We start from the raw sequence: 72,089 nt of genomic DNA on the forward strand, positions 1-72,089 counted from the left end.
GTTAGACTGTCAAATAAAGATGGAAGAGATGTGTTTTTAGCCGATTCTTGAAGATGTCTAAGGACTCAGCTGCTTGGATTGAGTTGGGCAGGTCATTCCACCAGGAGGGAACATTTAATTTAAAAGTCCGTGAAAGTGATTTCGTGCCTCTTTGGGATGGTACAATAAAGCAACGTTCACTTGCAGAACGCAAGCTTCTAGAGGGCACATAAGTCTGAAGAAATTAATTTAGGTGGTGATGGCGCAGTGGATAAGACACATGCCTTTGGTGTGAGAGACCCGGGTTCGAATCCACTGTGAGACACCAATGTGTCCCTGAGCAAGACACTTAACCCCTAGTTGCTCCAGAGGCGTGCGACCTCTGACATATATAGCAATTGTAAGTCGCTTTGGATAAAAGCGTCAGATAAATGAATAAATGTAAATGTAGGTAAAAGGCGGGTGCAGAGCCAGTGGTGTTTTTGAAGGCACACATTAATGCCTTGCTATCAGGTTTAAAAATTAAAAATATTTTCAATTGTAAATGTTATGGGGATTGATCATAGAATCTATTTAACACAATTACCCCCTTCAATTTAATTTTATCATTATTATGTGAAATCTATGACACTTATTGTCTTCTCACTACATCTAAAACAGTGTGTCCACAGAGAAGGGTTCAATCATTCATATGCTATAAAATGGATAAAAATGTTTTTAACGATAAAAAAGAGCTTGTTTTATCAAAACCAACACTTAATAATATCTCATATCAACGCAAGGTTGTTTTTCAGTGACACATGCATGTTTCATAAGGTTTTAAAGTTTTGTCCCCACTTTTTGTCAACACCGTCAGACATTCATTCAAATGTAATAAAATCAATGAATATCAGGGGCAGCTGTCACTCTAAAGGACCCCTTGCCACAGTCCTCCTCTGCAGACTACATCACTGTCAGACAGACTCTGGTCAGTTTTATAGTTTTAGAATATTTGAAATCCTAATGTTAATATTTCATGTGTCACAACCATGATACGTCAACACCATCTTCCAATTTCTGAGGAAATTATTTGAAATATTTAGATCATTTTATTCTCCTGAAGCAGGTTAAATTAGCATCTAGTATCAACAGAAAAAATAAAATGGCTACTACATGAACTCCATTTGTTTTGTGAAAGAAATGCCAAATGTGTCAACACCGTCAGATGTCACCACATCAAGATTTTGTGTTCCAATAATATATCAAAATACTATGTGACTCTTGAATAATAGCTTTATAAACAATAACATACACACTGCCTGCTGTGGTTGTTTTAACACAGTAATTGTTTGATTCAATGTATTTGATAGTTAAAAATACTACAAATTCAGGTTTTCGTCACCACCGTCAGATGCGTCAACTCCGTCAGTTCTGTCACCTCCGTCAGATGACTATTTTGATAATATTTAATTATAATATTTTATATTTGTTGTGGAATTGTTGGTCGCATGTGAAAGTGTAATCTGTTTGCTAACATGAGAATGTGTTTTGAAATGTTAAAAACATCTTGAATGCTGTTAAAGATAACGTTGAAATTATATTACACAGTCCAAGGTAAAAAAAACAAATTTTGTTTAAAAAAGAGGAAAGTTGGGAGGTTGCATCAAAGCATAGCTCAGTAGCTTAGTACATATAAGATACATAAATGTAGTTTCATTTGTCTGAGTACAAAGTTTTATTTTTTTCAATTTTGCAGCCTGTTTTGTCCCACTTCTCAAGAATGACTGAGGTGTAACATGCATTTTTTTGGCTAATTAAAAATTAATTGTAAAGGTTTAATAGAACTGGCTGGAAGGCCTGCCAAGAGAGCATTGGAATAGTCCAGCCTGGACAGGACAAGAAGTTGTGAAACATGTTCCAAAAGTAAGGGCCTGATCTTCTTGATGTTGAATAAAGCAAATTTGCAGGACCGGGCAGTTTTAGCAATGTGGTCTGAGAAAGTCAGCTGATCATCAATCATGACTCCAAGGTTTCTGGCTGTTTTTGAAGGAGTTATGGTTGATGTGCCTAACTGGATGGTGAAATTGTGATGAAATGATTGGTTAATTGTTTATTGTGGTTTATCTGCCACAATATCTATCTATCTATCTATCTATCTATCTATCTATCTATCTATCTATCTATCTATCTATCTATCTATCTATCTATCTATCTATCTATCTATATATATATATTGTGACGAGTCTGCTGCCTCCCCCCTGTCTATCATCACCACCCCGTCCCGTATTCGCCGCCCTTCACCAGGCTCCCGACGGGAGTGGGTGTGTGAGAGAGGAGGGGCGCTGAAACAGCCAGGGCTGGCGGCGTGTGATGAGGCGCACCTGACGTGAATAGAGCCTCATCACCGCCGCCGTTTAAACGCCGAGCGCGCCTCTCCTCGGGAGACCGGTCTCTCCCCCGTGCATGCACGCTGGTGTCCTCGTGGGTCCAGGAAGGGAGCGTCGAGGAGGACTGCCGCACCCGTTAGGCGGCTGACGGGCCAGGATGCCGGGCCGCCGAATCCCCCAGAAGCGCCGGGATTTCCGAAGATGGACAAAGCCGCGCAAGAGACGTCGCCGCCACTCGCTCCCGGCCCCGAGAGGGGAGCGCGTGCGGCCACCGGACTCCGCCCCTTCCCTGGACCCTTCCCTCCTGAACACTGCCCTCCTACACAGCCCTGCAGCACGACGAGGACACCAGATCCCTGTTTATTTTGGACACTTTTCCCCCTTTGGACACTTTATTTTAATATATTGTTTAATAAAAACCTCTCCGAGGCTTGACGCCACGCCCACTGTGTCTGTCGTTGGCTCCTCCCGCCACAATATATACACAGTATCTCACAGAAGTGAGTACACCCCTCACATTTTTTGTAAATGTTTTATTATATCTTTTCATGTGACAACACTGAAGAAATTACACTTTGCTGTAATGTAAAGTAGTGAGTGTACAGCTTGTTTGAGTGTAAATTTGCTATCCCCTCAAAATATCCCCTCGTTAGTGTTACAAGGTTTCAGGTGTGAATGGGGAGCAGGCTATAAGAAGATTGCCAAGACCCTGAAACAGAGCTGCAGCACTGTGGCCAAGACCATACAGCGGTTTAACAGGACAGGTTCCACTCAACCTGTCAGTGCCCAGACCACACTGCATTAAATTGGTCTGCATGGCTGTCGACCCATAATGAAGCCTCTTCTAAAGATGATGCACAAGAAAGCCCACAAACAGTTTGCTGAAGACAAGCAGACTAAGGACATGGATTACTGGAACCATGTCCTGTGGTCTGATGAGACCAAGATAAACCTATTTGGTTCAGATGGTGTCAAGCATGTGTGGTGGCAACCAGGTGAGGAGTACAAAGACAAGTGTGTCTTGCCTACAGTCAAGCATGGTGGTGGGAGTGTTATGGTCTGGGGCTGCATGAGTGCTGCCGGCACTGGGGAGCTACAGTTCATTGAGGGAACCATGAATGCCAACATGTACTGTGACATACTGAAGCAGAGACTGGGCCGCAGGGCAGTATTCCAACATGATAACGGCCCCAAACACACCTCCAGGATGACCACTGCCTTGCTAAAGAAGATGAGGGTAAAGGCGATGGACTGGCCAAGCATGTCTCCAGACCTAAACCCTATTGAGCATCTGTGGGGCATCCTCAAACGGAAGGTGGAGGAGCGCAAGGTCTCTAACATCCACCAGCTCTGTGATGTCGTCATGGAGGAGTGGAGGAGGACTCCAGTGGCAACCTGTGAAGCTCCGGTGAACTCCATGCCCAAGAGGGTTAAGGCAGTGCTGGAAAATAATGGTGGTAACACAAAATATTGACACTTTGAGCCCGATTTGGACATTTTCACTTAGGGGTGTACTCACTTTTGTGGCCAGCGGTTTAGACCTTAATGGCTGTGTATTGAGTTATTTTGAGGGGACAGCAAATTTACACTGTTATACAAGCTGCACACTCACTACATTACATAGTAGCAAAGTGTCATTTCTTCAGTGTTGTCACGTAAAAAGATAGAATACAATATTAACAAAAATGTGAGGGGTGTACTCACTTCTGTGAGCTACTGTATATATATATTGTTATGCCCATGTAGTCACCATAACTACTTGTCATTTATATGGTTTTCAAAAATGGTAGTTTTAGTTTTAGGGACAAATAACACTTTTAAAGAGCCAAAAGGAGTCCAAGACATTTCCTTAATTCCTACTTAATTTGTGAATTTAAACAAATGGTAAACATTCAAATAAAAGCACAGCAGGTCGGACATGGACCGGTGATTCAGTGCAACAACAGACACTTTGTTTCTCTCCCTCTCTCTCTGTCTTTACACCCCGTCGTCTACCAATTTAATTGTGCTGAATCTCCGCTAAATTAATTTACAATTTAGACTGAGGTACTCCATGCATTACAGCCAATCAAACAAGCACTGTGGAGAACAATCTTAATATAAGATAATTAATAATGCAGATCTCAGATAGGGAAAAACTATATTTCTACCATTCTGTCTGCCTGCCACAAACTACCTGACAATTGTTCCTTAACAATTCCCAGTAAATTCCTTAAAATGGTAATTTGTCATCTTGTCACTTCATTTGTGACCTAAAATTCCTCACTAGAGGCATCATCAGATAAATTAATCACTACCCAGGATCCATTTCTCCATTTGTCCCTTGTGCGTGCTATTATGTGCTAGCTCTCTGCCAACACTCTTCATTTACATATATTTAATGGCTTATTCGTGGCTGCTTGTGTCTGACGGTGTGCATGCAGCATGTCAGGTGAACTCTCCCCTCTTTTTCATTTCGATGTGCATGAACGCGCATTTTTAGGATCTGCTTTTGTTCTCGGAAAGTGTAAAATGCACTCTGTTTTTTTGTGTTTACTTTTAGGAGTGGCAAATAAAGTCTTGACTTGACTCGCGTTGGCTGGTGTGACATTATCAAGGATGCTCTTTGATCTGAAATGAAACCTTTAATAAAAACAGACATCGCCTCAAGTAGTTCTTTTAGCATGATTTTAATAGAGCACACTGCAGATTTAAATCAATGTTAGTTGTAATTATGTCCTTTTAACAGCCTGAGAATGTCAAACATATTACATTTTGACCTGCTTGATGAAAAGTAACATGTGTAAACATCCATGCTTTTATTCTAACTGTATATTGTGTTAAACTCTATTTAAGAAAGTGACACTTTCTTTTTAGATTATACATTCAGTACAATACTGAATTCCTGAAATTGTTTGTGAAGCTGTTCATGTAAGGCAAGGTGGAAAATAACTGTCCGTGTACGTGTTATTATGAAGTGATCTGAGTGATTGCTCAGAGTATGTGATAGGCTATAACCATCATAAACACTGACACTTCTGAGAAAAGAAATTAAGGTGTCGATTAGTCCTGGTTTCAGTAAATAGGAAGTGGTCAAAGTGCAAGGAAATGTATGATATAGAGTGGGGGAAAAATTATTCGATCCCCTGCTGATTTTGTACGTTTGCCCACTGACAAAGAAATAATCAGTCTATAATTTTAATGGTAGGTTTATTTGTACAGTGAGAGACAGAATGACAACAAAGAAAATCCAGAAAAAAACGCATTTTAAAAAACAGTTATACATTGATTTGCATTTTAATGAGTCAAATAAGTATTTGACCCCTTCGCATAACATGACTTAGTACTTGGTGGCAAAACCCTTGTTGGCAATCACAGAGGTCAGACGTTTCTTGTAGTTGGCCACCAGGTTTGCACACATCTCAGGAGGGATTTTGTCCCACTTCTCTTTGTAGATCCTCTCCAAGTCATTAAGGTTTCGAGGCTGACGTTTGGCAACTCGAACTTTCAGCTCCCTCCACATATTTTCTATGGGATTAAGGTATGGAGACTTGCTAGGACACTCCAGGACCTTAATGTGCTTCTTCTTGAGCCACTCCTTTGTTGCCTTGGCCGTGTGTTTTGGGTCATTTTTATCCTGGAATACCTATCCACGACCCATTTTCAATACCTTGGCCTTGACGGTACATGGCCCCGTCCATCGTCCCTTTGATGCGGTGCAGTTGTCCTGTCCCCTCAGCAGAAAAACACCCCCAAAGCATAATGTTTCCACCTACATGTTTGACGGTGGGGATGGTGTTCTTGGGGTCATAGGCAGCATTCCTTTTCCTCCAAACACGGCGAGTTGAGTTGATCTGATCATCTGATCACAACTTTTTCACCCAGTTCTCCTCTGAATCATTGGCAAACTTCAGCGGGCCTGTACATGTGCTTTCTTGAGCAGAGGGACCTTGCAGGATTTCAGTGCTTCATGGCGTAGTGTGTTACCAATTGTTTTCTTGGTGACTATGGTCCCAGCTGCCTTGAGATCATTGACAATATCCTTCCGTGTAGTTCTGGGCTGATTTCTCACCGTTTTCATAATAATTGAAACGCCAGGAGGTGAGATCTTGAACGGAGCCCCAGACCGAGGGAGATTGACAGTTATTTTCTGTTTCTTCCATTTGCGAATAATCGCACCAACTGTTGTCACCTTCTCACCAAGCTGCTTGGCGATGGTCTTGTTGTCCATTCCAGCCTTGTGTAGGTCTACAATCTTGTCCCTGACATCCTTGGACAGTTCTTTGGTCTTGGCCATTGTGGAGAGTTTGGAATCTGATTGATTGATTGCTTCTGTGGACAGGTGTCTTTTCCACAGGTAACAAACTCAGATTAGGAGCACTCCCTTTAAGAACTTTTTTGAAATGCGTTGTTCTGGATTTTTTGTAGTTATTCTGTCTCTCAATGTTCAAATGAGCCTACAATTAAAATGATAGACTGATAATTTCTTTGTCAGTGGGCAAACGTACAAAATCAGCAGGGGATCAATTTATTTTAATTTTTTTCCCCACTGTATATTAGTAGTGAATATGTATTGGGTAGTTTTTTTTTTTTTTCAATTTCAGTTTCTGCTGACACAAACCTTAAACTTTATATGAACTTAGCAAAATTTATAAAATATTTCATATATATTATTTTGTAAGTATTTTACTTTGAAACACATAATTCACAAAAAAAAAATATATATTTTAGATAAATTTGCCCTGCTAGGGAGGAAAACAAATAAAATAATCAGACATTTATTTTACAGGTCTTTTGACCTGAAAAAACATATAACCCATAGTTATTGAGATACAGTCTGTGTGATTAGCTCCTGATTTGTTTTTGTTTTTTTTCCTTGACTTGGAGATATTGTACTTTTTTTTTTTTTTTTTTACATGCTACTTAACATGTTTTCAACTCTGCTGTCTCACCCAGCTGTGCTGTCTCACCCTTTAATCTCATGTCAAATGCAATTAGCATAATTAAACATTAACATTCATTAATTGTTAAAGCTGATGCTAACTTCTAATGTGCCAGTTAACACTGTAGACAAATGCATCATCACATTGAGAAGAGAGGAACACATACAGATCACACCATCACACAAACATGACATGTTTGTGAAACTCTGTCTTCACTGAATATGTAAATTATGGTGAAGTATATTTTATAAAGTAACAAACAAGGGTCAAATTTGAGAATTGCAAAATGAACATACACACACACACACAGTATATATATATAAAGTGCTGTGAAAAGGTTTTTGCCCCCTTCCTGTTTTTTAAATTTTTTGCATATTTGTCTCTTAAAAGATTCAGGTCATCAAACAAATTTTAATATTACACAAAAATAATGCAGGTAAATACAAAATGCCATTTTTAAATGATGATTTAATTTATTAAGGTAAAAAAGGCCCTACATGAAAAATGAATTGCCTCCTCCTGTTAAATCATGAAAGAATTGTAATTAAACACATTATTTTAGAAAGCAGCGTTAAATTTCACTAGCAAAACCCAAGCGTGTTTACTGTCAAACCTGTTGAATCAAGAAGTCACTTAAATAGAACCTGTCTGACATAGTGAAGAATGCTTGAAGAGCAACACATCATGCCGCGATCTCAAGAATTCAAGAACAATAGGCTGGCCAAAATAAAAGGCCACTCTAAAATGTGCAGTTTTACTGTATTGGGGGGGTCCGAAAACCAGTCAGTATCTGGTGTGACCACCATTTGCCTCACACAGTGCAACACATCTCTTTCGCGTAGAGTTGATCAGGTTGTTGATTGTGGCCTGTGGAATGTTGGTCCACTCCTCTTCAATGGCTGTGCGAAGTTGATGGATATTGGCAGGAACTGGAACACTCTGTCATATACGCCGATCCAGAGCATCCCAAACATGCTCAATGGGTGACATGTTCGGCGAGTATGCTGGCCATGCAAGAACTGGGATGTTTTCAGCTTCCAGGAATTGTGTACAGATCCTTGCAACATGGGGCCGTGCATTATCATGCTGCAACATGAGGTGATGTTCGTGGATGAATGGCACAATAATGGGCCTCAGGATCTTGTCACGGTATCTCTGTGCATTCAAAATGCCATCAATAAAATGCACCTGTGGTCATTGTCCATAACATACGCCTGCCCATACCATAACCCCACTGCCACCATGGACCACTCGATGCACAACGTTGACATCAGCAAACCGCTCACCCAGTACAGTGAAAACCGGGATTCATCCATGAAGAGAACACCTCTCCAAAGTGCCAGACGCCATCGAATGTGAGCATTTGCCCACTCAAGTTGGTTACGACAACGAACTGCAGTCAGGTCGAGATCCCGATGAGGACGACGAGCATGCAGATGAGCTTCCCTGAGACAGTTTCTGACAGTTTGTGCAAATATTCTTTGATTATTCAAACCGATTGTTGAAGCAGCTGTCCGGGTGGCTGGTCTCAGACCATCTTGGAGGTGAAGATGCTGGATGTGGAGGTCCTGGGCTGGTTTGATTACACGTTGTCTGCGGTTGTGAGGCTGGTTGGATGTACTGCCAAATTCTCTGAAATGCCTTTGGAGACCACTTATGGTAGATAAATTAACATTCAATTCACAGGCAACAGCTCTGGTAGACATCCCTGCAGTCAGCATGCCAATTGCACACTCCCTCAAAACTTGTAACATCTGTGGCATTGTGCTGTGTGATAAAACATTTTAGAGTGGCCTTTTATTGTGGCTAGCCTAAGGCACAGCTGTGCAATAATCATGCTGTCTAATCAGCATCTTGATATGCCACACCTGTGAGGTGGATGGATTATCTCGGCAAAGGAGAAGCGCTCACTAACACAGATTTAGACAGATTTGTGAACAATATTTGAGAGAAATAGGCCTTTTGTGTACATAGAAAAAGTCTTAGATCTTTGAGTTCAGCTCATGAAAAATGGGGGCAAAAACAAAAGTGTTGCGTTTATAATTGTGTTCAGTGTCTATATATACTGGCGTGCAAAGGCAAAAGACAGTAACTTCGATGCCGGCTTGGAGTTATAAGGTGTTCCCTCTTTGTTTTACAGACCATTAAAGACTGCTGCGTTTTAATTACGGTATAACGTGTAGCCTATTCTTTCATACATCTGATCTAAAGCACTTTATTAGACAAACAAGTAAGATAAATCATGATCTACCAAACAGCTCCATATACCAAAGCACTGTTAAGATTAAATACCTTGGCAGATACATAATCGTGAATAACCTTTAAAGATATTTTTAAGATATCGCTTATAATTGAAGCATGTGGACTAGAATGCCGTAGCATGATTAACCGTAAAATCAGTACAACAGTTCACAATTAAATCCATATCCTACCTTGCAACCCGATAAAATCAATTCATGACGATAAACGCCGCGAGTTGTTTAATCCACAAGCAATGTCTAGCATTCTTTAACATTACTGAGCATAGCAAATAAATTGGTTGCAAAACGTTATCCACTCACATGTTTAACTTTTAGTCTGCTTGTTACGGTAAAAACAAAACAAACAAAAAAACTATTAATACAGTCACATTTCTATATGCAATAGGGATGCAACGATTATAGATTTTGCTGGTACGATTATTGTCTGATGAATAATCACGGTTTTACGATTATGACGATTATTATGCATTTATTCATTTCCTAACATTTAATAATGTATAAAATCACATGAACATTCTTTAGATTTTAAAGTGTTATTTATTACTGGCTTTTGAAACAAATAACACAGTAACCAACAATACAGCACAAATAATAATAAACAAACAACAAACAAAAGTCCATCTCTCCCATTAGAATTAAAAAAGGTGACCGCTGCTCTGTAAACATCCATGAGAGTATTTCTCTTTTGAAAATAATAAATGAAAATAGATCACAAAAGTATTTAATGTTTTCAGTTTCTTTTGGACCTGGGGTAGAGAATTTGGAAACATGGTGAAAAAAAAATCTTGTTGGTTTTTACTTATGAATAATACTACAACAGGGATAGTAAATAAATTATTAATTAAGTATAATTAAGTATTATTAATATACAACTAATATTAACTTTATTTATCCCACAGGGGAAACTGTTACTAATGATGGAAATAAAATGAAATATTATTGTAATCAACTGTCATCCATACGTATTCATTTTAATAATCTTTATAATAATTCATATGATTTTACATGTAGCCTGAGAAAATCATGTCTATTGTTTTGGTTTGTGAGATCGGAGATTCATTCAGGAGGACACAAACGTCTTGAGAACGCTGCCCCGTGACTTTTATTAATTAAATAAATGAAATGCCTACTGGAGAGACACAGACACAGGTAGGCTAATTCACACAGGCAACTGTCACTTCTCTCTCCTTCTCTCTCGAATAATTAATTAAAGTAGCTAAATATAATTAATTAATTCAAATAAATGTGATCTTACCGCACTATTTAATCTCTTTCTGATCTGAAGCGGGCAGAATGCTGAGCTAACGAGCTGTAGCTTCGCGTCAGGTGGTTCTTGCCTTCATGTCGTGCATTAAAATCATTCAGTGTACAGCTAGCCGTGCATTATCCCTTATGTATTCGCTCTTTAGCATTAGTTTTTTTACGGCAATATTTAAATGACACCCTGGTCATTCTTGGTGTACCCAAAATGGTCCCACACTATCGACAGGCATTTCTCTGGTGGAAATAAAGCTTTGCTGTTTAGTCCCTTTGTCACTAATCTAATGCGTGTAGTAGCCTTCGAGTCTTTGATAAGCACGTAATTTTAAGATGGTGCACCACTAGTGTGACTTTTTCATTTTGCACAAGCTGCAACAGTTCAGTTCTGCGCAACAGAAACATTCGGTTTTGTGGAACATTTACGATTAATTAACCATGACGTTTTAAAGCGCGGTTAATCGCGGAACTGGTTAATCGCTGCATCCCTAATATGCAATAGCCTTTATGAGATGCTCACTAGATTTTATACAGGTACTGTAACGATTCTGTAAATAGTGATCAGCAACCAAATACTGATAATATTGAAAGTCACTGTTTTTTTGCCTTGGTGTGACTGCTCGCGTTTTGCAGACAATGCAAAGGCAGAGAACAGTAACTTCAAAATAGGGGTGAAAATCAAGCTCAAAATTTTAACTATTACTAAAACATCTAATTGCCAAATTTCCAGTGTCCTACCTATAATTAATTTGGCTGGACAAATAAAACTCTTAAGTCGTTTTTCTCTGTTTCACACTCTAGCGAGTTTAGGTCTTTTAGGGCAGTATACAAATACTGTATAATGATTTTTGAACTCTGACTCTATCTACTACACACTTGTAAACACACTTACAAACGAACATTATATATATAGAGAGAGCAAGAGACATGTTTATATGTTCACACACATTTGAGGCAAAACATTTAACAAAATTAAGAAAAAAAATACAATAAAATAAATAAATAAATATTTGGTCACTTTTGCCAAACAACTGTTATATTTTTTTGTGCATCATTTTTCTTTGATACCTGTGTATGAACTTCAAGGAAAATAGTTTAACTTGACAGAGGGGTCTTTAGAGGTGCAGTCGTTGGTGTAGAGGGAGAAGAGCAGTGGGGAGAGAACGCAGCCCTGAGGAGCTCCAGTGCTGATGGTACGAGTGCTGGATGTGAATTTATCAAGCTTTACTAGCTGCTGTCTGTCTGTCAGGAAGCTGTTGATCCACTGGCAGACGGAGGTGGGGACGAAGAGCTGGGTTAGTTTATTTTGAAGGGTTTCCGTGATGATGGTGTTAAAAGCGGAGCTGAAGTCCACAAACAGGATCCTCACATAAGTCCCTGGTCTGTCCAGATGCTGCAGGATGAAGTGCAGTCCCATGTTGACTGCATCATCCACAGACCTGTTTGCTCTGTAGGCAAACTGCAGGGGGTCCAGTAAGGGTCCAGTGATGTCCTTCAGATAAGCCAAAACCAGTCTTTCAAATGATTTCATGGCTACAGACGTTAGGGCCACAGGTCTGTAGTCATTAAGTCCAATAATTTTGGGTTTCTTTGGGACGGGGATGATGGTGGAGCGTTTGAAGCATGAGGGGACTTTGCACAGCTCCAGTGATCTGTTGAAGATCTGTGTGAAGCTGATCAGCACAGGTTTTTAGGCAAGCTGGTTACACACCGTCTGGGCCTGGTGCTTTCCGTCTTTTGTTCTTCCTGAAGACCTGGCTCACATCTTCTTCGCTGATTTGAAGGTGGGAGAGAGGGGTTGCTGGAGGTGTGAATGGTTGTGTGGAGAGGTGTTCAGGGCGTGTGTGGGGTGATTTTTCAAAACGACAATAAAAGTTGTTCAAGTCATCTGCCAGGTGTTGATTCTCCAGAGTGCTGGGGGATGGTGTCTTGTAACTGGTGATATCCTTCATTCCTTTCCACACTGAAGCAGGATCACTGGAAGATAATTTTTTTCCTGAGCTTGTCAGAATAATTCCTCTTTGCCACTCTGATCTCCTTTTCCAGTGTGTATTTGGCCTGTTTGTACAAGACTTTATCCCCCTTTCTGTAAGCATCTTCTTTGCCCTGACGGAGCTGTCTGAGTTTTGCAGTGAACCATGGTTTGTCATTGTTGTAGATTAGATGAGTTCTGTTAGGAATGCACTTTAACAAACACTGTTCAGCCTGTAGTGTTTGCGAGATGGATTGTGTTGATGAGGAAGCAGGACAGAATTTGTTTAAAGTGCCTCAAAAAAGAAAAAATAAGGATAAGTATCATGAAATAAAATCACCCCTAAAAAATGACTCACAACTTAGTGAGGACCATGAGACAGAAAGTGACAGTGATTTTGATTCTAGAGTGGCACTCTCTCAGAGAGATTTTTCTGCTCGTAGTTATGATGGTGATGAAATAAAGTTGTTTCTTAGAGTGACAAAAAATAAGAGAGGTGTTAATGTTCGGGATTATTTCCCTGATGTCAAACAGTTTGTTGAAAAGACAAGAAGCTTAATGGCAGAGGGTTCCTTTATTAATAAAGAAGTGTACCTTTTAGGTTTGTTTTTATTTTTGTTTCTACTTATGAGTGATACATGCCTGGCTACCTTGAATGTAAATGGTACCAGGAATATTAGAAAAAGAGCATTGTTAAAGGAGATAATTAAGCAGAAAAACATTGATGTAATTTTTCTGCAAGGAACACACAGTGATAGACAAAATGCCACTGAATGGGAAAGAGAGTTTGAAGGCATCTCTATATTGAGTCATAATACTTCAACAAGTGCAGGGGTTGCCATTTTGTTCACGAAAAGTTTCAGTCCAATTTCTTATGATTATGAGGAAATTGTTAAAAGCAGGCTCTTAAAAGTGAGAGCTGTGTTTGAGAATTATACTTTTGTTTTTATGTGTGTTTATGCCCCAACATCTAGAGTCGAAAGGATGTTGTTTTTAGATACTTTATGTTGTACTTTTCAGAATTGTTCTTCTGAGGAGTTTTTATTTTTAGCTGGTGATTTTAACTGTACTGAGCTTGCTTTGGACAGAAATCATATGGAACCTCATATGCCTTCTAGGAAACGTCTCACTCACATAATTAATAAGTATGATTTGTGTGATATCTGGAGACAATTAAATGGTAATGAAAGACAATATACCTGGGTTCATACAAGAGACAATGTGATACCTTTTGCCAGACTAGATATGTTGTATGTCTTTGAACATAATCTTAATATTATTAATAGTTGTTCAATTTTTTCTATGAGTTTCACAGATCATGCTATGGTACTATGTATGATGGTACTATTGTTATGGAAGCAGGCGGACACGGAGGTAAGTGATAACAATGTGCCTTTATTTACAGTGAATGTGCTGGAGATCGTGCTGAGAGGTGAACTTGAGGTTGGATGCCCGGGGATCTGACGACTGAACTGATAATGTCCTTTGCGTCACAGGTATGACTGGACGAGACTTGAGAGGATAGCCGGAGCCAGACGAGATGAGTCCCCAACAGTGGCGAGACTGCAGACAGGGGAGACAGACGGAACGGAGAACAACAGGTTAGACAGACAGGTAAGTTGAAGGTAGGTATACTCATCGGCTTCTGGAGACGTAGGAGAGGAGTCCACATTGAAACAACGAGATCGGACGCTGGGGTGAATCTGGTGAGTGTCTTTATAGTGCTCCTGATGATGACAGTGATGAGGTGCAGGTGCGAGTGGTTCAGAACGCAGGTGAGGCTGATCGTGGAAGTTGAATGGGGGGAGAGCCTGGCCGTGCTGTTACAGTACCCCCCTCTCCACGGCCCGCTCCTGAGGGCCGACCCCGGCGTCGTGGTGGTCTGCCCCGACCTCGCGGAGCAGGAAGTTCTGGATGAGAGGCATGGAAGTCTTCTAGGAGTGTCGGATCAAGTACATCCTCTCTTGGTACCCATGATCGTTCCTCAGGACCGTACCCCTCCCAGTCGACCAGGTATTCTAATTTACCACCACGGCGCCGGGAATGCAGGATCTCTCGAACCCTGTAGATGGCTCCTTTGTCGATGATGAGTGGGAGAGGGGGTTCCTCGACCGGACCAGGCTCTGGGGAGACAGAAGGAGAGAAGGGTTTGAGGAGTGAGACATGAAACGTGGGATGTATCTTATACTGTGATGGTAGCTGGAGTTTATATGTCACTGGATTGATCTGCTCGAGAACGGTGAAGGGGCCAACGAATCGGGGACTTAATTTTCGGCTAGGCAGGCGCAGACGGATGTCCTGGGTAGATAGCCATACCTTTTGTCCCGGCTGATAGGTAGGAGCAACCGAACGTCGAGCATCGCTGGTGATCTTTTGTCTGCGCACTGCCTGCTGTAACTGGTGGTACGCAGCGTCCCAGACTCTCTCGCTCTCTCGGAACCAGTGGTCTACTGCGGGAACGTCGGATGGATCTCCTGACCACGGAAAGAGTGGGGGCTGGTAGCCGAGTACGCATTGGAAAGGTGTGAGTCCAGTGGAGCCTTGGCGCAAGGAGTTCTGGGCGTACTCGGCCCAGCCCAGAAACTGGTTCCAAGAGTTCTGGTGGCTATGGCAGAAGGTTCTCAGGAAACGGCCGATGTCTTGGATCTTGCGTTCGGTCTGTCCATTGGACTGTGGGTGATAACCAGAGGTTAAACTGAAGGTCACATCTAGGAGTGCGAAGAAGGCTTTCCAAACCCGTGAAATGAACTGAGGTCCTCTGTCGGACACAATGTCTTCTGGAATGCCATAGTACCTAAATACGTGGTTAAAAAGTAGTTCAGCCGTTTGGAGTGCTGTGGGTAGGCCAGGAAGAGGGATCAGGCGGCAGAATTTCGAGAAACGATCCACTATGACAAAGATGCAGGTGAATTTATCGGAGGGAGGTAGATCCGTGATGAAGTCAACTCCTAGATGTGACCAAGGGCGGTTGGGTGTGGGAAGTGGAAGGAGTTTACCGGCGGGTAGATGACGGGAGCTTTTGGAGATGGCACAGTCCGGACAGCCCCGAACGAACCTTCGCACGTCCCTGGCCATGTTGGGCCACCAGAAGCGATCTTGTAGCAGCGAGAGAGTCGCGTTGGCCCCTGGGTGGCCAGTACCGAGGGAAGTATGAGAGGAGAATATGAGAGGTGTTCGTTGAGTCCTAGGGATGTACTGGTGTACTGGGGGACAGCCCGGCGGATTGGCGGGAGGAGTGTCAGAGGCAGCTGGTGGAGAGGACCACTGAATGGGATTAACCAATACCTCTGTGGGTAGAATGTTCTCGGGTTCGTCGTTGACTTCATCAGGAGTATGGATTCGGGATAAGGCATCTGCCTTTAAGTTTCGGGATCCTGGGTGGTAGGTGATTTTGAAATTGAAGCGAGTGAAGAAGAGAGCCCATCTGGCTTGCCGAGGATTCAGCCTTTTGGCGTCACGTAAATATTGTAGATTTTTATGGTCAGTCAGCACTAGAAACGGATGTAAGGCCCCCTCCAGCCAATGCCTCCACTCCTCCAGGGCGAGTTTGATGGCTAATAACTCTCTGTTCCCGATGTCATAATTCTTCTCCGCCGGGCTGAGTTTGCGTGAGAAGAAGGCACATGGATGGAGTTTGGGAGGCGTCCCCTGCTGCTGGGACAAAACCGCACCTACCCCTGTCGTGGATGCATCCACTTCTACAACGAAAGGCAGATTGGGATCAGGATGGACCAGGAGAGGTGCGGTCGTGAAGGCTTCCTTTAGATTCCTGAAGGCAGTCGTGGCGTTATCGTTCCACGCCAGGATCTTGGTTCCACCTTTGAGCAGGTCTGTGAGAGGGCTTGTAATGGTGCTGTAATGGGCAATGAAACGTCGGTAGAAGTTTGAGAAACCTAGGAATCTTTGGAGCTCCTTGATCGTGGTGGGTTGTGGCCAAGAGGAGATGGCCTCCACCTTCCTCTCGTCCATGCGGACGCCACCACTATCGATGAGATATCCGAGGAACTGAATGCTGGCTTGATGAAAGGTACACTTCTCAGCCTTGAGGTAGAGATGGTACTTCCGGAGTTGTTGTAGGACCTCCGCAACGTGTCGGCGATGTTCGGCCGGGCTCCGGGAGTAAATCAGAATGTCGTCAATATAGACGATGACAAAACGATGAAGGTACTCCCGGAGCACCTCATTCATAAATCCTTGGAAGACCGAGGGGGCGTTGACGAGCCCATAGGGCATAACCCTATATTCATAATGCCCAGTGGGCGTGACGAAAGCAGTCTTCCACTCGTCCCCCTCTCGGATTCGAATGAGATTATAGGCGCTGCGGAGGTCCAGTTTGGTGAAAATGGTGGCGCCACGTAGTTGTTCCAAGGCTGCAGGGACGAGAGGAAGAGGGTAACGATACTTGATGGTGATGTCGTTCAGCTTACGATAGTCGATATAGGGTCGGAGACCACCATCCTTCTTGGCCACAAAGAAGAAGCTGGAAGCAGCAGGGGAGGTAGATGGAGTGATGTAACCTTGCTGTAAAGCCTCCTCAATATACTCCTCCATGGCCTTCTGTTCGGGAAGTGAAAGTGGGTAAATCCGGCCTCTCGGTACTGACTCACCCGGTAGCAGATCAATTGCACAGTCCCATGGCCGATGTGGAGGTAATTGGGATGCTCTCCGTGGGCAGAAGACGTCACTGAATTGCCGGTACTCCGCAGGAATGTCTACAGACTGCAGGGCGACAGGGCTTTCAATGGTGGTGGCACAGATGGGCAGACATGTTGAATTCTCCGATTTAGGCTGAGGCATCTGTGGGAAACATCGCGGGAAACAGCAGTCACCCCATTTTAATATTTCGCCTGTGTGCCAGGATAAGATTGGGTTGTGTTGGACGAACCATGGTAGGCCCAGGATGATATCAACCCCAGATTCTTCAAGGATAAGGAGATTAATTTCTTCTATGTGTAGTATTCCCACTCGTAATTGTAGTGGGCCAACACAGCGTTTAACAAGACGGCGGGACAGGGATTTACCTGTTATGGTTTGGACTTGATAGGAGGTTTCAGTGGCGATGGTCTGGAGCTGGAGCTGTTTGCAGAGGGGTCCTGAGATAAAGTTCCCCGCAGAGCCGGAGTCCAGGAGGGCGGTGACTGATAGGGAGTGAGCACCAATGATCAGTTGGGCATGAGTGGTAAGGGGTTTCATCTGGGGAAATTTGGGTCGAATACCACTCACCATCAGCCGGGATGGACGGATGTTGCACTCTGTGATCCGATGGGTGTTGTCTCCACAATACAGACATAACCCCTTTTGCAAACGGCGGCGTCTTTCAGCAGGTGTGAGGTGAAACGAGTCAGTGAGCATGTGTTCAGGTGAGTTTCTAGTAGGGGATGTCGAGACGGGTGGAGCGTTAGGTTTCAACACTTCGTGGGTTTCTTCAACGCAGGCTTGCATTCTGTTGGAGCATCGTATCGCCATTTGAATGAACTTCTCGAGGCCATGGTTGTCATCATACGCCGTGAGGTGTAGACGCACAGAGGGGTTCAATCCCTGGCGGAATACTGTCAGGAGTGCAGGCTCGTTCCATCCGCTCGCCGCCGCTAGGGTGCGAAATTTGAGAGAGTATTCATGGATTGTGGATGAGCCCTGTCGCAGCCGATGCAGCTGTTCGCCCACGGTGGAATCTCCTGGAGATAGACCAAAGACTTCACGAAAATGAGCTATAAATTGTGAAAATGAGTGAGTAGCAGGACCGGCTTGGGACATAATAGTCTCTGCCCACTTCAGCGCTGGACCGGTGAGGGATGTGATGACAAAGGCGATTTTGGAATATTCGGTGGTGAACATCTGAGGATGAAGATCAATAATTAGAGAACATTTCATAATGAAGCCGTTGCATTCCTCCGGCTGACCAGAGTAGGGCGCTGGGGTGGCCATGGGACTGGCGAACAATACAGGCGAAGAAGAATTGATGGCTGGTGGATTCGGTGGAGCGGGAGGTGAAGCCGGTGGTGCAGTTTGGGTGAGAAGTCTCTTTAAGGTGTCTACCAATTCTTGAAATGGATCGTGAGTGCTCATGATGTCGTCTGTGTGGTCCGATCTTCTGTTATGGAAGCAGGCGGACACGGAGGTAAGTGATAACAATGTGCCTTTATTTACAGTGAATGTGCTGGAGATCGTGCTGAGAGGTGAGTAGGTGAACTTGAGGTTGGATGCCCCGGGATCTGACGACTGAACTGATAATGTCCTTTGCTTCACAGGTATGACTGGACGAGACTTGAGAGGATAGCCGGAGCCAGACGAGATGAGTCCCCAACAGTGGCGAGACTGCAGACAGGGGAGACAGACGGAACGGAGAACAACAGGTTAGACAGACAGGTAAGTTGAAGGTAGGTATACTCATCGGCTTCTGGAGACGTAGGAGAGGAGTCCACATTGAAACAACGAGATCGGACGCTGGGGTGAATCTGGTGAGTGTCTTTATAGTGCTCCTGATGATGACAGTGATGAGGTGCAGGTGCGAGTGGTTCAGAACGCAGGTGAGGCTGATCGTGGAAGTTGAGTGGGGGGAGAGCCTGGCCGTGCTGTTACAACTATGTTATGCTGAATCTTATTAAACCTAAAAGTGCATACTGGCATTTTAACACTCCTTTATTGAGTGATACTTTTTTAAAGATTCCTTTAAGGTTTTTTGGGTTTTTTGAAAAACAAAATCTTTTCAGTCAGTACAGCAATGGTGGGATTTTGGCAAGATTCAAATTAAACAATTCTGTCAGTAGTACACTCACAACGTTACTAGAAAGTTAGGATGATCTTTAAAGAGTCTGGAAACTGATATAAATGACTGTCAGCAGCTAGCTGATTCTACTGGAGACCATTATTATCTAGATGCCTGTTTGAAGAAAAAAGCACAGTTAGCTGATCTACAAGGACATAAAGCACAGTGTCAGTCCTCTGTCCTGTGTGTCATGTGTTCCTGCCTCTTGTGTCCTTATTTGGCTTGTTTCCTGTCCGCATTTGTCATTAGGAGTTCATTTGGTTCCAGGTGTGTGTTTCTGATTATCCTGTGTATTTAAGTCCTGTCTGTGTTGTGGTATGTCGTCTGGTCTACTCGTTACTCCTCGGTGTTCCTGTTTGTAAGCCTTGCCTTGTCCTGCCATGTCTTGCCGTGATGTTGTCAGTAAAGACCTATTATTTGAGTTACGTCCTCGCCTCCTTGTTCCGTGTTCCTCCCTGCTGTGTGCACCGTAACACACAGGGGGCACTGCTCCGGTCAATATTTCAAAGTATCGATCAAATGGATGAGCCATCCAAGTATTTTTTCAGCCTTGAGAAAAAGAATGGACAAAGACTCCTTATTCAGGCATTGCATTCTGAGGATGGGGGTTTGTTGATAGACCCCGTAGACAAGAAGAGCTGCTGGTTTTTATCAGAACCTTTACAGAAGTGAGTTTAATTTAGAGAGCAAGGAGGAAAATGCTTTCCTTGACGCCTTACCCCAGATGTCCGAGGAAGGTTAGTAATGTTGCTCTCTCCAGCCCTCTGAGTTTGGGAGAGTTGCATAAGGCCCTCCAAGGCATGGAGTCTGGGAGAGCTCCCGGGGGTTAATGGCCTCCCAGTTGATTTTTTTAAATCCTGAGTTGGGAGTAGATTTGCTTCAGGTACTGAATGGCAGTTTGTCGGAGAGCAGGCTCCCGTTGAATTGCCGTAGAGCGATAATGACTCTCATTCCAAAAAAGGGAGCTCTCACTGATATTAAATGTTGGCGTCCAGTCTCACTTCTCTGCAGTGATTATAAGTTGTTTTCTAAAACATTGGCCAACAGATTGGCTGGAGTAATGGACCTTGTCATCCATCCGGACCAGACCTACTGTGTTCCGGGTAGATCTATCTTTTATAACATATCTTTAATTCGGGACATTTTAGAAGTGTCAAATTTGTGTAATTTGAATTTTGGTCTGATCTTACTAGATCAGGAAAGTCATTTGATCGAGTTGAACACATATATTTGTGGAGAACCCTATCAGCTTTTATTTTTTGTCAAAAATGTATAGATATGATCAAAGTGCTCTATAGTAATGCTGAGCGGCTTATGTGCTCCCTTTCAGGTTCATAGGGGCATAAGACAGGGGTGTTACAATTAAGATGAAATATACATGGCTTATCTTTACCCATTTATTAAAGTAATATTCGTCTGTCAGTTTATGCTGATGACGTCATGGTTGTTATCAGTGGGCAAAATGATATACAGGTTTTGCTTAAACTGATTGAATAATTTTTGTCTATGTCTTCTGCCAGAATTAACTGGACAAAATGTGAAACATTGGGCCAGTGGTAAACCGAATCTTCCTGATGGGTTGTTTTGGGGAAAAAATGGTATTAAATATTTGAGTGTTTTCAGGTGATAGTCTGACCCAGCAGAACAACTGGGAAGGGGTTCTTGGAGCCAAATGGAGATGGCTGATTCCAAACATGTCATATAGGGGACGTACTCTTGTTGTTCATAATTTGGTGTCTTCCTCCTTATGGCATAGGCTGGCCTGTGTTGACCCTCCAGTTCATCTGCTAGCTCAAATTCAAGCTATTCTTGTGGATTTTTTCTGGGACAATTTGCACTGGGTGCAACAGTGTGTTTTGTACCTGCCTGAGGATGAAGGAGGACAAGGACTAATACACTTACACAGTAGAACTGCTGCCTTTCGGTTACAGTTTTTACATAGATTGCTTGATGGTGCATCGGATTTTAGTTGGAGAGCTGTGCCCTGCACTCTACTGCAAAACTATGGGGCCGTTGGGTTGGATAAACATCTTTTTCTACTAGACCCTTCACAAATGGACTTGTCTAAGATACCATCTTTCTATAGGAATCTTTTTAAACTGTGGAGTTTGTTTCGTATTCACAAGGTTGAAAGTTCACATTCTCTCTATTGGCTGCTGGAGGAGCCTTTGATACTTGGAGCCCGTCTGGATGTATCTGACAGTTACAATTTATATGGACTCAGTTCTGCACTTCAAAAATCTGGAATTACAACTTTGGGACAAATGTTAACTTTGGCTGGCCCAAATTTGGAGAATTCTGAGGTTACATCCCAGCACTTTGGCATTAATTTGGTTTGTATTGTTTCCATCTTGTGTAAATTGGAAGCAGCACTTACAGCTGAAGAGGATCACATGTTGAAGGACTATCATTATGTAGTGAATGATACTACCCCCACCCCCCCCCCCCCCGCCAATGTGCAGGACCTTGTTTAAAGCTGCTACCTAATTTAGAGGGGTGTACAAGTCTTTTCTTAAAACCTTGGGGAATCTTTATGGTTTGATTTATTGTCAGCCAAGAGTAAAACTTTGTATAGTGCTTTTGTTATGGCTTTTAACAGCAAAAGCCTTAAATAAAGTTGATACACCATGGCGATCTTTTTTTTGTCTTAGACGAAACTGTACAACCTGAGTGGAGATCCTTGTATAAGCCACCTTTCTCTAAAAGGTTAGGGGACATACAGTGTCGAGTTCTTCTATACCTCCGCGCTTACCACGCTTCCGTCCTCTCTCACACCGCTTGCGACGCTGCCTTGTGCAGGTAGCGTCAGTAGGCGAGGCCGCGGTCTCGAGGTCCGGCTCCAGCAGTAAACAAAGGCCTCGTAGCTTCTCAGTAGCCGCCGGCGAGATTTGTTGTTTGTACGAGTTGCTGATATCCAAAAGACTTTGGCGGTCATAGATGCGTTTTGGAGTGTTTTCCTTATGAGTTAGCGGTAAACTGACACTATTTGGAGACGAACAGACGACATTAAAAGACATAAAAGCATCGTCTTTGGGACACGGAGCAGCCACTGCGACTGATCGCGCCGCCATCTCATTCAAGGCAATGAGACAACAAATAACCCAATGTTTAGGTAATGTTTAACCCAGCAACAAAGTTAACCTGACCCACTGGTTGGGTCAAATAAACAACCCAGCATTCTGGGTCAAATGGCTCAACCCAACACGTGGGTCAAAACAACCCAGCGTGCGTTCTGTACCATAGTTACCCAGCGGCTGGGTTAAGGTTTGGTTATTTTTTAACCCAGCATTTTTAGAGTGTGGGCTGGAATAGCAAATGATCAGTATTTAGTCTATGGGCTATGTATTAGCCTACTGATCACAATCTCTTTAGTTATAGTAAACAAACAAACATGATTTTAGTAATGACAGAGAGCGAGAGAGAGAGCACATAGCTTTTCTTTTCAGACGTTTCTCAGATTTCCCTTCTGAAAATACCGGTCTAATAAGCGCCATCGAGTGGGAGAGAGATTAAAGTGCCATTATTTCATGCAGAACACACCAACTTTCCGATCCGTTCCGGTGTTTATCCACTCCGTATTAATATAACACTCTAATTGCGCCACTTTAATCCTGTGGTGAAAATTCAGAGCAGAGAATGCACAGGTCCGGCGAAGAAATTGGTATTATTTTTTGAGATTCTGGATGGTGATCCGGATCGCTTGATGCGCACAGCGGGCGCGCATCTTCAAATGAGCTGCATTAAAGAGCATGACCGCCGGCATCAGCACACGCTCACAGCCGCGACTCCCAGCGCGCTTTAAATGTCCCTTAGATTGAGATTAAGACCTGCTTGTCTTAAACGCATATTAATCTTTTTACTTGAATAAAAGTGGTGTGGTGTTGCGCCGCAGTGGGGAGATGGTACAACCGAGTTCATTTTATTCCCAGTGGGCAATTATACTTTCAGATAATATCCTTCAATTTAATCATGTTTACAGTTAATTAATTTAAACACTGCCTTTAAAGTAGTTCTTCATCCACTTATCATTTTAAAAGAGATCCTTTTCGTTCTAAGTGATAAGATGGACTTTGGGCTCTCCAGTTATGGATGAAAGTGAATAGTCATCATGTCGTCATATAAATTGTCATTGTGTAAATGTAAACCAAATACGAGCTGTTTTCTGTTTGTATGTAATTGATTAAATAATTGATATACTCATAAATTATGTCATAACTACATTAGTTGTAAAAACCAAATAACAACCTTCCTAAAGAATATGAACGAAAAATATGAAAGAATATGAAAGAATATAACGGCAGGCCTTTATACATTATTCCTCCTGAAGGGCAATATATTCAAAATCACTCCATCAAGTTTGGCCTAAAATAAATTGATACTGATTTTCTAATAAGGGGGTGTGAGGAGAAACAAGTATGTTAGGGTTTATTAGATTGAGTTATACATAGAGTATTTGCCTGTGCATAGATGGATGTGAGAATTCTAGACACATACACAAGCGTAACTCTCTCCACAGATATTGTGTTAATTAATGATATACACACCCCGTTGTTTCACATTGGCATAATAAATGTGTATTACTTCACTGTCACACACTACATTTTGACAAATAGGTAGGAAAATGGTAAAAAAAAAAAAACACACACGCATACACACATATAGCAGCTGAGAGCTCAGAGTCAGATTTAATTTAGGGAAATAAATTCAGAAGTAATAGGCACAACAGCACACTATGGCCTGATTTGATGGCCAGGATTGATGGCTAATGCTCCTTGTAGCTTTACTACAAATAATGCCCCCCTCTCTCAACACACACACACATACACACAAAATAATTCATCAGCACCACCCCTGCCCCCATCACACCGCACATCACTGCATACTGTGCTTTTTCAGACCTTGCCATGTTAGATAATACATGATCTGTAATTAAAACCCACTTTGTTTTCTCAGCTTAACTTCTAGAGGATAATATTATTACTGTCCATCTTTGTGTGTGGGGTGTGTACATACACACATACAATACAAACAAAATACTAAATAAATTAGAAAAGTATGGCTGTGTGCATGTGTGTGTCCTATCATGCACTCTGCTCCTCTCCCGTAGTGGTGTGTATGACACCACTGGAACCAAAAGCTCACTTTCTGTCTGACCGTGTGTGTGTGTGTGTGTGTGTGTGTGAGACGGTAGGGCAGATCCCACTGCTGGACTCCCCTCTCAGCCTTAAGTCTGTCTGACATTTCCAGAGGCAGGAGCCACACGCACACACCTCACAAACATGCACACCTGATCTTATACACACACAAATATGCCTCACGCATACACACACAGGAGGCTGTGCAGGTGGTCACATTCTCACATACACTACCCACTCAACACACATACATTTTTTTAACATGTTTTTTTTTTACTTTTATTTACTGTGTCACCAGACATACTGCTAATATTATCTGTCTCTGAAAAGTGATTTTATTCATGTTAATGACAGTCAGGTGAGTCCCTCTGCAGTCACTGCATTTGTCTCTTGTGGTACAGTAAGTTTGTGTGCACTCTTCCTCAGCCAGCAGTTGAGATCGGCTGTTCTGTCTTATAGATGAGAGCTGTCCATAACGGTACACTCATGTCTGACAGTACAAGTACTTAAATGTATTATATTATATATGCACACTCACCGGCCACTTTATAAGGCACACCTTGCTAGTACCGGATTGGACCCCCTTTTGCCTTCAGAACTGCCTTAATTCTTCTTGGCATAGATTCAACAAGGTGTTGGAAACATTCCTCAGAGATTTTGGTCCATATTGACATGAGAGCAGCACGCAGTTGCTGCAGATTTGTCGGCTGCACATCCATGATGCGAATCTCCAGTTCCACCACATCCCAAAGTTGCTCTATTGGATTGAGATCTGGTGACTGTGGAGGCCATTTTAGTAAAGTGAACTCATTGTCATGTTCAAGAATCCTGAGATGATTTGAGCTTTGTGACATGGTGCATTATCCTGCTGGATGTAGCCATCAAAAGATGGGTACACTGTAGTCATAAAGGAATGGACATTGTCAGCAACAATGCTCAGGTAGGCTGTGGCATTTAAACGATGCTCAATTGGTACTAAGGGGCCCATAGTGTGCCAAGAAAATATCCCCCACACCATTACTACACCACCACCACCAGCCTGAACCGTTGAGACAAGGCAGGATGGATCCATGCTTTCATGTTGTTTACGCCAAATTCTGACCCTACCATCTGAGTGTTTTAGCAGAAATCGAGACTCATCAGACCAGGCAACGTTTTTCCAATCTTCTATTGTCCAATTTTGGTGAGTCTGTGCGAATTGTAGCCTCCGTTTCCTGTTCTTAGCTGACAGGTGCGACACCCGGTGTGGTCTTCTGCTGCTGTAGCCCATCTGCTTCAGGGTTTGACGTGTTGTGCGTTCAGAGATGGTATTCTGCATACCTTGGTTGTAACGAGTGTTTATTTGAGTTACTATTGCCTTTCTGTCATCTCTAACCAGTCTGCCCATTCTCCTCTGACATCAACAAGGCATTTTCATCCATACAACTGCCGCTCAATAATATTTTCAAAGGATATTTTCTCTTTTTCTGACCATTCTCTGTAAACCCTAGAGATGGTTGTGAGTGAAAATCCCAGTAGATCAGCAGTTTTTGAAATACTCAGACCAGCCCATCTGGCACCAACAACTATTCCACGTTCAAAGTCACTTAAATCCCCTTTCTTCCCCATTCAAGTCGTCTTCACCACATCTAGATGCCTAAATGCATTGAGTTGCTGCCATGTGATTGGCTGATTAGCAATTTGTGTTACCAAGCAATTGAACAGGTGTACCTAATAAAGTGGCCGGTGAGTGTGAGTGTATATATATATATATATATATATATATATATATATATATATATTATATACAATATAAAGCATATTTGAAAAATGTTGGTAACCAAACAATTGAAAAGGTGACTACTGATTTCCATTTTGTGACTTCCAAAAAGCCATGAGTCTATGCTGTGACATATCTTCACTTATCTTCTTTTATGTTCCACAGAAGACATAAAGTCATTCCCGGTTTGGAAGGACATGAGGGTGAGTAAATTAATGAATTTTAACTTTTGGATGAACTATCCGTTCATTCACTTCCCAAACCTCTTGTCCTAAGGCTTGCGGGAAGGCGGGGAGCCTATCACATCATCTGTATGGTTGGTCAGTCCATCACAAGTGAGCTATCCTTATAAAGTTGGCATGAAGTGTAACTTTTCTTGCCTATTATGGATGTCTCTGAGTGAAACATCTTCCTAAATATGAAAAAAAGTGGGGCAGGACTTGATTTGGTTCATCAGGAATTGATCAGATCATTTCATCATTCATCTCATGTGGGTGACAGCTTGTCCCACCCTCATGCTAGTGAACACATCATCTGAGAAGTGATGTCAAGGGCCAAGGAGAAGTTATTTTGATTTATATTTTGCAAAAATGGCTAATTAAATTAGTAAATAAATTAAATTAGTACGAATAAAAAAAAGTGGTTGTGAAGTCATTTAAGAGCTGTTATGGTACCTTCAGAAAAAAACTTTGAAAATAACATTAAGCATCCCAGGACTGTGAACAGACATTTCAAGAGAAAGTTGCTCACACTGAGAAAGACGGCACCATGCATTCATACTAAATGCACAACCATACTGTTCAATTGAAATTGGTAGTCATTTAATCAAATAGGATGCTCAAGCTATACACTGTAAATCTACTCAATAAAATTGAGGTAACAATTTACACTCAATTTGTGTGAGTAGATTATATCCTATTTATTTGGGTAAAGAATACTTAAATGTGACAGTTATGACGAACTAAAAAAAAAAAAAAATAGGGAAAGTATACCTAATATTTTTCAATACTCTACACAACTAATTACAACTTCATATGCTCATTTACATAAAACCTCTTAAATGCTTCCCATTAAAAAATAAACAAATTTGTTTACACTTTATTTTAGGGTCTCTTAACTAGTTGCTTATTAGCATGCATATTACTAGAATATTAGCCATTTATTAGTACTAATTCAGCACATATTAACACCTTATTCTACATGACCTTATTCTACATCCCTAATCCTACCAATACCTAAATTTAAACAACTACCTTACTAACTATTAATAAGCAGCAAATTAGGAATTTATTGAGGGAAAAGTCATAGTTAATAGTGAATAAGTGTTCCCTATTCTAAAGCGTTACCACAAATGTGTATATATGTGTGTGTGTATATATATATATATATATATATACTTACATACTGTATTCTTGCTGTGTCAGAGTCACCTGGTGACATGGTAGAGAGCACCGACTGTCCTCATGTTTTCATTTAGAGACATTCTGAAATCTCCTGAACTGCGGCTGTTAAGTGCGATTGATTTATTGGCCCTTTGAGTCGGACACTATTATTCCCCTCCTCATGGGAGCAGCAAACTCAGACACTGGGGGAGCATCCCGCCACGACAACTAAAGCGTCTTACTCATGGGGAGCATCCCCTCTCCTCAAGAGAGGGAGAGAGACAAAGTAATTGCACCCAGAGGAACTTGTATCCCACATTGTTAGCTCGTTTCTGTTGTCTAACTCTGCTCACAGTGCTGTGAGAACAACTGAATCGAGACTAACAAAGGTATATTAAACTAAAAGAGGGAGATGAGTAGTGAGGATTATATAAGTGTTTATATGGATCAGTGAGAAATCCTTCTTTAATTATATGCTCTGGAGTGTCGAACAGGTATAGCACGTCCTTAGAGAGACATTCATATTTTTCATATCTTTAATTTCTGTGCTGTGAGGGAGATATTAGATACTTGTGGAACTTAATATATCTTGTGAGAATACATCTCTGTGTTCTGTACTATAGTCAGGAATCAAACTCGAGAGAATTTTGAAAAAGTTAGCCTCCTTCTCCCCTTAACTAATTATGAACTCAAACATGCATTTTAATTGTAGGTATGCTCTCAATATCATACTTCTCTGGATCTACAATAGCCTAAACCCCTATATTCCAGAATTAGTTGATTTGTAAGCAGTATTGAAGAACTCAGGTGTCAGAAGGGATCCTGAGGAAATATTTGACTCTACTGTTTTTCTTTTTTTGAGTAAATAAAACAATAAGACAGACATGAATCCCTGATCAGAAAGCTAGGAGTAAACATTTGTCTATCTGGTTGTCTTGTTGACCCGTGAAGATGCATGACTGAATAGCTGATGGGAAAATGGCTGTTGCAAAAGGAAAAGAGATACATGAATCTGTAGTTGCCACTTGAATGAGCCATGTTAAATCTACACACAGCTCATCTAAACAGTTATCAGCATTTGTGTGATAATACACAAAATAATAATAAATACAAAAACAGCATCACTTTTTTTTTTTTTTTTTTACCTCTTAGCATGATTCTCTGTGATCTGTGCATAGCACAGTGTTCAAGTGGCCGTTGCTTAATTGTCATCTAATTTTCATTCATTGCCTAATAACAGTTTTTCTCAATCGATTTGACACATTTCTCCAAACTTGGGTCACTGTTCTCAAAACAGTTAACACAGTGATCTGAACACTTTGTAATTGTCCTAAACAGACGTTTACAACAATATGTATGTTTTCATTCTTTTCATACAAATCATGCAAATAATTCTCAAAACAATGTGCACAAAACTCTCAAATGTTTTCATTATAGTTAATACAACCAAGCAAAACTTTAAAATATCTGAAAAAAAGGTTTTACACAAATCAACATTTATGTACCATTTGTCCAAACAACAAAATTCTGTCATTTGTCCTTATATCAAATGAACATGGTGTATTTTCAATTGGCCCTAAACTGATAACTACTCGGTTAATCATACGCTCAACACAAGAAATGCTGTTTTTCTAATCGTTTACACATTTATCACAATTGCTTTTGAGTAATAAAAGGGAAAGTATACAAAGAGCAAGAACAAATATGCAAAAAATAATAATAAAATATAACTAAAAATATAATAAATAAAAATAAGAATGGAAGGGGGTACAGAAAGAGGTGTAAGGCAGTGGCGTGGGTGAAGAAAGGGGAGTAATGAGAGAGAAGAAGAGTGGAACAAGTAGAAAGAGATGTGAGAAAAGAGGAGAGGAGCAGGAGAGGGAGAAGACATGTGTAGAGAGGAGGGCATTGGTGTAGTGGAAAGAGCAAGAGCAGAACTCGTGGATAGCGAGAGAACCACACACCTCACTCTGGGCAGTACGGCTTCAAGGATGAAGAACCATGATCCAGGACACGGATGGACACAACACTCGGAGAGAACACAAGAGGCAAGTGCACAGGTAGGTAGGTAGGTGAGATAGCATACAGGAGTCCACTTCGTATGAACGAGACCGGACATCTGCGTGTAGTGAGGTGTGTGGTTTTATAGTGAGACTTGATGAGGTGTAGATTACGTGCAGGTGTGCTCATTAGAACTCGGGTGAAGGTGCTCGCTGTGATTGGCTGGTCTGAGAGCCTGGTCGATCTGTGACATCAGGTGGATAATCAAGATTATTTTGAATGAAATAGGAGCATTGTTGACATGGTGGTCCAGAACAACAACACCACCAACCACAAAGGAAGAAGCCTGTGGAGATGTTGAGACAGGAGCTTGTCAAGCATGGATTCAATCTTCTCACATTGTTTCCCCTATGATGCAAGCGCAGCAAAAATGTAGTGCAGATAAAATGCAATGAAATTCTCTTCCAGATGCAAATGAAAGGCAAGATCAATAATTCAGGATAATTCATGTATACAGCAAACAAACGTGTGTGTGTATACAGTGGTGGCCAAAATTTTTAGAACACTAGTATTTTCACCAGCTAAAAAGTTTGTTTGCAGTTCTTGCTGCTAAAGGTGGCACAAACATATTTTAAATTTAAAGGCACGATTAGTTATTTTCTCATGGGTGAAAGCAGGTGCTGGATAACAATTTTTATTTTGTTTAGATATGCACAATATATACAGTATAAAACAAAACTCCCTGTCAAGGAATTGCAATAAACATGTATTTTCATTAGCATATTGTGCCTCTACAGCTGAATGTGTTTTATAATTAATAGAGAACAACCTATAGATTTGATGTTAATATTTACTTTTAATAAATTCATTACTAGAAAAAAATGCAGTGCTTCATTTTGCAGTAAAGTTGAACTGTTTGGTTAAGGTAATTTTGTGTTTGGATAGCTGTGCTAAATATTTTGAGAACAAGTACGTTGCATTGGAGAAAAGTGTCAAATCGACTGAGAAAAAAATGTAAGTGTTGATAATTTAAGCGGAATTCAGCAGCTGTTAAGTTTTCACCATTTAGAAAGCAAACTAAACAGCTCAAGTCTCCAGAGCTGCCTATATGAAAATCATCTTTAATATCAAGTTGTTGTTGTTTTTTTTGTTTTTTTTCCTTCCAGGTGAAAATGTTCTAATCACTTGATTTGATTTATCAACACCAAAGTTAAAAGTCTCCAGAACTTTTCATCAATATTCTTATGTTTTGTGGATATTTACACAAGAAAAAAAAAAAAAAAAAGTGGCACTGTAAACTTTCATCAAAACCCCATAAAACCCCTTCGTGCAACATCTCTTTTCTGATGGCATGTATTCCAATAGACCTTTTTCACATTCTCGGGTTCAGTGGAAGTCGTCATAGCTGGGTAAACTTCTATAGCGGTGAATAGGAGACTACCACAAATACAATATGTTTTTTTGCATTCCCATTTGCTCAAATAGAAAAAAAGAAAAACTCCACCATAATATTTTCATGACTTTCAAAAAAAGGAAAAAAAATAAATAAATAAAGAGAGACAAATAATGGCAGTCAGAAGAGAGAACAATATCAAAATTAACATACGCTGTATTAGAAACACCCTTGCTGATTTATTTATTTTTATTTGGTGCAGAAGTAATATTATACAAATTATAGTGTTATAAAAGTGTTATAAATGTACATAGGTTGTTAATGGTCAGCTGAGTTTCAGTCCCTCCCCTCCAGCAAACTTTCACTCACATGAGAACAATTAACAAAGATTTGGGGGTTTTAGAGGTTTGTAGAAATTTCAGTTTGAGCAAAAGTAATTGTCATGCTTTAACCTAGCACACATCACTAATAACATTGTACCTCTGTAACACAGAGGAAATTGGGCAGGACAAGGAATAAAAATGTCAAACAGGTCTCCATGACCAATTCTACAGGATAACTTACACAGCCTGCAGCTGCTTGTGCCAAAGTGTGTTTTTAACCTGCTTATAAGAGACATCAAAGGCCTCGTTAAAGAGAGTGTTTAATCCCAGTCAGACCCACCCTTCTCTATCCTGCCTTTTCATCTGCCATCTATTTTCTTATTCTCTCCCTCTCTCTCTCTCTCTCTCTCTCTCTCTCTCTCTCTCTCTTCAATACAAACAGCATTATTTATGCTCGGTAAAACAGCCCTTAATTACAGCTGAATCTCCTCTGTGAACTGAGTTCTACCTCCCACCAATTTTCCCAGCGCTCTCTCTAAAAGCTGCCCCACAGATATTAACACCCTCTCCAGCCAGCACCTCCACATGAGCGGAGGCAATAAATAAATATGTAAATATGCAGGCGTGAGATTTGCATATGCATAGGCGGGGAGACTATTTCTCCCCTTGGTCTGGTAGTGCAGGGTCTGTCTTATTAGGCCTGTCCCCAGGTCTGCTCTGAGAGCACATGAGCGCCGTGATTAATACCGGCTCTCAGAGGAAGACACCACTGCCTCTCATAATAAGAGACAGGAATGGATGCATTGGAAGCAGGAATGGAGGGTGCAATTAATACTAATACTAAAGATTTTAGGTTAAATTATATATGAATGTGTAGAAAGTGTATACATGTCCTTTAGCTATTTCATGCAGTCTCTCAATTAGTATGAGGTCATAAAATGGCATGCATTACCACAATAAAATGAATGAGCAAAGTGCAGTTTAAAATAATTGTAAAATATAGAAAGGACATATCAACTTCTAAAAAGAATTAATACCACATATATACATTCTTATGTATATATTTATTTATTGCTAGAATTGTGTTTTCCAATGCAAGGTTCGGTGTGGTTGTTTGTTTTTTTGTCCAGCTCTGAAAAAGTTCTGAACTGAAGCTATAATTTGATAATACATGTTCTGATTTCTTTTCTCATTATGGATTTACTGAAGTATTAATGGAAAATGGTCCATTTGAAGAATGAAAAGTAGATTTATGTCTCTATCTGTTGGCTTGGCCTGCTATACTGGAGTGGGTTTGTTTCATGTCCAGGGATTTACCTGTTCCTGGCCTCCTCTTATCTCTGACACGGGAAATAAATGCGGTTCGAGTGGATGAGGTTTTACCGTCGAGTGATGCTGACAGATTCTGGAACTGTCATGATAAGGGCTTAACTTCTTTGTGGCTGCCACAACATCAAGATGAAAGAACAGCTGTGAGGTTGTAGGCCATTTTAACTCCTCAAGGCTTTCGGGTTGCACGGTATAAACTGGATAATACAGATAATACAGTCATGCTAATTTGTAGATAGTACTGTGAACAGCATCATGAATATATTAGTAAATAGAGAGGGACAAAGTCTTGTTTTGTTCGACTATTTGTCTCAGTCTTTGTCTAGAAAGGTGTGATGCATTATTTTTCATAATGAAGATAATTAAGATATCTTGTTTTGCTGCTCCCTTCACCTCAAACTCCAGCACAGAAAAAGCACAACATTTAATTGCATTTCAGGCACTGACTTCAGAAGGCCTGGCAAACAAATGAACAACCATGACCAAAAAAAAAAAAACGACTCACGACACACACACATACATTTATAACCAACTCATTGCTTTCCTTTTCTCTAATTTTCTTGTTTATTTCACCAGATGTGCATTAGGAGACTTGCTAACACACACACACACACACACATACACACACTAATTACATCATCATGGTAGTGTTTGTAAAACACTGCAGCCTAACACCACTGTTGAAATATCCCCCCTTCTAATTACTATTTTACTCTCTTTTTCTTGGCGACACCTTCATGATAGATCATCAATCTGATTCTGCTTTAGCCTAGATTTAAACTGCTGATTTTGTCTGGCCAGAGGAGAATGACACTATTTCGACAAACTATTTCCCCGTCTAAATACTGTAAAGCTGATATAAATCCACCCGGCTTTATATCAAGCTGATGTAAAGCTGCTTTGACATAATTTGCATTGTTAAAAGTGCTTTACAAATAATATTGACTTGACTTGATCATTACTTTTCCTGCAATTTGTTCACATTTATATATGATGTGGATCTGATTAATTATTATGATTAATAGCGAAGAGTTTTGCGGGTACAGCCATTAATACAGCAGCTATCAAATGAGGGACTGAGACAAATTGAAGGTGGGACAAATTAAAGGTTCCACGTGCTAGATCAGATTAGACAGACAGCTGCACAAATACAGAAATCCAAAGTGACCATGAGTGACATTGAGCACAAATGTTTGTTGATAATTAATATATTAATTAGTTGTTCTGTTGTTGTTGTTTTTTTGTTTTTACATTTTAATACTTTTAGCAATGTGCATTTTATTATATAGCAATTTGTACTCAACTATTATATGTTTTGCTTGTTGTATTCATAATTGTGTTCATGGTGGTTTTTGCTTTTTCAGGATGACTGCTGCCTGTATACAATGTGAATGTATTAACAAACACATATTTCAAATACAAACTTCATTACAGAGATCTTTTATTGGTATGTTTTTGAAATGTTTATATGATTGAAACAAATGTTGCAGTACCATCTAATAGCGACATGTATTAGTATGGAATATGTGTTGTAGTGCTGGTGTGATCAAAGGAGTGACATTCCCATATATCCCTAATGAAGAATTAGGGTGTCACCTCGTGACCCAAATCTGCATGCTAGGTGATTGTGGTGGCCCGACACATCGAATGCTTATTTCAGATGGACAGTAGTCAATTCATCTCTCATGTGGATGCCTCATTAATGAGAGAAGAGAACTGCTCTCTCTCTTTTGCTCTCTTCCTCTGTCTCTCTTTCTCTCATTGTATGTGTGTGTGGCCAGCTATGGGCCGCATGCAGAATGGATTTATGGTGTCACTCAGCCCAAGAGAGCAACTAATGAGAGAGAGAGAGAGAGAGAGAGAGAGAGAGAGAGATGGCAGTGTCCATGTGTAATTCCACACTCCATCCATAAAGAACAAGAAAGAGCAACAGAGAGAAATAGAGTTTGAAAGAGAGAGGGGAGGGGGTACACACCCCTCATTACATGCATGCGTGTGTGTGTGTGTGTGTGTACATGTGTCCCTGGAGTTTTCTTTAATATTTTAATAAATAACATCAGCCCAACAAGAAATTAATGAAGAGTATCATTAATAATAGTTGTGCAGCGATGGTGCTGAAATTAAGTCGGGCCACTGCAGGGGAATCTCAGGAGACTTGGGATTTTTCCGACAGCAAACAAGGTCTCAGCAGCTGGCTGACTTTCCTCCTGCCCCGTGCTTCCACAACAGGTTGAATGTAATAAAAGAGGATTTTGCCAGCTATAGAGTTAAGCCCGCAGAAATCTGTTCCTGTAGAGTGGAGCTAGACACTCAGCCAAATGTGATTCTTAATTAAACTTTAATCAACATAGCACTGTTTGCAGTGGAAGCAGATAAAAAGAAGGTGTCTTCAGCTGTAGTCCTGTACTGTTGTGTCTAATGGATGGGTATTGTAACGGTCTTAACCCCCTGCTGTAGACACCATTATTTAGTCATTATTTTAACAGAATATAGATACAGAACCAATCCGTGTGCAGAGCCTCGTCCATTTAGAACAGTTCAATTTTGAATAGGTAAATTTGATAGTTTAGTTTAACCTGGTCAAATTCACTGTACAATTTTAGAAACCACTATAAAAATGCAAATGGACCTTTTAAGAATGGTCACTAATTCAATATATAACACAACCTGCTGAATAAATATGCTCTTAGTAACACATCAGTGACCGTTACACATTTATTACTAACACTAATACATATACATATATATATATATTATAAAAAAAAAAATTGTATCACACAATAAATACACAGTGACATGAATACTGCAGAGATTGACCATAAATGCATATATATACCACAATTTTTACTGTGTGTTCATGCTATGCACAGAAATTGCTCCAGAAGAATTACCTCACAAACAGAGTAGTTATTGTCCTCCAGTGTAAGTGAATAAATCTTTAATAAGAGGAAAGCCCTACATTGCAACTCACAAGAGTAATGATTGTTTTATGAAGTATTGCTGTGTGCACAAGGCTGTGTTACTGATAGAATTTGTATATATCATTTAGTAAGTCTAATGCTGTACCGTCATGGGGTTGTGTGTAATAGATATCACTGTTTAACCACTTAATTCTGCACTATATACCTCCCTGTGAATGCTTTACACAAATGACCCACCGAGAGCTCAGTGCCTCATCTACAAGGTAAAACACATTAATTTAAAGCAAGCAGATTTGGGTCAGGAACATTTGCATAACAGTGCACATAATAAAAACACATAAATGAAAGAAAAAAAAAAGTCAGCACCAAACTGCATATGCTTCATCATATGCATAATTCCTATAAAGGTCCTTTGGTTGTAATGTGACTGCATTTGTCTTCATAGACTGTTGTGTAAATCATTACATTAAAGTGCTTATGAGAGTGACGGCTTACTAAAGAGACATAAAATAAACCAATTAGAAAACACACCAAGACTGTCTTTTTTAATGTTTGGTCATGTATTTAATGTGATCAATTTCACGGTAACACATTTTTTTTCAGTTCTTTACTCAGTAAATCACTTATAATTATTTGTCAATGTTTGTTGTAAAATTAGGAGATCAGTATGGTGCTACACTGAGAGTATTTGCCTCCTCCCTTTATTAAAAGGTGCCCCATGCCACCTTCTCTATTACTTATGCTCAGCAGCCGTCTGTATCTGAAACGGCACAATTTTCTTCATAATAAAAAGTGGATTACAACGAATCAGAAGAAAGCATCCCCAGCTGTCGCCAAGAAATGAGACCATCCTGCTCAAAACCTCTGATGATTAAAAGCACATTTATGTATTAATCTGTAATTAGGTAAGCACTGCTTTCTCTGGTATCAGAAGCCCAGAAGTGAATAATCACCACCAGGGATTTAGCAGCTTTTAAAAGGCCTTTTATTACGATAAAAACAGCAGACTTATCAATATTTGAAAACTTTCAGAAGCTCAGTATATCTCTCACTTGTTGAGGTTCCTATGAGGAGCCAACAAATATTCAAATCAGTTCTTAAAACAACAACTGCCCATCAAACAATGGATGATGGATTTATGTGATTGTATTTATTTATTTGTGTTAATGTAAAGAATAGAGAAATATTCTATTTGTTTATATGTATGGCAGTGAGAAAGAGAAAATACATATTTGTTGTTTGCCATCCAATATTTTTGTCTATTTTTTATTTATTATTATTTTGTGTGTGTGTGTGTGTGTGTAATGAGAGAAAATGAAGAATTGCCTTTGCTTATATACACTATGCAGCGCATACATCTGTATTTAATTTTTATTTAGCTAATTTCCAACATATTTTATGACATTTTAGAGTAGGTCCTCTACAGTTAAATGCTGAATTTCTCTGAAATCGCTGCAATTTCTCCCTGCTGCTTAAACCTGCAGAAACACAGCATGACACAGGATTTTTGTCTTGAAATCATTACCGACGCATGTATGGATTTTCCTACAGACATTTCAGATTCTTAAAGAGTGTATTGATCGGGGCTGTGACAGGCGTATGTTTAGACACATGCAAAGATGTTTATGAGAATGTTGACTGAAGAAACACACTGATAAATCACCATATGTCAATAGCACTTTGATTTGTCACAAACAGCTGTCAATGGTCTTGCTGTGATAGATGCTTATTTGTTTTGTTTGTGTTTGTGTTTGTTCTTTTTCTTTCTTTTTCTTTTCAGACCTGAAGGTAAATGGTGCACAGAATAGTGCAATGGTGCAATAACAGCACTAAAATAAAGCAATACAAATTTAAAAGCATTAGATGTAACAAAAAGAAAAAAATTGCATGAGAAGTATTATACAGAGAATATTTTAAAAATAGAAATATCTTAAACAGTCTCTCAATTATGTTTGCAGAACATTTGCCAGATTTCAGAACACTATTGTGTCACATGTGCTTTGTTGTGGACTCAGAACCTTTGGAAAGAAGGTTCCTAAGCATACACCTTCCAAACCTAACCCCTTACAGTGCGTGTGGGGGTGTATGTATGAATGTGTGTTAGAGTGATGTAGGCCTGCTGAACTGCTGCCCTTCGGCCAGTGCCTCTTGACACTTGACACTTTGTCTTGTCATGTGTCACTTTGAAGAAGGATCATAATCGTCGAGATGCTCTCTCCTCCTGCTTTACACTTTTAATCGGGTATTTGACAAAAAGAGCAAACGTGTGACACCATCAAAATGTGTCAGACTACAGTTTCAGTAAAATCCTTTAGACAAGATTGTTTATTTATTTATTTACTTTTTTCATCTGTGTTCAACTGTGCAAATGTTAGGGTTGCAATAACTTGTCACTGGAGCACTGTGTTACACATTGGTTTCAATAAGGACATTAAAGGGAAACAGATTTGGTAATTATCTCAATTATCTCAAAAGAAATAGTGCTGTCCAGTAGGTTTTGTCAGAGGTCCACTGCCTAGAAGAAATTTGATCAGATTAGCACAACTGTCATGGTTATTGCTTTTAGAGCATTTCGATGGAAAACTTCCTTATCAACACTGAAATACTCACAGTGGTCCAGAGGACAAACAGTATATTCCAAAATATTTATGTCACAGCATTTGTGTGACAGATATAATCATGAAGCACCATTACTCAGGAAAATGAGTCATCTTATCAGAGATTAAGGCTTTTTGCAGAGGGATTTTGTTTACTAGGGGTGTATCAATCAGCTATAATGAAATCCTCACTGCAGACTGACACATATACAACTGAGAGTGAGAAAGCCATTCCAAATGAGATTATAAACGCATAGAGTTCATCAATCAGACCGCAGACGTGATATTGCCTTTTTCCCATGACTAGACGGTGCTGTGCAAGGGAACATACAGTATATGTGGTTTTAGCAATGGAAAACTGCTGGTTACATGTGTGTATGCTTCCCTCCAATTGTATTATGGGTATGTTTGTCAAACAATGAATACAATTCGTTAATGTACAGTTAACCCAAAAATTATATTTCGGTTATCTTTTGATTTACACTTATGTCATTCAAAACCTGGATTTTTGTTTATTTTCCCTTACATGAAAAAGAAAATTAGTTGCGATTACTATTTCCATTAAATTTATTAAATACAAATCTTCTGCTTCAAAGCTGTGTTCAACATTCATTCACTTTTACTTTTATGCACTGATAAAAATTCCATGTTTTGGTAAACTAATGAATTACTCTTTAGGAAAGCAGTAAATATGTATGCATGAGTTTATTGACTTGTTCACTATGGCTGAAATACTGTTGCATTTTTATGTGTCTGATATGTGATAATGCTTTGAACATGGTGTGGATCAGCTCACAAACATCTGGAGAAAACTAAACATTTCACATAAAGCTATACGAGGCAGCAGATGGTGTGTGTTTGTGTGTGTGTGTGTGTGTGTGTGTGCATGCGTGCGTGCGTGCATGCACGCCTAGTTTATTCAACTTGTACTAAATTGTTACTTTTCATCCTGATCTGCTTAAACCCATGAAATACCCAATTGCCTAAATCGTCTCTTTCAAAAAAAGTAATCTCTTGACAAAATGATTTAGATGTGCAATATAGGTTTCTCAGGTCATATTTCTGAATGCAGCATGTGCCCCCCACACAAGAAAGTTGTGTGGTTTGATATATTGATCTTTTTGGGGGGGCCGTTGGCAGTCTGTCGAGCTAGCACACATGATAACAGTAACAGATCTTTCTGTTGTGGCTGACTGCCTTCACTAACTGCCCCATTTTATTGAGTAAATTTAGTCTGTCAGTTCCCATGCTGGGAGCATAACTCACACATAACACATAATCATACAGGAAAACAAGGATAAAATAATCTTGTCAGGACTCTAAAAGTGATTGCTGGATGCTACATTCCCCAATCAATACACTAATTCTGCAATTTATACTGCAGGCAATAGCAGAGGAAGGCAGCTCTGATATGGTATTTCTTGGCTCACTGACCAACTTTGACCTCCGGTGTGTGCGTGAGTGTGTGTGAGTGAGCTTAACGTGTTTTCCTGCTTTAAGAAATCGCCCAGAAGCATTGAGAGAGCAGCGCCTGACATTTAAGTTCAGGCCCAAAACCCAAACTGATTAATTCCAGCGAGCACAGGCTCGCCTGCTCTTTTCCAGGGCTCTGTCTTTATGGCTGCAAAATCCTTTCTCACTGCTGCCTGATGGACGGCGAGCAACATAAAAGCTATCCGGTGATTTTCTGCTTCTTATTCCTCTCGTCTGCTTTATGGGTGAACGGTGTCTCTCGTTCGCCCTGGGGGCATTACGTATTCTCTTATGAGGTGGGCCGTTTATTAACAGACTTAATAAGACATGCTAACAGGTTTCCAATCTCAGCTGATTCCCCTTAAACAGGTGTTTGATGGAATTTCAGAATGTGGAATTAAAGCAGTAATATCATCAGGAATCATTTTTTTCATTGATCTTTAGAGATAAAAGAGTTCATTGTTGTAAGAAAACATACTGTAAGTTTCAGATCTCAAGTTCCCCTTCCCCATTTAAAAAAGAGATTTATTTATTTATTTATTGTTTATTTGTTTGTTTTATTTATTTATTTTTAACAGTCACAAAACTGTTCAGAAATCCTTCATTCTGGCATCAGAAACATTAACATTGATCGATTACAAAATAAGTGTACAGTATGGGAATGTCTTTCAAACCTGCAGCTCTGAAAATTCTTTGGAATAATTAGAAATTTATTTTAGAAAGATTCAATTTAGTAATTTATTTTAAAGGGTCATGAACTGAGACACCAAAATTCCTTTGATCTTTTGACACATAAGAGGTCATTGTACTATAAAACATCCTGTAAGTTTTAGAACTCGAAACTTTGTCGTCAGTCTAAAAACTGTTTATAATGAAGATAATCTGCTAAAATGACAGCTTGTTGTATCTTCTACTCTATGATGTAATAGTGTGGATAAACAACGCCTCTGCAGAAGAAGATCAGTAATTGCTTCTACATCACTGCCTGTTTAGCCCCGCCCACCAATTCTACATCACTGCCTCTTTAGCCCCGCCCACCGATTCACGCATAGTGTTTACGAGAGTGGCAAATGCACAGGTCTATGCAGAAATCAAACGATAAAGATGCTCTGAAGAAAACAAGATGCTGTGCAGTGCCAAGTTGTGGAAAACAGTATTTGCATTGCCTTCCTTCTGATCCCAACGTTGGGAAAGCTTGGATGAACTTTATTTTTAATGAGGTTCCAGACTGCGTCAGTAAGAACTGTTTTTATTACGTGATCATTTTGTTTGTTAAACAGATCGCTTGATATGTACTGAGTATTCATGCGTTTTTAACCTAAATCACTGCAGCGTTCATCTCTGTATAATATAGACTGTCAAATATACACAAGCCAATCATAGCAATGGGCAAGTCCGAGTTACAATCCACCACTGCTATTCAGACAGAGTGTCCTGATGAGGGGGGTCAGAAACAGGGCACATAATAGCCTATTACTTCTAAATTATGATTTTTTTTTTTTTTTTTTGTAAAACTATTGGTAACATTATAAGTGGACCTCAGAGAACAGTACAAAATAGCAATAATAATTAAAATTAATAAATAAATGAATTAATAGATAAATATGGAAATAAAAATGGGCAGTTCATGACCCCTCTAAAAAGATCACTGATCATTAAAAAAAAAAGGTAGCCAGAAAATAAAGACACCTGCTCAGTCCACTTCATGTTGCACAGTTCATAAACCATTCAGCAGCTGTTTCTTTAATATCTAAAGCTGTGGTGTCAGTTGTAGGGACCATGGACCTGCTGAAGCCAAGCAGTGCTGTTGGACTTGAACACATCTCTGGAACAGGAAAATCAACACTCATAGGGGTCACTTGCACTATATTGTTGATCTCTTTCACTGTCTGTGTTTGTATGTAATGGACAGAAAAGGGATGTGTGAGAGCAAATAAACAAACAGCCAAGTTTGCCCTGCTGGATTTTCCTCTTTATATATGTTTTGTCATCTGATATGACTGGATGTGTATAACAAAACCAGGAACACAGATAATAAAGACCAGCATGAGCAGTTTGTCCTTTGGTTGATCTTGTCATGCAGTGAGATCTGTTCTATTATTGTTTATATTGTCCATATAAATAATAATAAAAAACAATTCTCATCCTATCCTCCATCTTGGATAAGCTTGTTTCTATCCATTGTGGGATTGCCTTCTTCATATCGATAGTATTAAATTCTATGGCTGCATATCGTTGGTGACCTTTTGGTTCACCCTTGACCTAAAGGGATAGTTCATCTAAAAATGAAAATTCTGTCATTAATTACCCACCCTCATGTCATTCCAAAGTCCTAAGACCTTCGTCTTCGGAACACAAATTAAGATATTTTTGATGATAATTCAACAATTATTCTCCTCCGTGTCACCATTTTTGACAGTATCACGACGCATGTGTGTGCTTTCCTCTGAATGTAAACATGCTATCTATGGAGGGTCAGAAAGCTCTAAGATTTCATCAAAATTATCGTAATTTGTGTTCTGAAGATGAACCAAGGTCTTACATGGTTGGAACGACATGAGGGTGAGTAATTAATGACAGCATTTTCATTACTCAATTAAACATCCCTTTAAGAAGTTCACCTTTTAAGTTGTGATGAAACAGAAGCAACAGATCTTTTCTTCCATATTATGACTATTTTGTAAATATTGGGTGGGAACTTAGTTCTATGTATTGGTTGTTGGTTGGATTTTTATTAGGTTATGGGGGCAATGCACACACTAAAAGATTGGAGAAGTCCTGCATACGTCATCTGAGGGAGGGAAACTTCACAGCTTTGGTTCTCAGTCACAGAAGGTTTGAGTGAGCAGGCCCAGAAGTGGAATAACACTGGGATTCACAAGGATCAGTGGTCATGGCATTGCTCCGAGTCGATTTGCACAAGAGTGCAAAAAAATTAAGGAAAGACCATCCATTCTGCTTTGTTGCTGTGCCGACGAAATACCTTGGTGTACCATGAATCATTTGAACTGGGAATGTGTTATTGCAGGAAAGAAGGGGACTCCATGGGAAGGTGGTTTGTTTTATTTTATGAATTTGTGTAAGTATAATATCAACCTGTCCAGGGACTGCGGGTGGAAATTAGCATTTTTTGCTATAACCTGGCACATGACATCTCTTCTTTTTTAGACTAATGTTTTTTTTTGTGCATTGTCCCTGATCAAATAAATAAATTCAATTCAAGGACGCTGTTTAAAGATGACTATCCCTCATCAACCCAAAATGTGAAATTGAGCCTTCACTGTTCCATCTGAATGTGTATCTATCAGGAATCCATCAGGATACTGTGTTTTTCCATCCTGGAGGAGGATAAAGACTAGAGAACTGCCATTGCCATTAAACCGATCCTCTTAGAGATTCAGGAGCTCCTGAATGAACCGAAAATACAGGATGCAGCTCAGGCAGAGCTGTACACTATATACTGTCAGAATAGAGTGGAGTACGAGAAAAGAGTTTGTGCACAGGCCAAAAACAATTCCCTTATGTAAGCGAGGTGGAGGAATGAATGAATGGAAAGAGGGAATATGCGAATACTCATGCTATCCTCTCACTGGGGCTAAAAGGACCTGAGGGAAGCCTGTTGTCTTCACCGGAAGGTTCAGTTATAACATTTTATGAGGACATTACAAGGTCAAAACATTTAAATAAATAAATATATAAATAAATTGTTCACAATATGATCTATAACATGTATTCAGAAAACTGGTATAATGAATTTTCATTTCATGCTGACTTAAAAAAAAAAAACTCCCTAGACTGGCTGCTCACTCAGTTATATAATATTATGTATCAGTTCACTGTAACTAAGCAGCCAATACACTTCTTTACAAATACTATTATGAATGTACACTTTTTTTCTCCTTTCATTTTCTGACCTAAATGATAGAGGTATGTAATTTTCAAAGGTAGTGTCTAATTGGACCAACAGGAGACGACAGTTGACAGTTATGGCAGCTGTCTCCACACAATCAACTTTGGCCTCAACTTTGAACCCCCAATTCAACTAATATCTTCAGCCAGACCCCTTCTCTTCATAACAACTGTGACCAATTAAGCTTGCTAATTATGAAATCATATATAAAATATACACGCCCCTGCTGTGAGTTGTGCCTCATTGGACTCTCCTCCTGTGAAGGTGGACGAAACGATGGGTCCCCCCCATGCTATGCTGGAAAAGGGGGGCGATAATGATCACTAAACATCACTGGTCAATTACAGCAGGAGATTGGCATGCTGGTGCATGACCTTTGCTGTGGTTACCCTCTGAATGGATCCTGGTGTGTGTGTGTGTGTGTGTGTGTGTGTGCATGTTAAGAGAGATGATAATGTGACGAGTAGATGGGTTCAGGGCTGTTGAAATTATTTAAATTAGAATATTCACTTTCCAAAAGTAACCTGACAGAGGCTGATGTTTATGGATGTCTCCATGTTCGTTATTGATGTAAAAATAGATAACGAGTTAAAGATAGGGTTACATCTTTACTTCCAGTAACACATTAACTGCTGTTCAATTTTCTTTGGTGTGCAAGTGAAATACATGGCTATTGTGAGTGTTTCTCAAGAATTATGTGGTGACATTATTATATTGTGGCTCCTGATTTAATAAGTAAGCCATTATACTGTATATAGATGCAAAGTGAAATAACTGCTGCAATGGAAAAGCACTGACAAGCTTTAGCCTCTAAATAGTAAAACTTGTTGAAACAAACAAACAAACAAGAAAAAAAAAACTCTAAACTGACTGGTTTTATTCATATAATCAAATATAATTTAGCGCCACTGAATCAGCTTAAACACATTACTGTATACCAGCAAAACTCAGGTAACAAGGAGCTTTTTTATTTATTTTTTGTTTTATAATTAGGTGCACAAATCACTAAACTTTATTTGTATGAGAATTTAAAAAAAATAAAAATAGGATGTACACAATACATACAATAACTGACTCATAGAAAGCAAATTAACTTTACTATTTTTTACAAAGTTTATTATGACACCTTGTCTCTAGTGTAACATACTGTAAACCTCCAGGCCATTGCAGTAAAAGAGTATAACCCTGACACAATGTCCTCTATCCCTGGAGACAACCGACCCTCTCCACGCACACGCAGGTAAATTACCCTGAGGAACAAAAGCCCTTGAAGTATAGGATGGGAATAATGCAACCATATTGTGCGGACCCCTGAACTGACCCTGTTTATGGAAGCGTACAGGCAACACATTGGAAGAGTGTTCTCATCAGAGTGAGTCATTCAGTTCCAGCATTAAAGAAGGGAGAGGCAGACACACTGGCCGGGTGGTGACCCTAATCTAGGGGAGAGGAAAAGAAGGCTGTTGGGGTGAAACTGGTCAGCTGAACTGAACCACCGAGCTCTGAGACAATGATGTTTTTACAGAGGCCCAAGGCATACAGAGACTGACATTAAAATATATGGGCACACATACATCCAGAACACATGCATGCGTTTTTACACTGTAACACAGTGTGCAATATTATTATTATTATTATTATTTTTTATAATTGTTCCTGTTTTTCTTATTATAGACTAAAAACAAGTCAAGTCAAGTCAAGTCACTATTATTTGTATAGCGCTTTTAACAATGCAAATTGTGTCAAAGCAGCTTTACATTAGATTGATATAAAGCTGGGTGGCTTTACATCAGCTTTACAGTATTTGGACGGGGAAATAGTGTTTCGAAATAGTGTCATTCTCCTCTGGCCAGACAAAATCAGCAGTTTAATTCTAGGCTGCAGCAGAGTCAGATTGTGCAAAGGACTCCTCTGGTTCCTGTGGTCTTGTCCCGATGGCCATCTAGGAGACAGGGTCTTCACTGGGGATCAGTCTCTGGGGCTCATCTAGTTGTCCTGGTCTCCGCTGACGTTCAGGGCTGTAGAGGTCATCTCTAGGTGCTGATCCACCATCTGATCTGGATACGGACTGGATCCAGCTGGCTGCAGTGACCATCTGATCTGGATACACTCTGGATCTGGGTGGCTACGGTGACCGCGGAATAAGAAAGAAACAGACTAATATTAGCATAGATGCCATTCTTCTAACGATGTAACAAGTGCATCGGGTGTTTTGGGAAGTGTTCCCAGTTCCGGTTGACCTAATTAATGCAGCCTAACAATCCTTTAACGGATCTGAATTATAGAAATGCGATAGTGTATTATGTGTAAGCCAGGTTAAAGAGAAGGGTCTTTAATCTAGATTTAAACTGACAGAGTGTGTCTGCTTCCCAAACAGTGTTAGGTAGATTGTTCCAGAGTTTGGGAGCTAAATATGAAAACGATCTCCCGCCTGCAGTTGATTTTGTTATTCATTGTTATTCAGAGTTCACTCAAATACTGGGGTGCCAAACCATTCAGGGCCTTATAGGTAATTAGCAAGATCTTAAAATGTAAACAATGTTTAATAGGGAGCCAGTGCAGTGTTGACAGAACCGTGCTAATGTGGTCATACTTCCTGGTTCTAGTAAGAACTGTAGCTGCTGCATTTTGAACCAGCTGGAGTTTGTTTATTAAACTACTGTTGACTACTGATTGTGGATTGATTGCTTCTTTCTGTCTGTCGTGCGTCTGAGAGGTTTGCGATTGTAGCTCCGTGTAGCTAGGCTTTTCTATTGAATCTCTATCTTACTTTCACTCTCTGTTGTTTAAAGTGATAATATATAACTTAATTCCCACCATATTTCTTGAATTATCTATCAAACTAATCTAACTAATTTGATTGTTCGCTTTTTAAAACCACGAGTGCAGCGCGCGTGCAGTGCGTTAGCATTCGTTAGCCGGTTAACTTGTCACTCGCGGTTCCTATTATTGTTTTCTTTTTTCTCGCTGTTTCATTTCTCTCTCGCTCCGTTTTTCAAGAGTTCATCAAAAAACAGTGGTAAGTGAATCAGTCTTCAATCACGGTTAGTAATGGTTTCTTCTCCTGCTATTGTTGTTTGCACTGTTTTTCACATGTACAGTTTATCTCTCTCTGTCTGCGATGAGGGATTCACATGTGATAAATGCAGGGAAATAGTTAGGCTGACGGAGAAGATTTCAGAATTAGAGACACGCATCCAAATTTTAGTTGAAGACTGTAAGAATGTGAGGGTTGTAGATACTGCTTTGGATGCTACTAGCTCAGGGAGTCCTGTACATTGTTCGGTTCCGGTATTAGAGCCCGTGCAGCAGGGCAACCGGGTGACTGTGAGGCGGCCTAGTCGCGGGTCACCACTCTTCCGTTCCGATCAAAACATCAAACAGGTTCTCCCCACTCAGTGACTCACCCACTGAGAAACCTGATGAAAGTGCTCTAGTTATTGGTGAGCCAGCCACCATAGTCCAATGTTTACCGGGAGCCAGAACACCTGACACAAATTTAAAAGTGCTGGCTAATGCTAAACGTAAATTCAGTAAGATTGTTATTCACGTCGGCGCTAATGATGTTCAACTTCGCCAGTCGGAGATCACTAAAAATAATGTTAAAGAGGTGTGTGAACTTGTAAGTACGATGTCAGACACTGTAATATGCTCTGGTCTGCTCCCTGCTTACCAGGGTGATGAGATTCATAGCAGACTGTAGTCATAGCTGGATGTCTAAGTGGTGCCCAAAGAATAACATAGGTTTTATAGACAATTGGAAGAAATTTTGGGGCAGACCTGACCTGTTGAAAAGAGATGGTCTTCATCCCTCCTGGGGTGGTGCCGCTCTTCTTTCTAGAAATATGGCACATGGTCTAACAGTGCGTTCACACCAGACGCGACTTGCGTGAATAAGTTGTGCTATTCGTACGTAGTAGGACACTTGAACGTTTTAGTTTACTCGCTTCAATCGTGTGTGAAATTCCCTTCACAGCAGACGCTCCAGTCTCGTTGCGAAATGGCTGACATATAAATATTCCCATCCTTTTGTCTTTTCTTTTGATTTACACCCTTTATATATTGTAAATAATCACATCTTTTCAACCTCTCTTATAAATATTGCTATCTTTTTTCATCCTTAACTCTTTTTCTCATCCTAATCTTTCATAATTTTTCAGTAATTTTTTGTTCAAGTTTAGATTGTTATAGTTTTCTTGTTTTCAAATGATAAATGGAGCCAGCCTCCAAAAGGAATCCCTGTCTCGTTGTTTCATTCTCATTACACTATACCACAACACTGGTCCAATCACAAATAACTATTTTTTTACTATACTATTGGGAGTGTATTTGCAATAGGATATAACCGCTCCGGGTGTCCACATACAGCGACGATTACTTTGTCCTCTATTGTTGTTCCGGATTTCTGCCTCCGCTCGCTGCGTCATAATCACGTCACTACTAGAGCAAGCTCCTGATTGGAATATCCGCCAAAGTTCAGATTTTTCAACATGCAAAACTCCCGAGACATGCGAATCGCGCTGCAGGATGTCTATTTGCATCTTTGCATTGACTTAACATGTAAATCACTCGCACTTACATTCGTATCTGGTGTAGAATTCGTACTTGACTAACTGGGGCCCAAGTCAGGAAGCAGAAAGACTGGCTAAACCGACCGTCTGCTAGCCGCCTTACGTCACAGAAGTCAGTTAATTCTCAGCACATAGAGACTTCTTCACCTAGATATCACACTATAGAGACTTTGTCTGTTCCCCGAACTAGAAAATACAGAAAACATCCAAACCAAAGTAAGACAAATAAAAAATAGATATAATACAGATAAACAAATAAGCTTGGCTTATTGAATATAAGATCCCTTTCTACAAAAGCTCTTTTTGTAAATGAAATAATCACTGACCATAAACTAGATGTGCTTTGTTTGACAGAAACCTGGCTAAAATCAGATGATTACATTACTTTAAACGAGTCTACCCCCCAAGATTACAGTTACAAATATGAACCGCATCCAAAAGGTAAAGGGGAGGTGTTGCTATTTATAGCAATATTTTCAGTATTTCTCAGAGGTAGGGTTTCAAGTCGTGGCCTAATGGATAGAGAGTTGGACTTGTAACCCGAAGGTCATGGGTTCGAGTCTCAGGTCCGGCAGGGATTGTAGGTCGGGGGAGTAAATAACCAACAATCTCTCCACCCTCCACCACGACTGAGGTGAGACCCATGAGCAAGGCACCAAAATGCCCAACTGCTCCCTGGGTGCTGCAGCATTGGCTGCCCACTGCTCTGGGTGTATGTTCACTACTGTGTGTACACTTGGATGGGTTGAATGCAAAGCATAAATTCCGAGTATGGGTCACCATACCTTGGCCACACACCTTTGCAGCAGAGCGATGATATCTCAGATCATTATCTAGTTTTGTGAATATTCCATATAGCTAAAGCTGAAAAGCCAACTCCTTGTTACAAATATGGTAGAACCATCACTTCTACCACAAAAGACTGCTTAATAAATAATCTTCCAGACTTATCGCAGTTCCTCAGCATATACAATAGCTCAGAACAACTTGATGATGTAACAGAAACTATGGACTCTCTCTTTCCTAGCACTTTAGATATGGTTGCTCCTTTACGCTTAAGGAAGATTAAGGTAAAATAGTCCAACACCGTGGTATAATGATCACACATTGGACCAAAAAGTTTTTGGTCCAATAATTAATACCCCTGTTTTTTTTATTGAGAATTTAGCAGTAAGAAATTGCTAGTCATCCAGTTTTTGATATCAACTATACATTCCGTTAGTTTTGCAAATTGGTATGTTTCATCGGGTCATGAAGAAATATAGAGATGAGTATCATCAGTATAACAGTGAAAGCTAACACCATGTTTCCTAAACAATTAAATATCTTTAATACATTAATTGTTTGTTCTAGACAGCAATGAGATTAAACAGATGTTTGAGAAAAATCTCAGATTCTTCAGATTTTCCAAAAAAAAAAAAAATAGTAATCTCAGGTGTGTCCTCTGAAGATTTGTAGATCTCCGTTTATTTATTTTCACATAAGGGCATCCACAGAAGGAGATTTTGTCAGATTTAGCTCACTTTTGGGGTTTTATTTAGCTCACTTTTGGGTTTATTTTGTCCTCATGGTTAAGTAAGTTAATCGGTAGATCAAGGTGCTTTCTGATAATATATCAGTGGCACTTAATTCCTCACTCAGTTGGACGGAGAGAGAGTAGCGTTCGGGCTGGATGTGGTGTCTCTGGCTGGGGAGCTAGTTAGTGAGCGCTACGATCCTATCCACGGATTGCAATGTAAATAGGGCTCAACTGATACAACCATACGCACATCTGAAATATATATATATGGGTACTGATGGTGAGCAGTCATCCGTCGGGTCACACCCAGGCTGGGTGGGCCTAGTCTGGGGGTGCCTGTTATGGTGGCCCAGTACCCATTTCGAGGAGGAGAATAAAAGCAATCATGGCTTGTATTCACAGGTGCGGGAGTCGGATTTTGCTGGTGGCAGGCGGGCGGTACACAGGACGGTTCAGAGGCGGGGTTGGGGTCTGTGCCGGCAGGCATGTTGGTTGTGCTCTCCGCCAAGGATGGAGCGGCTGTGGGTCCTGGAGGGGTATGAGGTTATCTATAATAATTTTATAGAGTAGTCCATTTATTACTATTATTATTATTATTATTATTACTATTATTTTTCATTATTATTACTATCACTACTGCTCCCGCTGCTTCCATCCCTATATCTACTACTATTATTATTATTAGGCCTACTATTATTATTACTAATATTATTCCACTATAACTTTTGTCCTACAATCTTAAAAGTAGGCCATCATCTGTCAGTGCTATCATTGAATGCTTGATCGGTTTCCATCTACATAATAACTATGAAATTAGAACTGTTCCTGCATTAAAGATTGCTCATGACACACTGTAAATTTCATCTTTCACCAAAAAAACACAAGGAAATTTGATTAATAATATTATTAATTACTATTACAATTCATGAAACTATTCACTTACTTCTGTACCTGTGATGATCGCATCCATACATCTATAGCATATGTGCTTGTTATTTGTTCCTTTGTTTGTATTTTTTAGTTTTTTCTTCTATTTTTCAAGTTGTTGTTGTTAAACTGTTTCATTCCGCTCAATAAAAAAATAATATATAGGGGGAAGTCGTGGCCTAATGGTTAGTGAGTCGGCCTTGTAATCCAAAGGTTGCGGGTTCGAGTCTCCGGCCGGCAGGGATTGTAGGTGGGGGGAGTGAATGTCCAGCGCTCTCTCCACCCTCAATACCACGACTGAGGTGCCCTTGAGCAAGGCACCGAACCCCCAACTGCTCCCCGGGCGCTGCAGCATAAAATGGCTGCCCACTGCTCCGGGTGTATATTCACGGTGTGTGTGTGTTCACTGCTGTGTGTGTGTGCACGTTGGATGGGTTAAATGCAGAGCACGAATTCCGAGTATGGGTCACCATACTTGGCTGAATGTCACTTCACTCATATATCAGTGGCTCTGTTTTAGAAACATTATGAAAAATGGCCTAACCCAGGGGTGTTCAGTATTGTTTTTGGGGTTTAATTCAGGCAATCAAATCTTCAGAATCGCTAGACATGTCCAGACAGGCATGTTAAAGCTAAACTTTACAGGACATCGGTTTGTCCAGGAGCTGGATAGAACATTACTGGACACATCCCGACACAATACAATTAAAATAAATAAATAAATAATACATACATACATATAAACACACACACACACACACATACATACATACATACAAAAGCAGTGTTTGCAGTCTCCATCGTCCAGCAGTGGGCCTTAACCAGTGTTGGGGAAAGTTACTTTTAAAAGTAATGCATTACAATATTGCGTTACTCCCTAAAAAAGTAACTAATTACGTTACTTAGCTACTTTTTATGGAAAGTAATGCGTTACGTTACTTTTTAAATATGAGCAGGGCTTGATTGTTTTTAATACAAGAAGTTCTAATTATAGCAAATGGAAAAGCCCTTTCACACCAAAAAGTGTAATTAATAAACCTCAGGCTGAAGGAAAAGTAAATTCACGTCTGTAAAGTAGAACGCAGCAGAAGAAGTTTCAACTCTCTTCAGCAATAAAAAAACAATGAAGCACAATTGTTAGTTTATCTAAAGTCATTTTTGCTTATTAGTATGGTTGAACTGGTCATCAAAGGTCTGCAGCAAAGACATTGGTTAATAAAATGGGATTAGATACATTTGTGTTGTTTAACATATTTAATTATTGCAGGTTTGCTTCATATTCTGAGTTTGCATTTCACTGTTTTAATTAATTTTGATGAATACTAAATATGTTTTTTGCGAGTGGGATGAATTAATGCACATTCACATTTAGTCTAGAGCTACAGTAACAGCATGTTCACACAGTGTTGGTCAATAAATGGGAAAAAAGTAACGCGTTACTTTTTTGAAAAAGTAACTCAGATATTTTCTTGTAAATTAAAAAGTAATGCGTTACTTTACTAGTTACTTGAAAAAAGTAATATTATTACGTAACTCGCGTTACGTAATAATATTAATGCGTTACCCCCAACACTGGCCTTAACACACTCTTAAACTCTCTCAATTCAATTCAATTAAAAATTTATTTATTGGCATGACTGTAAATGATACAATATTGCCAAAGCTTAGAATACATGTACAAAAAGATAACAAAAAAATAAATAATAATAATAATACAATAATAATATTAATCATTAAATGAACATCGCATTAATAGAATGGGATATTATAACATCTTAGAAGTATTAAACTGTAACAAATTAGAATGTGTGAACATTTGATATCACAGTCTTTAACTTACATAGAAACATGCATACATACATACTAAGGATCACTGTGGCGGACAATAGGGTAACACACAGGTCAGGTCAGACACAATACACATTCACCTGCTGTCTCTCAGGCTGTGGCACATCCACATGTATCTCGCAGCAAGTGCTGCTGTCTGTCCCTCTCCTAATAGTATCTTTATTTGTTCAGTTTCACTAATGGCTCTTTATTAAGTTGGTGAGTTTGTTGAAGTAGAGGTTTCTTATGGATATGCATTTATGACAGTGAAGGAGGAACTGCATTTCTGTCTCGATCTCTCCTGTCTCACAATGAGCACACACTCTTTGCTCTCTGGGTAAACAACTCTTTTTGTGTCTGCCGGTCTCAATGGTTAGACTGTGCTCACTTAGCCTATACTTGGTAAGGATCCGTCTCTGCTTCTTGTCTCTGACGCTCTGGAGATAATCTTCCAATTCATAATTTGATTAATTATAATTTGATAATTTAATCTTGATCCCAATGTTCCCAGATATGTATTTTTAGATTGTTTGATAATTTGATTTATTTTGATGTTTAGGTTAGAAGCAGTGCTGGCCTGAGACTGGTTAGTGTTAGTAGAGTTAGTCAGGTTAGTAGGTCTCAGAACCAGCTGACTGAGTGTACTCTTTTCGGGGTTCAGTTCTTGGGTTTGTATTACTTTAAAATGTAGCAATTCTGTGGGACTTGATTTAAGATGCATCCAGAATTTGAGGGACCTTTTATGCATATTAATAATCAATGGGAATCAGCCTAATTCTGCCCTACATGCATTATTGGGTGTTTTTCTTTGTAGTTTTAGAATCATTTTACAGAATTATGTCTGCGGGAATTATCTTCTCTGTCTGTTCCGGTGATTCTTCGGGTGCATGAATACGGGAAAGGACGTCAGCTTTGACGTTTTGTAGGCCTGGGCGATAGGAAATCTTGAAATGGAATCGGGTGAAGAATAATGCCCATCGGGCCTGACTGGGATTGAGTCGTTTAGCATCCCGAAGATATTGTAAATTCTTATGGTCGGTTAGTACTAGAAAGGGATGTGCTGCGCCCTCCAACCAGTGCCTACACTCCTCTAAGGCTAATTTAATGGCCAGGAGTTCACGATTGCCAATGTCGTAGTTTCCCTCCACCGGGCTGAGTTTCCGGGGGAAGAAGGCGCATGGATGGAGTTTCGGAGGAGTCCCCTGCTGCTGAGAAAGCACCGCTCCTACTCCCGTGGTTGAGGCGTCAACTTCCACGACGAAAGGGAGTTCCAGGTTGGGATGGACAAGGAGCGGTGCGCTGGTGAAAGCCTTCTTGAGAGTATGGAAAGCTTCTGTGGCAGTGGGGTTCCAGGACAGAGACTTGGCCTTTCCTTTGAGGAGGTCGGTGAGTGGACTGGTGATGGTACTGTTGTTCATAATGAAGCGGCGATAGAAATTGGAGAAACCAAGCATTGTAATTCTTTAATTGTGCTGGGGATGGGCCAGGATGTGATGGCCTCCACTTTCCCCTCGTCCATGCGAATGCCACCACTACCAATGATGTATCCCAGGAAGTGAACTGAGGGTTGGTGGAAAAGACATTTTTCAGCTTTGAGGTACAACTGGAACTTCCTCAACTGCTGGAGGACCTCCGCAACGTGGTGGTGATGTTCGGCCAGGCTCCGTGAGTAGATTAGGATGTCGTCAATATTAGAGGTCTGCACGGGCTTTAAACGGAAGCCCGAACCCGGCCCGTACCCGCGATCATTTAACCCGACCCGACCCGACCCGACAAATACATTTACATGTTAAGCCCGAACCCGACCCGAACCCGAGGTTATCTAACATCTGACTAATTAAAAATTAACCTCAAAACATAACATGCTAAATGGGGGATATTTAGCATAAAAAATGTATTGTCAGAATGTCGTCTCTCAGTTGTTGAATTTCGCGCAGACGTTGCCACAGCATAAATGTGTTTGCTCAGTCCGATCTCATGAAAGCGCGAATACCACGAATTGTATCTGTAGTGCTTATGATACGCAGTTTATGGGGTGTAATAGGCACGCACTCCGCACCCCTAATCCTAACCAAGGGGTTTACAGCTACGTAGCATATGCATGCAAAAAACATTTTTGGTGTATAAATGGCACTAGAAATTAATTTGTGGTATAGATACGCACTTTCATGAGATCGTGTTTCATAATCTGCTACTGGGCCGGCCCTCTGTCAAATTTTAAAACCCAGTGCGGCTCTTGAGCCAAAAGGTTTGCCCACCCCTGGGCTACACAGACCACAGACACACAGGTAGAGCCTGTGTGTCTGTGGTCTGTGTAGCAGATGCACATTGCACATCTGCGCACGCAACTTTCTCTCTCGCGCGTGCCGGTCACCACAACACAGCAAGCAGGCAAAGCACACGGCACGCAAACTATATATAGCCTATTTAGTTTTTCTTAGTTACAAACCCGAACCCGACGCTGTTCAATAAACATTAACCCGAACCCGACCCGAAACCCGCACATTTTTCGGGACCCGTCGGGCTCGGGTCGGGTAGCAGACTTCTAGTCAATATACACGATGACGATGGAGAAACTCCCGGAGCACCTCATGCATGAAGTCTTGGAAGATCAAAGGAGCGTTGACTAGTCCATACGACATTACCCTGTACTCATAGTGGCCAGTAGGGGTCACGAAGGCAGTCTTCCATTCGTCTCCCTGACGAATGCGAATGAGGTTGTACATGCTGCGGAGGTCCAACTTGGTGAAGATGGTGGCACCGCGTAGATGTACCAGGGCTGTCGGGACGAGGGGAAGAGGATACCGGAACTTGATAGTGATATCGTTGAGTTTTCTGTAGTCAATGCATGGGCGCAATCCTCTGTCCGTTTTTGCCACAAAGTAGCTAGAAGCAGCAGGGGATGTCGATGGTACAATGTAACCTTGCTTCAAGGCCTCCTCAATGTACTCCTCCATGGCCTTCCGTTCGGGAAGTGACAGAGGATAGATCTTGCCGCGGGGCACTGACTCACCTGGAATGATGAATGAATGATGCATTTATATAGCGCTTTATTGTGTATTGCTGTAAACCCAAAGCGCTTTACAATCATGTGGGGGGGGGTCTCTCCTCAACCACCACCAGTGTGCAGCATCCACTTGGATGATGTGACGGCAGCCACAGCACAACGGCGCCAGTGCGCTCACCACACACCAGCTACAGGTGGAGAGGAGAGAGAGTTATTGAGCCAATCAAGTGGATGGGGATTATTAGGAGGCCATGATAGAGGCCAGTAGAGGGAATTTGGCCAGGACACCGGGGTTACACCCCTATTCTTTACGAGAAGTGCCATGGGATTTTTAATGACCACAGAGAGTCAGGACCTCGGTTTAACGTCTCATCCGAAAGACGGTGCTTTTTGACAGTATAGTGTCCCCGTCACTATACCGGGGCGTTAGGACCCACACAGACCACAGGGTGAGCACCCCCTGCTCACCCTGACTCACTAACACCTCTTCCAACAGCAACCTAGTTTTCACCGGAGGTCTCCCATCCAGGTACTGACCAGGCTCAACCCTGCTTAGCTTCAATGAGGTCGATAGCACAGTCCCATAGCCGATGTGGTGGTAGCTGTGCAGCTCTCTTAGGGCAGAAAACGTCGCTAAAGGGGGTATAACATGATGGAATTTTGACAGACTGCTTCTTGATGGGACTCTCGATGGAGGTGGAGTGGATGGGTAATGGAACAGGAACCGAAGGCAAGGACTGAGGGAGATCCGGGAAACATCGAGAGAAGCAGCTGTCACCCCACTTTAGGATATCACCCGTGCTCCAACAGAGGATGGGATTATGCTGCACCAGCCAATGACGTCCGAGAATGATATCCACATTGGAGCCCTCCAGAACCAGCAAATGTAGAGTTTCGATGTGATATAGCGCTATCTGGAGTTGAATGGGCCCCACACTGGTCTTGCCATGACATCGAGTGAGCGGTTTTGCAGTTATGGATTGGATCTGATAGGTGGTTTCAGTGGCCGAAGTTGGGAGTCGGCGCTGGCGGCAGAGACTTCCGGCAATGAAATTGCCCGCTGAGCTGGAGTCAAGGAGGACAGATACTGGAAGAGTAACATTAAAGGCAGTAAATTGTGCGCATGTGGAGAGAGGATTAATTTTCCTTAGAGAGGGTTGAATAGCACTCACCATGGGCCGTGGTGGACGAAGGGGACACGCCAGGATCATGTGTCCATTAGCTCCACAGTATAAACATAGCCCCTGCCTAAGCCGTCTCTGCCGCTCAGCCGGTGATAAACGGGAGGAGTCGGTTTGCATAGGTTCTGGAGGAGGTCTGACTTACATGAAGCCATGCGATTGGAACAGCGAGTGGCAAGTTGAATGAATCGCTCGAGTCCCATGGAGTTGTCATACGCAGCTAGGTGTAGTCGAAGTTTAGGATCCAATCCTTGCCGGTAAGCCGTTAGGAGAGGCTGCTCATTCCAACCACTAGCGGCCACTAGCGTCCTAAACTGGAGCGAATACTGGTTTATAGACATGGAGCCTTGTCTCAATCGGTATAGCTGCTCACCAATTGACGAATCTCCAGGGACTCGGCCAAAAACTTCCCGGAAATGGGCTGTGAAGTTCATGTAAGTTTGAGTAGCGGGTCCAGCTTGGTTTCAGATCGTCTCTGCCCATTGAAGAGCGGGGCCTGTCAGAGAGGAGATTATGAAAGCAATTTTAGACTGTTCAGTTGAAAACATCTGTGGCTGTAACTCAATGATAAGAGAGCACTGTAGTAAGAAGCCATTGCACTCCTCCGCCACACCAGAGAAGGGTGCTGGTCGGGCCATGGGACTGGTGAATACGGTGGGTGAAGGAGAGCTGGTGATGTTGACAGAAGACAGTGGAACTGGAGCGGAGGGTGCCGGTGGTGCTGGTGGGTTGAGCAATACCCATTTGAGGAAATCCACAAGCTCCTGGAAGGGATCTTACACGCTCATCCTGCCACTTCAGTCTTGGTCCGATCTTCTGTTACGTGAGTACAGATCTGGACACAGGGGTAAGTATGAACAATGAATGGTTTATTGAATTGGTAGGTCAGAATTGAAGACGGGGAACTTCAGGTGAGTAATCCAACACTGAGTTTGTCCAGGGAGGTGAAGACTGGGAGTAACAGGAATCCTTTGCCTTTCAGGAATTTGTGTAGACGGAGACCAGGAGAACAGGGGGACCGGAGATCGGGAAGCACACACCTCAGCGTGGAGTTTGGAGCTGCAGATGACATGCACAACTGGAGGAAGATAATTCAGGTAAGTGACACAGGTAAGTCACTTTGCCAGTATCAGCCGATAGTATAAGTAGGTTGAGTCCACTTCGCATTAACGAGATCGGACAATGGATGAAGCTGAGGTGTGTGCTTATAAACTGTGCCTGATTGATGAGGTGATGAGGGACAGGTGCAGGTGATCAGTATTCAGGAGAGGCTGTGCGTTGTGACTGGCTGAAGGGAGAACTTGACCGGCTTGTAACAGCTGTCAGGACCACAAGATTTCCTACATTTTTGGCTTTTGAGTTTGTTTGTCAATTCTTCATGTGTAATTGGGAAGTCGAGTGGATTTTGATTAAATGTGTCTTCATAGGTTCGTAGATTTTGTTTGATCAGATTATAATTGTCATTGAGATTTATTTTTTATTTTTTTGGTGGGATTTCTTTATACAAGAAATGCCTTAACTGAAAATTGAGTGTTTAATCTTATTTTTATACATTACTGACACTCTATCCTCCAATCTGATACTGTTAAGTGCTTTGAAACAATCTGTATTGTTAAAAGCGCTATAAAAATAAAGGTGACTTGACTTGAATGCTTTGTCCAAATATCTCCATCTTTTATTGGTCAAGTCAAGTCAAGTCACCTTTATTTATATAGCGCTTTTTACAATGCAAATTGTGACAAAGCACTGCACAATATCAAAAAAGGAAAATAATGTATCAATAAGTTTAAATAGTGTCTTTGCAATCAGGTCGACAGCTGCAAGGAACCAAAACTCCATCGGTGACAGAATGGAGAAAAAACCTTGGGAGAAACCAGGCTCAGTCGGGGGGCCAATTCTCCTCTGGCCAAACAAACCAGCAGTTCAGTTCCAAACTGCAGCAAGTCAGATTGAATGGGCTCAGCTGGTTCCAGTGGTCTTTTCCGATGGCTGTCTAAGTGGCGGGGTCCTCAATGGGGATCTGTCTCTGGCGTTCATCCAGGTGTCTGGCCTCTGCCTATGATCAGGGACACATACGTCATCTCCCGGCGCTGATCCTCCATCTCAGGTGTTCGGTCATCTCAGATCATGTAATGGTTGGATCCAGACTGAAGTTCTGTAGTTCCTAGCTACCATGGATGTTAATCCCGTGGCTGAAACGGATAGACAAGCAGAGACATGATTAGCGTAGCTGCTGTTCCATCTAAGCAAAAATAAATTGTTCAACCCAAGCTAAAGAATAATAATAATGTACGTCTGATCAGATATAACTGCAGTACAAGATTATAAGATGCATTATGTGAATGCTTGGCTAAAGAGATGTGTCTTTAATCTAGATTTAAACAGAGAGAGTGTATCTGAACCCCGAATGTTATCAGGAAGGCTATTCCAGAGTTTGGGAGCCAAATGTGAAAAGGCTCTACCTCCTTTAGTGGACTTTGCTATCCTAGGTACTACCAAAAGTCCAGAGTTTTGCGACCTTAGAGAGCGGGTTGGATTATAGCGTGGTAGAAGACAAGTTAGGTATGCAGGTGCTAAACCATTTAGGGCCTTATAGGCAAGTAATAATAATTTGTAAATGATACGGAACTTAATAGGTAGCCAGTGCAGAGACTGTAAAATTGGAGTAATATGATCATATTTTCTTGATCTGTTAAGAACTCTAGCCGCTGCATTTTGGACTATCTGTAGCTTGTTTATTGAAGATGCAGGACAACCACCTAGCAGTGCATTACAATAGTCCAGTCTAGAGGTCATGAATGCATGAACTAGCTTTTCTGCATCAGAAACAGGTAGCATGTTTCGAAGCTTGGCAATGTTTCTAAGATGGAAGAATGCTGTTTTTGTAACATGGGAAATATGATTTTCAAAGGACAAGTTGCTGTCTAAAATAACACCCAGATTTTTGACTTTAGAGGACGTAACAGTGCATCCGTCTAGTTGCAAATTATAATCCATGAGATTCTGTGTACTATTTTTTGGTCCAATAAGTAATATCTCTGTCTTATCTGAATTTAGTAGGAGGAAATTATTGGTCATCCAATCTTTTACACTTTTTACACAATCTATTAGCTTAGATACTTGAGAAGTTTCATCTGGTCTTGTTGAGATATATAATTGAGTATCATCAGCATAGCAATGAAAACTTATCCCGTGTTTTCTAATAATATTTCCAAGGGGCAACATGTAAATTGAAAATAGCAGAGGACCTAGGACAGATCCTTGTGGTACTCCATACTTTACTGGTGATAATTGAGATGACTCCCCATTTAAATGAACAAAGTGGTAGCGATCGGACAGGTAGGATCTAAACCATCTTAAAGCCTGTCCTTGAATACCAATATAGTTTTGTAATCGATCTATGAGTATATTATGGTCTATAGTGTCAAACGCAGCACTAAGATCAAGTAATACTAGCAATGAGGTGCAGCCTTGATCTGAAGCAAGTAGTAAGTCATTTGTAATTTTAACAAGTGCAGTTTCTGTACTATGATTGGGCCTGAAACCTGATTGAAATTCTTCATAGAGATAATTTTTTTGCAAAAAGGAGCATAATTGAGTAGACACAACTTTTTCAAAAATTTTTGACATAAACGGAAGATTTGAAATGGGTCTGTAATTTGCCAGTTCATTTGAATCTAGTTGTGGTTTCTTAATAAGAGGCTTAATAACCGCCACCTTGAATGGTTTTGGGACGTGACCTAAATATAACGATGAGTTAATAATATTGAGAAGCGGTTTTTCTGCTACGGGTAACAACTCTTTCAGTAATTTAGTAGGTACAGGATCTAATAAACACGTTGTTGGTTTAGATGCACTGATAAGTTTATTTAGCTCTTCCTGTCCTATGGTGGTAAAGCACTGCAGTTTTTCTTTGGGTGCGATGAGTGAAGCTGAAATACTAGACGCAGTAGAATGTACATTTGATATTGTATTTCTGATGTTATCTATTTTATCAGTAAAGAAATTCATAAAATCATTACTATTAAACTGTGGGGGAATATTTAGATCGGGCGGTGTCTGTTTATTAGTTAGTCTAGCCACTGTGCTAAATAAGAACCTTGGATTGTTTTGGTTATTATCTATGAGTTTGCGGATATGCTCTACCCTGGCAGCTTTTAGAGCCTGTCTATAGCTGGACATACTGTTTTTCCACGCAATTCTAAAAACTTCTAATTTAGTTTTTCTCCATTTGCGCTCAAGAATACGAGTTTCTTTCTTGAGAGAATGGGTATAACTGTTGTACCATGGCGCAGTAAGTTTTTCTCTAACCTTTTTCAATTTGAGGGGGGCAACAGCTTCTAATGTATTAGAGAAGATAGTGCCCATGTTGCTAGTCATTTCGTCTAGTTCATGTGTATTTATGGGTACACAGAGCAGTTGAGATAAATTAGGCAGGTTATTTGTGAATCTGTCTTTGGTGGCTGGAACAATAGTTCTGCCCGGACGATAACGCGGAGCCATATAACTAATATCAGTAATAGGCAGCATGCACGATACAAGGAAATGATCAGTAACATCGTCACTTTGAGGTACGATATCTATATCGGTAAGATCAAGTCCATGCGATATAATTAAATCTAGCGTATGATTAAAACGATGAGTGGGCCCGGTGACGTTTTGCTTGACTCCAAAAGAGTTTATTAGGTCAGTAAACGCAAGTCCTAACGCATCATTTGTATTATCAACGTGAATGTTAAAATCTCCGACAATTAGCAGTTTATCGACATTAACTAGTAGATCTGAGAGGAAATCTGCAAATTCTTTTAGGAAATCTGTATATGGCCCTGACGGTCTATACAAAGTAGCCAGAGCAAGAGATAGGAGAGATTTCTTTTGCATATCTAACAGTGTAACATTAAGCAGAAGTAGTTCGAATGAGTTAAACCTCCTGTACCCTGTTTTCTGAGTAACATTGAGAATATCACTATATATTGTTGCCACACCGCCGCCACGACCAGTCTGACGGGGCTCATGTTTATAACAGTAGCTTGGTGGAGTAGACTCATTTAGACCAAAATATTCATTTGGTTTAAGCCAGGTTTCAGTCAGGCAGAGTACATCAAAATGATTATCTGTGATCATTTCATTTACAATAACTGCTTTGGGTGCGAGTGATCTAATATTTAGGAGCCCAAGTTTCAAAAATTGTTTTTGTTCATTTATTTTGCGTTTTTCTGGTTTAATCACAGTCAGATTTTTTCTAGATCCTGCATTAAATTTATATTTTGACCTCGCTATTCGGGGAACAGACATAGTCTGTATAGATTGGACAACGCAAGTACTTCTATCTTTTAAGTGGGTAGAACAAATGTCATCATAGCAGTTATTTGAGAAGTGGCTTACTAGTCAGATGGAGCGTAGCGTCCTGGAGATGTTGTCCGACAGGAGTTCCGCTCCGACTCTGCTGGGGTGCAGGCCATCAGCACGGAAGAGCCTAGGACGCTCCCAGAAAAGATTCCAATTATTAACAAAGAGCAGTTTCTGTTCTTTACACCATGACGATAACCATTCGTTTAAAGCAAACAGTCTACTGAACCTTTCGTTTCCTTGTCGATACGTGGGAAGCGGTCCTGACACGATGATCGTCGGCGCGGGCGATGTGCTGCGTACCGTCTCGATAAGGCTCCTGTAGTCACTTTTCAGTGTCTCCGTATGCCGCAGCTTGATGTCGTTGGCCCCCGCGTGTTCCCACGACCACAGCATCGCGTTCCGTCTCACGGAGGGGGGCGAAGCGGTTCCGGGTGGAGATGAAGGACATCTGGGAAGATCGCGTTCTGGGTGCACAGGGTCTGTGCAGAGAAACACACGGAGTAGAGGTGGTGGGGATGTTAGAAGCGTGTACTTTACCTTCAGCTAGCGTAGCACGGACGTGCCGGACAATGGAGTCTCCGACAATCACAACGTCGCGTTCTGTCTCGCGGAGGGGGGCGAATTGGTTCCTTGTGGAGATCTCGAAGACGGGGGGGGGGAGAAGTCGTCACCCGAGGCCTGGCTCGCGTCCTCCGCTGCTCCAGCACCCAGGGTCCGTGGTGTCCCGGCGCCGGAGTGAAGGACATCTGGGAAGATCGAGTCCTGGGTGCACAGGGTCTGTGCAGAGAAACACACGGAGTAGAGGTGATGGGAGTGTTAGCAGCATGCTGTATACCTACCCCGGATTTGTGAGCGTCAGCCCGGGATGTTTCCAGCGCGGCTTTCCGCTGTCTCAGCTGGGCCTGCTTCTCCACCAGGTCGCGGATCTGCTTCTCCACGGCTTCCAGCTCCAGCTGCACCGAATGCAGCTCGAACGTGTCCTCACCTGCAATCAAAGGTAGACACAAATCCGCCATTTAAGCAAGTAACAGTGAAACGATAGTAATGTGTGTGAATAGAGGATTTGCAATGTAAGCAAGATTAGCGGCAGCCACGCTGCCGTTGCTAACGGGCTATAAGCTAATAGCAGACTCGAGAATCAGAATAAAACTAGTGATAAACAGGCGCTCTGATTGGATTTATAGAACGCTATAGTGGATATATTCACACGTTATAGAAAAGCCGTTTGAATAAGGCAGTCGAAGCCCCACTGTCGTCGTTAAAGCAGGTTCAGTGGCAAACGGTTCCGTATAGCGTACTAACTAACAACCCGATCATATGCGCCAACCCGTTTGACTAAGGCTGTCAAAGCCCCACTGTCGTCGTTAAAGCAGGTTCAGTGGCAAACGGTTCTGTATGGTATAATGTTATTGCATTGAAAGTCGAGCGAGATCACGGAACAAAAATAAAGGCGAAAAGGGCAAGGCCCTGTGTGTGTGTGTGATCTCAGTCTGGGTGTGTGCCGGAAGCGGAAGCGTCCTCTGGGGGTCTTGTGGTTTTGTTGTGCTCAGATTATTCCACATATCCCAGAACTGATTATGATTTATTGAATGTTCTATTTATTGTAAACTTTTGGTCAGATGGTGTTGCTTTTTTGCTCTAATTGTGTCTTTGTTTTGTTTTAGGTTTGAACAGTATTCAGTTCTTATGTCGGTGTTGTTTGGTTCTTTATGTTTCAGATTTGACAATTTTCTAAGTTGTTTTCTTAATGTTTTGCAGTCTGAGTCAAACCATTTTTCATATTTTGGTGTTTTTTTCTTGTGCATTTCTCTCTCTCTCTCTCTCTCTCTCTCTCTCTCTATTCTGCCTCACAAGCCTGGTGGCAGAAAAATATCCTGTCTATCTCTCCTGGTCTGATCTTCTGAATTCGATTTAGCACTCTTTGAATTGTAACAACAAGATGTCCCGTTTCCACCTACACTCTCTCTCTCTCTCTCTCTCTCCCTCTCTCTCTCTACTAATATCTAGATTATTAAATTGGTTCAATTGACCATGGCATCTGTAAATCGTGTGGCTCTAAATGTGTGATAAGGGTTCGGGCTCAGTGGGCTCTTAAGGGTCTCTCTGAAGCGTTCGTCCCATCATCTGTTAACGTGGTTACTGAGAAAATCCAGGAAAAAGTGTTCATGGATTTCTGGGAGCTTTAATAGTGTCTCTAAAACCTGCACTTGTGTATTTGTGTGTTTTTCTGTGGGTTATTGTGCAGGTTTTATTGGGGATGTTCAGGTGGTTACTGAAATTAACTAACAGTTAAACTTGTAAAGATGAGATAATACAGCTGAGCATGAGCATGAGTCAAATAATATGGTCTGAGGTCTCTGCAGTTCATCAAGAATGAGTTGTAGAAAAAAATGGCAATGACTTTTATAATGAGAAAATACTTATGTTGAAGCACTTTTTCAGTGTTGCTTGAGACTGTTTAAATTATACTGTGAGTGGTTTGTAATTAAGAGGCAGGTTTCTGAGAAAAAAATAAATAAATAAAAACTTGTAACTTATTCGGGGACCAAAATTCTCACTATTAATTACGACTTTTTCCTCAATAAACTGTAATTTGCTGCTTATTAATGGATAGTAAGGTAGTTGTTAAGTTTAGGTATGGGGTAGGATTAAGTTAAGTTAAGTTAACAACTTTATTAATCCCACAAGGGGCAATTCAAGTAGGGTAGCAGAATCACACAGCAAACACAAGACATCACATAGAAGATACAAAAAAAAAAAAAAAAAACCGACATGCTTCATAATTCAATTCTTCTTGAAAAAAATAAATAAATAATAATAATAATACAAATAAAAACTAAAACACCTTAAGACTTTAAATTACAAAAACGAATAGCCTCTGGAACAAAGGTAAATTTATATCTATTAGATAAACATTTAATGCTTCTAAATCTTCTTCCAGAGGGCAGTACTTCAAAGTAAACCTTCAAGGGATGAGAGTCATCTCCCGTGATACTACGAGTTTTCCTGAACATTTGTTGCTCATAGAATTCTGCTAGACTCCGCAGAGGTACACCAATAATTTTTGAGCAAGTCCTAACTAAGGTCTGCAAACGATTCTTGTTCCTAAGAGAGAGTGATGAATACCAGCATAAAAAAGAAAAGCTCAAGATACTCTCAATAAAGGTAGCATAAAAAGTTCTCAGAATGTTTTTTTGTACACAGAAAGAATTCAATTTCCTAAGAACATACATTCTTTGATTCACCTTCTTAATAATAGCCTCTGTATTCTGCTGGAACTTTAGAGTAGTATCAAAGATCGTTCCAAGATACTTATACTCCTGTACCCTTTCAACTTCTTCTCCATAAAAGTACACAGGTTTCACCTTTAAAGCATTTTTCCTAAAATCAATTACCATCTCTTTCGTTTTAGTAATATTCAGTTGTAATTCTACTTTTTTACACCACTCAAAGAACTCATTGTGATCATTACTGTCATCACATTCTGCACTAGTTAACAAGGATAGAAGAACTGTGTCATCCGCATATTTAACTACATGACATTTATCCTTAGTGCTGCGACATTCATTTGTATAAAGTATAAAAAAGATTGAAGAGAGTACACATCCCTGAGGAGATCCAATTGACGTAACAAGCGTATCTGACAGCACTCCATTCAACATGACTCTTTGCTGCCTACATGTCAAAAAATCTAAAATCCATAAAACCAAACCGTGACTCACATCAAATTCACAAACAAGTTTCTTTGCTAAAATGATAGGATTCATTGTGTTGAACGCAGAGGAGAAATCAACAAACAACATTCTAGCAAATGTGCCTCCATTCTCTAAATGTTGATGTATGGTATTTAGGAGGAAGAGCTTTGCATCATCCACACCTCTTTTAGTGCGATATGCAAACTGCAAAGGATCTAACTTATGACCCGTAACTGTAATAAGTTGTGACTTAACTTCCCTCTCTAAGGCTTTCATGGCTAAAGAAGTTAATGCAATGGGCCTAAAATCATTCAAAGAATGTGACTTTTCTCGCTTAGGAATGGGTATTATATTAGACGTTTTCCATAAGCAAGGAACTACAGCCTGATCCAGGGATGCCTGAAACAGAGAGTGAAACACAACACTGAGCTGCTCCGCACAGTATTTAAGTGTTCTCCCACAGATACCATCTGGACCAGGCGCTTTATTAACAGGTGTAGCTTTCAGCTGTTTCATAACATTAAAAGGATGCAGATTCAAAGTGTTGAGAGGACATCATTTTTGCTTAAAATCATCAAGAACAGCACTTGTGTCATGCTTCTCAAAACGTGTAAAAAACAAATTCAAGTCATTAGCCAATAAGTTACCATCAGCGTCCTTCTTTAACACTGTTCCTTGCTTAGGTATACCGATATCCGCCATGTTCTTAATCCCATGCCAGACAGCCCTCATATCACCTTGAACAAATTTATTTTCTATTTTATTTTTGTAATTTAGTTTAGCACATCTGATTGTTCTTTTAACCTCCTTATTGATCATTTTTTTCTCCTCATTGGACCCTGATAAAAATACTCTTTTCTTCATATTGAGAATATTTTTAAGCTCTTTGGTTACCCACGGTTTGTTATTTGGAAACACAGTCAAACTTTTAGTGGGTATTATCGACTCAACACAAAAATTGATGTAACTGGATACCATAAAAACCTGATCATTCAAGTCCAAACTATCACTTAAAAACAAATCCCAGTTCGTAAGCTCAAAGCAGCTTTGCAGCTCTCCGATGCTTGTGTCAGTCCAGTTCTTAAAGGTCTTTTTCTGTCTTTCTGCACGCCTTACAACTGGCGCGTATGCCGAAGCCAGAAGAATTGTGTTATGATCAGCTGACCCCAATGGAGGCAGGGGAACGGACTTATAAGCACCTTGAATCGGACCATAGCACCTGTCCAGAATCTTGTCCGCACGCGTTGCACATGAGACATACTGATGGTATCCTTTTAAAACATTGTCCAAATGACACTGATTAAAATCACCCAAAATAAATTTAGGAGAATCTGGAGATTTGGCATCTAGTTTGTTCAGAATTTTCATCAACAGATCTAAGGCAATATCCAATTTTGCGCGAGGATGAATATACACAACAAGAAAATAAAGTTGGGGAAACTCACGTGGTAGATAAAAAGGTCGAGCGGAGAAAACAAGTAATTCAATTTCAGAGGAGCATATTTTTTCCCGCACAATCACATTGTTACACCAGCTCTCCTTAATGTACACACAAACTCCACCACCATGCTTTTTCCCCGTAGTCTCTTTATCTCTATCCAGCCGTACAGGTCCAGAGTATCCACTGAGTCGTAGATAGTCATCACTGACCGAATCATCCAACCATGTTTCTGTTAGCACCACCATGTGCGAGTTTCTGTACTCGTGAAGGAAGGCCACATTCCCTTGCAACTCATCCATCTTGTGTCGAAGGGAGCGCACATTACTCAGTATAATATTGGGCAGCGGGGTATATCTGTAATACGCTTTCAACCTGTGCTTAACTCCTCCACGCTTACCCCTTTTCCTTTTAATCCTCCTCACCGAAGACTGAACTCCGCCATAACTCCGCTGTACAATCCCACGGATATTTCTCCGCAATTCCACAGGGATGTCACACACTGGGTCCATAGAATCAGCAGCTGAGCGCAAGCTCAAGATGTATTCCCTGGAAAGCATTGCGGTGTAGACTTGCTCCAGCAGAGAAATGCACGCCACTCCAACCAAAAAAGTAATCAGCAGAAACAAAAGTCGCTGTGAACTAGACATCTTCGCGTGTTCACACACGCCAAACCAAAAATAAATAAAAAATAAAATAAAATAAAATAAAGCAAGCCGTGGTTAAATCCTAAAATAAAATAAACACTTAAACAAACAAAACAACAAACCATCAGACGTACAACCCTACCGGCTGCCACATGAACAGCGCCGGAAGAGATCTGAATATGGTCATGAAGAATAATGTGCTTTATAAGTACTAACAAACAGCCAATATGCTAGTAATATGGGTGAAGTGAAGTGACATACTGCCAAGTATGGTGACCCACACTCAGAATTCGTGCTCTGCATTTAACCCATCCCACGTGCACACACACAGCAGTGAACACACACACACCGTGAACACACACCCGGAGTAGTGGGCAGGCATTTATGCTGCGGCGCCCGGGGAGCAGTTGGGGGTTCGGTGCCTTGCTCAAGGGCACCTCAGTCGCGGTATTGAGGGAGGAGAGAGCGCTGGACATTCACTCCCCTCACCTACAATTCCTGCCGGCCCGAGACTCGAACTCGCAACCTTTGGATTAGGGATGCATCGATCCGATACTTTTCTGTGGATCGGGTATCGGTCAGACGAGACCGATCCAAATCCGATATTGTGCGCATACTATTCTGTGTTATTGTTAAGCCCCACGAAAGCACAAAAAAATTAGAAAGCACCATAAAGTTTGTGTGCACTATATTTGAAGTGTTCTGAAGCTGTTCCATAGTTTAATCTGAGGTACAGATGAATATTTAAGTCTTTAATTTCAAGTTCAGGTAAACGCTTCTCTCCGCCACGGCTGTCTGTCATCCTCCATTCAGCGATCAAACTGCGTGTCGCGTTCGGTTACTACAGTCAAACTCTCTTCAAGAGCGCACAGTTACTGAGATTTAAAACTGTTAAAAGAAAAAGGATTAATAAACGTACGCACAGATTTAATACACTACGCATCAATATCTCTTCCCTTTGTACTTTGAACGTTTCTGTGACTCCGTGTCGCTTCAAGCGCACCATTCTACGCACGGGATGCGTATAAGCGCTTTCTGCTGCTCTATATTGGAGTCTTACTTATTATAATACTTTTCAAATCAAATCAAATCAAATCACTTTTATTGTCACATCACCACAGCACATGTGCCTTCGTGAGTGAAATTCTTGAGAGCGTGCTCCAGACAGTGCAGAAACAATTTACATATAGACATTACCATACATACGTACAGACTTATACAGATGACAATGTGTAATATACACATACATATACTCAGTACACACAGTGTACTATTTGACAGACATACAGTTATCGATACACATTATACACAGTATGTAGTACACATTCTACGTTATATGCACACAGTAATATGCGAAGATGCAGCAGATTATATATAAACCGGGTGTGCAAATGTCATGGATGTGCATTGGATGGTATCCAGTGCTGGCAAAAAGATTGTTGTATTTGTGCAGTAGTGTACTGGTAGTCCAGTTTGAACTGTGTGGAATTAAAGTGCAGTGCGTGGTATATTGTAAAGTGGGAGTGTGCTGTAGGGTGTATTAGTTCTGACTGTTCATTAGCCTGATAGCCTGAGGAAAAAAGCTATCCCTCAGTCGGCTAGTGCGGGATCGGATGCTGCGGAGACGTCTTCCTGAGGGTAGCAGAGAGAGCAGTCTGTGGGACGGGTGGCTGGAGTCACTGATGATCCTCCGGGCTTTCTTTATGCACCGCCTGGTGTAGATGTCCTGGAGGGAGGGAAGCTCACCTCCAACAATGTGACGGGCAGTTCGCACGACCCTTTGCAGAGCTTTGCGGTTGCCAGCGGTGCTGTTTCCAAACCAGGCGGTGATGCAGCCTGTCAGGATGCTCTTCACAGTGCAGGTGTAGAATGATCTGAGGATGCTGGGGCTCATTCCAAACTTCCTCAGCCGTCTCAGGAAGAAGAGGCGTTGGTGTGTCTTCTTCAGCACTGCATCTGTGTGAGCGGACCATGTGAGATCCTCAGTGATGTGAACACCGAGGAATTTGAAGCTGTTTACTCGCTCCACAGGTGTCATGTCGATGGTGATGGGTGTGTGTTCTCTGCTCTGTCTCCTGAAATCCACCACCAGCTCCTTGGTCTTATCGATGTTGAGTGAGAGGTGGTTCTCTTGACACCATTTAGTCAGGGTTCTCACCTCCTCTCTGTAGGCCGTCTCATCGTTGTCAGTGATCAGGCCTATCACCGTTGTGTCGTCAGCAAATTTGACGATGACGTTGGAGCTGTGTGTTGCTGTACAGTCATGTGTGTACAGGGAGTACAGGAGTGGGCTGAGGACGCAGCCCTGAGGAGCACCAGTGTTGAGGGTCAGCGGGGATGAAGTGTTGTTGCCCATTCTGACCACCTGACATCTGCCTGTCAGGAAGTCCAGGATCCAGCTGCACAGAGATCCGTTTAGTCCCAGAATCTGGAGCTTCTCAACCAGTGTGGCAGGCACTATGGTATTGAATGCTGAGCTGTAGTCCACAAACAGCATTGGCACATAGGTGTTCTTATTTTCCAGGTGGGAGAGAGCAGTGTGCAGGGTGAAGGCAATAGCATCGTCTGTGGAACGGTTTCTGCGATATGCAAATTGTAGGGGATCCAGTGAGTCAGGCAGCACAGAGCAGATGTAGTCTCTGATGAGTTTCTCAAAGCACTTGCTGAAGATGGGTTTCAGAGCAATGGGCCTCCAGTCATTCAAGCATTTTATTTTTCTTTGGTATGGGCACAATGGTGGATTTTTTGAAGCATGCGGGAACCACAGACAGAGAGAGGGAAAGGTTAAAAATGTCTGTGAAAACCCCGGCCAGTTGGAATGCGCATGCTCAGAGCACACGGCCTGGGATGCCATCGGGACCCACAGCCTTGCGGATGTTCACCCGTCGGAAGGATCGGGTTACATCTGCGACAGAAAAGGAAAGTGCGCTCGTTCTGCTACAGCCGCGGGAGCGCGCTCTGTGTGGGCGGTGTTGTGAGCCTCGAAACGAGCATAAAAGTGATTAAGTTCGTCCGGTACAGAGGCGGCAATGTTCACAGTAGCTGGTTTATTCCCTCTGAAATCTGTGATGTTATTGATACCCTGCCACATGCTTCTTGCGTTGTTGTATTTGAATTGTTCTTCAACTTTGTTTTTATATTGTCGTTTGGCGGCTTTGATTGATTTCCTGAGATCGTAACTGGCTTGTTTGTGATCGTCAGAGTTTCCGGATTTAAAGGCAGATGTCCGCGCTGACAAGGCTGCTCGAACATCGCTGTTAATCCACGGTTTTTGGTTGGGGTAGATGCGGATTGTTTTTGTTGGTACTACATCCTCTACACACTTCCTGATGAAACACGTTACAGTATCTGAGTACACCTCTATGTCGTCATCAGACGCTGCCCGGAACATGTCCCAGTCCACGTGATCAAAACAGTCCTGTAGTATAGCGTCTGATTGGTCCGACCAGCATTGAATTGTCCTGAGGGCGGGTGCTTCTCGTTTCAGTTTCTGCCTATAAGCAGGCAGGAGCAGAACGGAAGTGTGATCCGATTTGCCGAAAGGTGGGCGGGGGAGCGATTTGTAGGCGTCCCGGAATGGAGAGTAGCAGTGGTCAAGTACACGATCACCACGCGTGTTGATGGTGATGTGTTGAAAGTATTTTGGAGCTATTGTTCTGAAGTTGGCTTTGTTGAAGTCCCCCGTAACAATAAACGCTGCATCTGGGTACGCGGTTTCCTGCTCACTTATATTCCCATACAGTTCCATGAGTGCCTGGTCTGTGTTGGCTTGAGGGGGAATGTAAACAGCTGTGATTATGATCGCTGTAAATTCCCTCGGTAGCCAGAATGGTCGACACAGAAGCATATGAAATTCCAGATCAGGGGAGCAGGAGGATTTATTAGAGTGTAGGTTCCTTTCATCACACCACGAGTTGTTGATAAAGAAACAGACGCCCCCACCTCTGCTTTTCCCTGTGAGCTCTTTCGTTCTGTCCGAGCGGTGCACGGAGAACCCCGTAAGCTCGATGGCTGAGTCTGGAACCACCGCAGACATCCAGGTTTCTGTGAGGCAAATAATGCAGCAGTCCCTTGTTTCCCGTTGGTATGAGATGCGTGCCCGCAGTTCACAGAGTTTGTTGTCCAGTGACTGAACGTTAGCCAGCAAGATAGTTGGGAGAGGAGGTCGGAGGGGACGGC

General features: G+C 41.1%; 1 pseudogene across 1 annotated transcript; it reads left to right on the top strand.

Annotated features, from left to right (window-relative positions):
• Positions 1-18,824: 18,824 nt before the first annotated feature.
• On the top strand, positions 18,825-43,363 carry LOC306877109 (SUMO-conjugating enzyme UBC9-B-like; annotated as a pseudogene). Its single transcript has 6 exons — positions 18,825-18,937; positions 19,006-19,110; positions 19,232-19,284; positions 42,575-42,671; positions 42,719-42,913; positions 43,060-43,363. The product of its transcript is annotated as an SUMO-conjugating enzyme UBC9-B-like (transcript).
• The last annotated feature ends 28,726 nt before the right edge of the window (positions 43,364-72,089 follow it).

Source organism: Barbus barbus (genome assembly GCF_936440315.1).
Source record: "Barbus barbus genome assembly, chromosome: 11".
NCBI lineage: Eukaryota > Metazoa > Chordata > Actinopteri > Cypriniformes > Cyprinidae > Barbus > Barbus barbus.